Source organism: Bombina bombina, chromosome 3 (assembly GCF_027579735.1).
Source record: "Bombina bombina isolate aBomBom1 chromosome 3, aBomBom1.pri, whole genome shotgun sequence".
In the NCBI taxonomy this organism is placed as follows: domain Eukaryota; kingdom Metazoa; phylum Chordata; class Amphibia; order Anura; family Bombinatoridae; genus Bombina; species Bombina bombina.
In genome coordinates this window covers 638,127,484-638,199,572 of record NC_069501.1, presented here as the reverse complement: position 1 = coordinate 638,199,572, position 72,089 = coordinate 638,127,484, and positions in this window count along the sequence as shown.

The window sequence follows — 72,089 nt, the reverse complement described above, 5'->3', positions numbered from 1 at the left end:
TAATATATTACCTGTCATAATATTAGTGTTATATATGAATATAATGCATAGATACAACTTCAAAATCAATTAAATTCATACAAACAACTTACATAGATACACTTTTGCAGGAAAAAAACATTTAATCATTAATTTGTAAATATGATTGACATAAAATAGTAAACATGTAGTGATCTTGTTGCAGCCACTGCTCTTAATTGTGACATATGTGCCAGAGATATGCTAAAGACTTGCAGTACTCTTGCTGTCGACTTGCCAGACATTTGTAACAGACTTGCAGAGTTTTTGCAGTAGACTTTCAGGGCTCTTGCTGTTCAATTGTCAGGAATTTTCTGCAGACTTGCAGAGCTTTTGCTGTTGAATTGTCAGAAATTTGCAGCAGACTTGCAGAGCTCTTACTATTGTCTTGCCAGAAATTTGAAATTGTCTTGCAGAGTTCTTGCAGTTGACTTGCCAGAAATTGGCAACAGACTTGCAGAGCTCTTGCAGTTGACTTGTCACAAAATGGCACATTCCCTGTCCTCTTGCTAGAGACTTGCCAGACAAACTTTCTGCAAGTTCAAAAAGGGTTAACTAGAACTTTTGCTGCAATTATGCTGCAAGTGAACAGACTTACCAGTGAAAAGTTGCAGCAAGTTAGACTTACAGCAAAAGTTTTCTACAAGCTTGTGGCAAGTTATCCTTGCTATCTGGGATGCTGTAAGCATACACTCACTAATATTCATATTCTGTAAGCATGCACCCAGTAATATTCATATTCTGTAAGCATGCACCCAGTAATATTCATATTCTCTAAGCATACACCGAGTAATATTCATATTCTGTAAGCATGTACCTAGTAATATTCATATTCTTTAAGCAGACACCCAGTAATATTCATATTATGTAAGCATGCACCCAGTAATATTCATATTATTTAAGCATGCACCCAGTAATATCCATATTCTGTAAGCATGTACCCAGTAATATTCATATTCTTTAAGCATGCACCCAGTAATATTCATATTCTGTAAGCATGCACCCAGTAATATTCATATTCTTTAAGCATGCACCCAGTAATCTTCATATTCTGTAAGCATACACTCACTAATATTCATATTCTACAAGCATGCACCCAGTTATATTCATATTCTTTAAGCAAGCACCCAGTAATATTGATATTCTGTAAGCAAGTACCCAATAATATTCTTGTTCTTTAAGCATGCACCAGTACTGTTCTTATTATGTAAGCATGCACTCAGTAATATTCATATTTTGTTAGCATACACTCACTAATATTCATATTCTGTAAGCATGCACCCAGTAATATTCATATTCTGTAAGCATACGCTCACTAATATTCATATTCTGTAAGCATGCACCCAGTAATATTCATATTATGTAAGCATACACTCACTAATATTCATATTATGTAAGCATTCCCCCAGTAATGTTCATATTCTGTAGGCATACACCCAGTATTATTCATATTCTGTAAGCATGCCCCCAGTAATATTTATATTCTATAAGCTTGCACCCAGTAATATTCATATTCTGTAAGCATACACCCAGTAATATTCATATTCTGTAAGCATGCACACAGTAGTATTTATATTCTATAAGCTTGCGCACCCAGTAATATTCATTTTCTGTATGAAGGCACCAGTAATATTCATATTCTATAAACTTGCACCCAGGACTATTCATATTCTGTAAGCATACAATCGCTAATATTCATATTCTGTAAGCCTACACCCAGTAATATTCATACCCTGTAAGCATGCACCCAGTAATATTCATATTCTATAAGCTTGCACCCAGTAATATTCATTTCTTTCATGTAATTAGCAAGAGTCCATGAGCTAGTGACGTATGGGATATACATTCCTACCAGGAGGGGCAAAGTTTCCCAAACCTCAAAATACCTATAAATACACCCCTCACCACACCCACAAATCAGTTTTACAAACTTTGCCTCCTATGGAGGTGGTGAAGTAAGTTTGTGCTAGATTCTACGTTGATATGCGCTCCGCAGCAGGTTGGAGCCCGGTTTTCCTCTCAGCGTGCAGTGAATGTCAGAGGGATGTGAGGAGAGTATTGCCTATTTGAATTCAATGATCTCCTTCTACGGGGTCTATTGCATAGGTTCTCTGTTATCGGTCGTAGAAATTCATCTCTTACCTCCCTTTTCAGATCGACGATATACTCTTATATATACCATTACCTCTACTGATTCTCATTTCAGTACTGGTTTGGCTTTCTACTACATGTAGATGAATGTCCTGGGGTAAGTAAGTCTTATTTTCTGTGACACTCTAAGCTATGGTTGGGCACTTTTATATAAAGTTCTAAATATATGTATTCAAACATTTATTTGCCTTGACTCAGAATGTTCAACGTTCCTTATTTCAGACAGTCAGTTTCATATTTGGGATAATGCATATGAATCAATCAATTTTTTTCTTACCTTAAAATTTGACTTTTTTCCCTGTGGGCTGTTAGGCTCGCGGGGGCTGAAAATGTTTCATTTTATTACGTCATTCTTGGCGCGGATTTTTTTGGCGCAAAATTTTTTTTTCTGTTTCCGGCGTCATACGTGTCGCCGGAAGTTGCGTCATTTTTTTACGTTTTTTGCGCCAAAAGTGTCGGCGTTCCGGATGTGGCGTCATTTTGGCGCCAAAAGCATTTAGGCACCAAATAATGTGGGCGTCTTTTTTTGGCGCTAAAAAATATGGGCGTCACTATTGTCTCCACATTATTTAAGTCTCATTACTTATTGCTTCTGGTTGCTAGAAGCTTGTTCACTGGCATTTTTTTCCCATACCTGAAACTGTCATTTAAGGAATTTGATCAATTTTGCTTTATATGTTGTTTTTTCTATTACATATTGCAAGATGTCCCAGATTGATAGTCAGAAGATACTTCTGGAAAAACGCTGCCTGGTGCTGGATCGACCAAAGTTAAGTGTATCTGCTGTAAACTTGTGGTATCTGTTCCTCCAGCTGTTGTTTGTAATGAATGTCATGACAAACTTGTTAATGCAGATAATATTTCCTTTAGTAATGTTACATTACCTGTTGCTGTTCCGTCAACATCTAATTCTCAGAGTGTTCCTGTTAACATAAGAGATTTTGTTTCTAAATCCATTAAGAAGGCCATGTCTGTTATTTCTCCTTCTAGTAAACGTAAAAGGTATTTTAAAACTTCCCATTTTTCAGATGAATTTTTAAATGAACATCATCATTCTGATTCTGATAATGGTTCCTCTGGTTCAGAGGATTCTGGTTCAGAGGTTGATGCTGATAAATCTTCATATTTATTCAAAATGGAATTTATTCGTTCTTTACTTAAAGAAGTCTTAATTGCATTAGAAATAGAGGATTCTGGTCCTCTTGATACTAAATCTAAACGTTTAAATAAGGTTTTTAAATCTCCTGTAGTTATTCCAGAAGTTTTTCCTGTCCCTGATGCTATTTCTGAAGTAATCTCCAGGGAATGGAATAATTTGGGTAATTCATTTACTCCTTCTAAACGTTTTAAGCAATTATATCCTGTGCCAGCTGACAGATTAAAGTTTTGGGACAAAATCCCTAAAGTTGATGGGGCTATCTCTACTCTTGCTAAACGTACTACTATTCCTACGGCAGATAGTACTTCCTTTAAGGATCCTTTAGATAGGAAGATTGAATCCTTTCTAAGAAAAGCTTACTTATGTTCAGGTAATCTTCTTAGACCAGCTATATCTTTAGCGGATGTTGCTGCAGCTTCAACTTTTTGGTTAGAAGCTTTAGCGCAACAAGTAACAGATCATAATTCTCATAGCATTGTTAATCTTCTTCAACATGCTAATAACTTTATTTGTGATGCCATCTTTGATATCATTAGAGTCGATGTCAGGTACATGTCCCTAGCTATTTTAGCTAGAAGAGCTTTATGGCTTAAAACTTGGAATGCTGATATGTCTTCTAAGTCAACTTTGCTTTCCCTTTCTTTCCAGGGTAATAAATTATTTGGTTCTCAGTTGGATTCTATTATCTCAACTGTTACTGGAGGGAAAGGAACTGTTTTACCACAGGATAAAAAATCTAAAGGTAAATTTAGGTCTAATAATCGTTTTCGTTCCTTTCGTCACAATAAGGAACAAAAGCCTGATCCTTCACCCACAGGAGCGGTATCAGTTTGGAAACCATCTCCAGTCTGGAATAAATCCAAGCCATTTAGAAAACCAAAGCCAGCTCCCAAGTCCACATGAAGGTACGGCCCTCATTCCAGCCCAGCTGGTAGGGGGCAGATTACGTTTTTTCAAAGAAATTTGGATCAATTCAATTCACAATCTTTGGATTCAGAACATTGTTTCAGAAGGGTACAGAATTGGCTTCAAGATAAGGCCTCCTGCAAAGAGATTTTTTCTTTCCCGTGTCCCAGTAAATCCAGCGAAAGCTCAAGCATTTCTGAAATGTGTTTCAGATCTAGAGTTGGCTGGAGTAATTATGCCAGTTCCAGTTCTGGAACAGGGGCTGGGGTTTTATTCAAATCTCTTCATTGTACCAAAGAAGGAGAATTCCTTCAGACCAGTTCTGGATCTAAAAATATTGAATCGTTATGTAAGGATACCAACATTCAAAATGGTAACTATAAGGACTATCCTGCCTTTTGTGGCTCTGCCGTTTGGCCTAGCAACAGCTCCAAGAATTTTTACAAAGGTTCTCGGTGCCCTTCTGTCTGTAATCAGAGAACAGGGTATTGTGGTATTTCCTTATTTGGACGATATCTTGGTACTTGCTCAGTCTTCACATTTAGCAGAATCTCATACAAATCGACTTGTGTTGTTTCTTCAAGATCATGGTTGGAGGATCAATTTACCGAAAAGTTCATTGATTCCTCAGACAAGGGTAACCTTTTTAGGTTTCCAGATAGATTCAGTGTCCATGACTCTGTCTCTGACAGACAAGAGACGTCTAAAATTGATCTCAGCTTGTCAAAACCTTCAATCACAATCATTCCCTTCGGTAGCCTTATGCATGGAAATTCTAGGTCTTATGACTGCTGCATTGGACGCGATCCCCTTTGCTCGTTTTCACATGCGACCTCTTCAGCTCTGTATGCTGAACAAACAGAAAATCCCAATATAGCGCTCAAGCTAAACTGCAGATCCAGAATCCAATTGATATGCGGGGGCAGTATTCAAGTTCCAAATGGCACAAATCAAGTTAAAGTAGGCACAGTACCTTAGTCCTCCGGTGTTTGCAATCGCTGCATAGTCTCCCGGTCTCGGTCTCGGTCTGTCCTCCTTGTCTGAACCCTCCTACAATCCTTCGTCACAACCAGGTGTGACCAATGTACTCGGCTCCTTTCTAAATACAGCATCCACTTGTGGAGCTCCCCGCTAACCGCCAGCAGACCTCTGCAAGTCTGCATGTAATCCACAGCCAAAATAGAAAAAAGGGCGAGTCGGGGCCACAGGCTTAAGAGTTTAAAAGGGTAAATTTATTGCCATACAGTTAAAATAGTAAATTCACAGCACTAGACATAACAGGTCAGATCTGAGACAGCAGCGGTCTAACATGTTTCAGCTCACTGCCTTAATCATAGACCGTGCTGTCTCAGATGCACAGCCTCCTTAAATTACAAAATCATAGTGACGTGCAATGTCTTGGTTTAACTCCTTAATTACCTGCTAACACATATATGCATATTTTTCAATCCAATACAAAAGGACTATATAGATATTTAGATACTACAAAACGTTACTTAGCAATAGATATATAGAGTTATTGACAAAAATGTTAGATAAACAATCTATCTATTATAGCAAAATTCAATCTATTTTGTAACAGATTGGTCAGAAGCATTACTTAAAGTTGTGCAGCCAAATTTTGGGTATTGTTTAGCTAAGGAGTGTCATTTTTTGACAGTTTGAAGAGAAATTATCTCAATAAAAATGATAAATTCCATAGCTTAATCCCTGCTAAATGTATTTAGGCTTCCTCATGATAACTTAGCAATATTTTGGGAACTTAACCCCATTTTATTATGTTGAGCTTATAACTAGATGTTGTTGGTAACATATTATCTCTCTAAACTTAATATCTATTGTGTGTATATAAGAAAGACAAAAAATAAGGGAAGGTATGTAATGCAAAATTCTATAAATATTGGTAGGGCCACATGACAGTATATACTCTGTAACAAGAACAGAATAAGCACATATATCCAAAAGGTGCTCATTCTGTTTAGCATCCTAAGTTTAGGGAAATAGGAAATGGCTATATTATGTCATTGCGACAAATGCCGAAAGAATTATCTCCAGCAGTTTATAAGGTCAGTATGTATATTTAGGCCCCTAGGGGCCCTCGTTTCCAGTTTGAATATCCAAAATGCCTCGCGCATGCGAAGCAGTTTGTCTCTGTCACCCCCTCTACTGGGGACTCTAACCCATTCAATAACTTGCCACGATAGATTGTTTGTGCTGCTATTGTGACAAAATTTGAAGTGTCTCGCTACTTGTGAGTCAGGATCTTCTGATTTAATATCGTAGATATGTTCCTTTATCCTCTCTCTAGCTTCCCTTGTAGTAAGGCCTACATACTGTTTTAAACATTCTTGGCACGTTACAAGGTTTACTACATATGTGCTGCGACAGTTTGTGCATGCATCCATAGTAAACACCCTTTGAGTGTATGTTGATTGAAAAGTTTTACCCGTTAGGGTGTAAGAGCAAGCTTTGCATCTAGTAGCACCACATCTGTAGTGGCCTTTGCATTCCAGCCAGCTTGTAGGTATTTGTGGATTTATTTTGATTTCACTTGGGGTCACTTGCTGAACCAGTGGTGCAGGGATTACACAAAGATATCTCAATTAATATCTTTAAAACCGATTGTACGACACTCTCTGACGTGGTGGACAGATCACCATCGTTTAGTTCAGGGGGCTTCTTTTGTTCTTCCGACCTGGACTGTAATTTCAACAGATGCAATTCTGACAGGTTGGGGAGCTGTTTGGGGGTCTCTGACAGCACAAGGGGTTTGGGAATCTCAGGAAGTGAGATTACCAATCAATATTTTGGAACTCCGTGCAATTTTCAGAGCTCTTCAGTCATGGCCTCTTCTAAAGAGAGAATCGTTCATTTGTTTTCAGACAGACAATGTCACAACTGTGGCATACATCAATCATCAAGGAGGGACTCACAGCCCTCTGGCTATGAAAGAAGTATCTCGAATACTGGTTTGGGCGGAATCCAGCTCCTGTCTAGTTTCTGCGGTTCATATCCCAGGTATAGACAATTGGGAAGCGGATTATCTCAGTCGCCAAACGTTACATCCGGGCGAATGGTCTCTTCACCCAGAGGTATTTCTTCAGATTGTTCAAATGTGGGGACTTCCAGAAATAGATCTGATGGCTTCTCATCTAAACAAGAAACTTCCCAGGTATCTGTCCAGATCCAGGGATCCTCAGGCGGAAGCAGTGGATGCATTGTCACTTCCTTGGAAGTATCATCCTGCCTATCTTTTTCTGCCTCTAGTTCTTCTTCCAAGAGTAATCTCCAAGATTCTGAAGGAATGCTCATTTGTTCTGCTGGTGGCTCCAGCATGGCCTCACAGGTTTTGGTATGAGGATCTTGTCCGGATGGCCTCTTGCCAACCGTGGACTCTTCCGTTAAGACCAGACCTTCTGTCTCAAGGTCCTTTTTTCCATCAGGATCTCAAATCCTTAAATTTAAAGGTATGGAGATTGAACGCTTGATTCTTAGTCAAAGAGGTTTCTCTGACTCTGTGATTAATACTATGTTACAGGCTCGTAAATCTGTATCTAGGAAGATATATTATAGAGTCTGGAAGACTTACATTTCTTGGTGTCTTTCTCATCATTTTTCCTGGCATTCTTTTAGAATTCCGAGAATTTTACAGTTTCTTTAGGATGGTTTGGATAAAGGTATGTCTGCAAGTTCCTTGAAAGGACAAATCTCTGCTCTTTCTGTTCTTTTTCACAGAAAGATTGCTAATCATCCTGATATTCATTGTTTTGTACAAGCTTTGGTTCGTATAAAACCTGTCATTAAGTCAATTTCTCCTCCTTGGAGTTTGAATTTGGTTCTGGGGGCTCTTCAAGCTCCTCCGTTTGAACCTATGTGTCAGGTTAGGAAATATCCAGAAGTAGACCCAAATGCAAGGGCGAACTTAAACAACACCCTTGCACTCTGAGTTTAATCCAGGACGTGACCCCACGACAACCTCCAAAAAACAAAGTACTCACGATATGGAGCAGGGTTAGCCTGTGCCAAAGTAATTCATGATATCAGCCAGATAGACTTCTGAATAAGGAACTGGTTTCAGGAAATGCCTTCCACAGAATCAGGAGAGCAGGGAAAGTCACTTATACTCAGACAGAAGAAGGGTAAAACAGGAAACAGTTAATAATGCAGGATTAGGTCATTTGTTATCAGGCAGTCTGAAGGTTAACACTGTGTAGACAGTCTTTGCAGAGTATGCAACAGGTAATCAGGCAGTTTGAGGGTTAACTCTGAGTAGACAGTCTTTGCAGAGTATGCAACAGGTAATCAGGCAGTTTGAGAGTTAACTTTGCAGAGTATGCAACAGGTAATCAGGCAGTTTGAGGGTAAACACTGTGTAGTCAGAACTTGCAGAATTAACAACATGTAATCAGGTAGTTTGAAGGTTAACACTGTGTTGACAGTCTTTGCAGAGTATGCAACAGGTAATAATGCAGATTGAAGGATTCACAGAAATAACAGTATTTGAATAGTTTGCACTACACAGAGTAGTCTGAATATGCAGGGATTGCAGCAGGTAAACAGGAAGTTTGAAAGTTTCACAAAACAAACAGAACTTGCATTGTTTGGAGACAGGTATTCAGGAGGTTGAAGGTTAATCCAGCATAGTAAGTCCTTGAAGAGATTGGCAACAGAAAAGCAGCAGTTAGAGAGATTCCTCAGCGAAATCCTAACAGAAGCCTCAAAGTTAACAAACAAACGGACACTGGAGAAACAGGAAGCCAGAATAAAAAGCCTGGTTGTGACATCATCAGGAAGGGGTGGCTCAGACACCTGTCAATCAAGCACACAGAGAGGACTGCAGAGCTTCCCAGCAGCTGAGCGTGACACTATGCATTCATTGGACATTAAATTACTTTCTTGGAAAGTTTTGTTTCTTTTGGCCATCTCTTCTGCTAGAAGAGTTTCTGAATTATCTGCTCTTTCTTGTGAGTCTCCTTTTCTGATTTTTCATCAGGATAAGGCTGTGTTGCGAACTTCTTTTAAATTTTTACCTAAGGTTGTGAATTCTAACAACATTAGTAGAGAAATTGTGGTTCCTTCATTATGTCCTAATCCTAAGAATTCTAAGGAGAAATCATTGCATTCTTTGGATGTAGTTAGAGCTTTGAAATATTATGTTGAAGCTACTAAGAATTTCCAAAAGACTTCTAGTCTATTTGTTATCTTTTCCGGTTCTAGGAAAGGTCAGAAGGCCTCTGCCATTTCTTTGTCATCTTGGTTAAAATCTTTAATTCATCATGCCTATGTCGAGTCGGGTAAAACTCCGCCTCAGAGGATTACAGCTCATTCTACTAGGTCAGTTTCTACTTCCTGGGCGTTTAGGAATGAAGCTTCGGTTGATCAGATTTGCAAAGCAGCAACTTGGTCTTCTTTGCATACTTTTACTAAATTCTACCATTTTGATGTGTTTTCTTCTTCTGAAGCAGTTTTTGGTAGAAAAGTACTTCAGGCAGCTGTTTCAGTTTGATTATTCTGCTTATAATTTCAGTTTTTTTCATTATAAGATTTAAACTTTATTTTGGGTGTGGATTATTTTCAGCGGAATTGGCTGTCTTTATTTTATCCCTCCCTCTCTAGTGACTCTTGCGTGGAAGATCCACATCTTGGGTAGTCTTTATCCCATACGTCACTAGCTCATGGACTCTTGCTAATTACATGAAAGAAAACATAATTTATGTAAGAACTTACCTGATAAATTCATTTCTTTCATATTAGCAAGAGTCCATGAGGCCCACCCTTTTTGTGGTGGTTATGATTTTTTTGTATAAAGCACAAGGAATGTATATCCCATACGTCACTAGCTCATGGACTCTTGCTAATATGAAAGAAATGAATTTATCAGGTAAGTTCTTACATAAATTATGTTTTTTCTGTATGCATGCACCCAATAATATTCATATTCTGTAAGCATGCACCAGTAATATTCATATTCTATTAGCTTGCACCCAGTATTATTCATTTTCTGTAAGCATGCACCAAGTAATATTCTTATTCTATAAGCTTGCACCCATTAATATTCATATTCTCTAAGCATGCACACCCAGTAATATTCATATTCTGTAACCATGCACCCAGTAATATTTATATTCTGTAAGCTTGTGCACCCAGTAATATTTATATTCTGTAAGCATGCACCCAGTAATATTCATATTATGAGAGGCATACACTCACTAATATTCATATTATGTAAGCATTCCCCCAGTAATGTTCATATTCTGTAGGCATACACCCAGTATTATTCATATTCTGTAAGCATGCCCCCAGTAATATTCATATTCTATAAGCTTGCACCCAGTAATATTCATATTCTGTAAGCATACACCCAGTAATATTTATATTCTATAAGCTTGCACCCAGTAATATTCATATTCTGTAAGCATACATTCGCTAATATTCATATTCTGTAAGCATACACCCAGTAATATTCATACCCTATAAGCATGCACCCAGTAAAATTCATATTCTATAAGCTTGCACCCAGTAAAATTAATTTTCTGTATGCATTCACCCAATAATATTCATATTCTCTAAGCATGCACCAGTAATATTCATGTTCTATAAGCTTGCACCCAGTATTATTCATTTTCTGTAAGCATGCACCGAGTAATATTCATATTCTATAAGCTTGCACCCATTAATATTCATATTCTCTAAGCATGCACACCCAGTAATATTCATATTCTGTAAGAATGCACCAAGTAATATTTATATTCTGTAAGCTTGTGCACCCATTAATATTTATTTTCTGTAAGAATGCACCTAGTAATATTCGTATTATATAAGCTTGCACCCAGTAATATTCATATTCTGTAAGCATTCCCCCCAGTAATATTTATATGCTTTAAGCATACACTCACTAATGTTCATATTCTGTAAGCATACACCCAGATATTCATATTCTGTAAGCATTCCCCCCAGTAATATTCATATTCTTTAAGCATACACTCACTAATATTCATATTCTGTAAGCATACACTCAGTAATATTCATATTCTGTAAGCATGCACCTATTAATATTCATATTCTATAAGCTTGCACCCAGTAATATTCATTTTCTGTAAGCATGTACCCAGTAATATTCATATTCTGTAAACATGCACCAGTAATATTCATATTCTATAAGTTGCACCCAGTAATATTCCTATTCTGTAAGCATGCACCTAGTTATATTCATATTCTATAAGCATGCACCCAGTAATATTCATATTCTGTAAGCATATACTCACTAAAATTCATATTCTGTAAGTATACACCCAGTAATATTCATATTCTGTAAACATGCACCAAGTAATATTCATATTCTATAAGCTTGCACCCAGTAATGTTCATTTTCTGTAAGCATGCACCCAGTAATATTTATATTCTGGAAACATGCACCAGTAATATTCATATTCTATAAGCTTGCACCCAGTAATATTCATTTTCTGTAAGCATGCACCCAGTAGTATTCATATTCTGTAAGCATGCACCTAGTTCAACTCATATTCTATAAGCTTGCCCCCAGTAAAATTCATATTCTGTAAGCATACACCCAGTAATATTCATATTCTGTAAGCATGCCCCCAGTAATATTCATATTCTATAAGCCTGCACCCAGTAATATTCATGTTCTTTAAGCATTCCCCACAGTAATATTTATATGCTTTAAGCATACACTCACTAATGTTCATATTCTGTAAGCATACACCCAGTAATATTAATATTTTGTAAGCATTCCCCCCAGTAATATTCATATTCTTTAAGCATACACTCACTAATATTCATATTCTGTAAGCATGCACCCAGTAATATTCATATTCTATAACCTTGCACCCAGTAATATTCATTTTCTGTAAGCATGTACGCAGTAATATTCATATTCTATAAGCTTGCACCCAGTAATATTCATATTCTGTAAGCATGCACCTAGTTATATTCATATTCTATAAGCATGTACCCAGTAATATTGATATTCTGTAAGCATACACTCACTAAAATTCATATTCTATAAGATTGCACCCAGTAATAGTTATTTTCTGTAAGCATGCACCCAGTAATATTTATATTCTGTAAACATGCACAAGTAATATTCATATTCTATAAGCTTGCCCCCAGTAATATTCATATTCTGTAAGCATACACCCAGTAATATTCATATTCTGTAAGCATACACCCAGTATTATTCATATTCTGTAAGCATGTACCTAGTAATATTCATTTTCTGTAAGCATTCACCCAGTATTATTCATATTCTGTAAGTATGCACCCAGTAATATTCATATTCTGTAAGCATACGCCAGTAATATTCATATTTTGTAAGTATACACCCAGTATTATTCATATTCTGTAAGCATGCACCCAGTATTATTCATATTCTATAAGCATGCACCCAGTAATATTCATATTCTGTAAGGATGAACCCAGTAATATTCATATTCTATAAGCATGTACTCACTAATATTAATATTCTGTAAGCATGTACCTAGTTATATTCATATTCTATAAGCTTGCACCCAGTAATATTCAATTTCTGTAAGCATCCACCAATAATATTTATATTCTGTATGCATACAAATGTATTCAAACAACTTTAAAAGTGGCATAGTTACCAAAAAAATGTTTGCTAAATAATCAAACATTTTTTTTAAAAGATCTAAAAAATAAAATGGTTTTTTTTCTCCCATAAATAACACACTGACATATTTTTTTTACATAATGTCTCCAAGTAAAACAGTATTGTGGATTTCAAGAGTGTGGCTGATACTTTTCATTTTAACTAAAAGATGTAAATAACTGCTCAAAACAGCTTACATCCTTCAATATCCAATTTTAATCTTGTCATTGATTCCCTTCAGATCAAAGATGTAAAAATACATTTATATTTGGGTAAGTCCCAATTAGATGTCATAACCCATGTATTGCTCATAACTTTGCCCTTGGCACAACTTAGAAATATGAATATTTAAAACCATTCAGTAGGCAATATTAACTAAAAGCATGCATCCCGTATACCAATCATACTTACACAGTATCATATGTACTACAATGGATTGTTTTTTCTTTTCTCCTGGGGAGTGGAGCCATTAGTGTCAAAGTAAAGTGGGGATGGTACATTAGTGGGGTCAAAAAGGACAACCAGAACTGTTTTATTTTCATATGACAAAGTGCAGTTGTATTTGAATGATCAATTATGAAGTTGTTCTGATATTTAACATTTTATACACATAATGGTAAAGAGATTTTTCAGCTATAAGAGATAAATCTGTTTTTTTTCCAAACCTTTTAATATCATTATTATTAATGGAAGTATAACCAAAAATGTCCAGAGTTGTTTTTTTGCTTAAAAATTCAGTGGAAGTAGTAATGTACAAGCAAGTCACTGTAGATTTGCTAGCTGCAAAAAAGTAGTTACAAACTATCTGAGAAAGCGCAGAACCAGTACATTTTTATATAAAAGAAAAGGATCCTATGTGACACTATGAGGAAAGTTAGTTCTGCCTACAACCCAAATGGCAAAACAGACAGTCTTGAAATTTGGCAAAGAAATAAATAAGTTACGGCTAGATTACGAGTTTTGCGTTATGGCTGTGCGCAAATAGCGCATGCATAATATTTATTGCGCACTCTTTGTAACATAGGTATTACAAGTCTGAAAAGAACGTTGTTATGCATCGCTTTAACACGAATACCGTGTTTATTTCACTTGTGTAATCACGGCCGCGTAATGTATTCTCCCATAGAGATCAATGGAAAATGAAAGAAAAAAAATGTTTTTTATATAACACTCGATATAACGAGAACTACACATTGCTCTGTTACATTACACATACAACTTAATGGACACAAATAATAATCATGTCAAATGTACAAACAACAATCCCTCACACAACATAGCAGATTTGCATTCAACATTCATAATTATTTACAACAAATAGTACATAACATTTACACAAAACGAGGATTCAACAAATATGTTTGGATCTGCATCACGGAACAAAAGAACAAGAAAAACAAATTACACACTTATACACAAACCAAACATTCGCATTGGCGATTGGGAACATTTTTTAAAAATAAAGATTTAGAACAGTTAACAAATACGATACAATCAAAAATTATAATTTTGAAATGCTAAATTATGATAATGTTATGCAAACAATCACTATGATATCATCGCATTATACACATTCCGTAAAAACATATGTGGATTTAGAAACTCAATCTGAGCATGCGCAAATTCAAACAACTACTCCACATTGCACAAATACAAATCTTCACAAAAGCACACCTGGACCTCGTTTACTTTGCAAACCATCATCAGTAAGCATTTACATAGGGTATAGAAGCAAGCTCTGAACATGCTACTTTGACTGTATTGCTTTTTCGAGACAGGTACAGGTCTAGGTGTTGGAGGTTAGCGATAGTGAGAGATAGTCAAAGATAGTCAGAGATAGATAGAGAGAGAGATAGTGAGAGAGAGATAGTGAGAGAATGTGAGAGAGAGAGTTGTATTTGTGTATGAATGTCTGGGTGAGTGTGCGAGTGCTACTTTGTTTTTCATTCCTTACACATAGTTAAACATATTTACTTTCATTTACACGCAAACACATTCAATACATACATACACATACCAGTAACACTACATACACTCCATATCGCATTCCCTTTAAACCTGTACCCATACCATAGTTATATTTTGCTCATTTTAGACCAACTTATTGCTTACACACCCTAATTTAGTCCTTTTTTATACGTTTGTCTGTTTATTACTACCCCTTACCCTATTTTCTAGGTCCCATTCACACTTTGAACACTTTTGCTTCTGAAAAGTTATGGCGGGAAGGAGGAGTAGGGAAGAGATTAGTGACGAGATTAGGGAGGAGATTAGGCAGCAGATTAGGGACGAGATGAGGCACGAGATTAGGGAGGAGATTAGGGAGGAGAGTGGGAGAGGAAGGGGGAGAGGAATTAGAGAGGAAGGGGGAGAGGTAAGGGTGGGTGGGCCAAGACACATTGTTGAAGACGAACAAGTGGCTGGGCTCAGTGGGACAAGGTAGGAGCGCAGAGAAGGCGCAATACAGTCTGGAGAACAGAGGCTCACATCACAGGGGAAGCCCAGGCAGAGAGAGGAGAAGGAGGCCCTTATTATAGCCTATATGGAGACTGCAGGCACCGTCCCCCTTCAGCAAAGAAAAAGTTGTGGCTGGAGATCAAGGATGCTGTCAACGCATTGGGGGAGTTCAGGAAGGACTTAAAATCTATACAGCACCGCTACCGGGACTGCAAAAGCGAGCTCAAGAAAAAAATGTTGAGGGAGAGGCAAGCGAATATCGGGACCAGTGGTGGCCCGGAGCAGACATTCGTCTACAGCCGTTGGGAGGAAATGTTACGTCCCAACATCTCCGAGGTGGCCCTAGTCGGGATTGAAGGAGGGATCGATACCGGGAACCTGCACTTATCTTCTGGTAAGGACATTTACTAATCTCTTTTCATCCACCTCATAACTCATTTACACTCAAAATAAATCATGGATATGGCTAACGCAATTAAGCTTTTTTAAACATTATTCCAAAAACTCATTCAGAATTACCTTGAGAAAGCTATCACATTAGTATCTAGTCTCCAGAGGATGTGTGCATTTAAACATATTTAAGAACAAAAATACATTAATATTGGCCATCTAGATATATGAAGGACGGGTTTTTAAATACGTAAATCATATGGATTTCTTTTGGATAAAATTGAATTACTAAGGCAGACTCATTAATACACTTTCAAATATAACATTTACATCTTTATTTGGAACTGTGCTAATATCTCTTATTTCTTTAATTTTAAAATATATAGAGTCTGAGGCCAGTGAGGAGGAAACAAAGCAGGAACATGCAGAAGGTGACACGCCACCTTGGAGAGAACAGAAGAATACCCATGCAGAATATACCCCTGCAGAAGATACCCATACAGCAGCCCCCCGTGCAGCAGCCCCCCTGTGCAGCAGCCCCCTGTGCAGCAGCTCCCCACGCAGCAGCCCCCCATGTAGCAGCCCCCTGTGCAGCAACTCCTCATGCAGCAGCTCCCCGTGCAGCAGCAGTTTATGACCAATGCAGTGAACACCCTGATAGAAGAACAAACAAATATTGTAAATGTTCTAAATAACATATTTCAGGTCCTCCAGGAGGTGGCAAGCAGACCATATCCAGAAATGGGAAGACCACAAGAGCCTGGACCATCATTTCCTGTGCCTCCTCTATCTCCTACTCTGCCTGGTCAACCCCCAATCACTCACAGTACTCCTCCTCCCCCTCTTCCCCAAACTCCAGAGCCTCGCTGTCGTGGGAAGAAGGGAAATATGTTTATATATTATTGTAATATAATTTAAAGTTAATGTGTAAGGGATAATTATGTGATGATGTTGTCTTCTTACACTTGTGGAGCACACTCTGTATTTAATAGGCTTCTATGGGACCGGGTCTATGGAGGCAGATTGTTTGCAGAGTGTTTTACAAGTATGTTGAGACATCATCACATGCTGTCCATGATTAGATGATTTGTTTTTGTGATGTGATGTCCAAACGTGTTCTCCTAATACAAACCAATGACCATTACAATTATACATGATAGTATATCACTGTGTTGATGCAAACAACATAGCTTAAACAACAACATATGCTAACATATACTAATTCTTATGGCTTATTGTTATATCTACATGTGCTTGTTAAATAAAGCAAATATTGTATTTTTTTAAAAAGCCTGTATGCCATATTTCTTGTGTTGACAACACTGAATACCTAAAATAAAGTGTATTTATGGAAAACTAGCTTAAAGTGTTTTACTTATTTTGGAAATCTATTTAATTTAACCCTTTGAGTGCAAGTGACGGCTCTGAGCCGTCACAGAGTTTCCCACTCTGGTGCTAATGATGGCTCAGAGCCATCACTAGCGCTCTCCCACCTTGAGGGAGATCTGGGGGCTCCCATCCGCTCCTACCCTGGTGATCGTGCCTGTATAGTGACAGGCATTGCCGGGGCTTCCCGTTTTGTGTGGTGACGTCACGCGCAATAACGTGATGATGTCACAAAGCAACTTTATTTATACTTAACAATGTTAAGTATAGGAGCAGGGGTATGATGCTTAGAAGCCTGTATCTCAGGCATCTAAGCAGCTACAGACCCCCAAGCCCCACCAATGGAAAGGTAATCGCCTAACCTTTCCAGCAGTGTAAGTTTTGGGGTTCGGAAAAAAATAAAAAAAGTTAAAAAAATGTTGTTAAAAAAATAGTTAAAAAAATTAAAAAACCTTAGCACCCAGGTGGGAAAGTGCTTAGCACTCAAAGGGTTAAAGGTGCATGAAAGCAGAAAATTCTCTTTCATGATTTTGACAGAGCATAACATTTTAAACATCATTCACGTTTACTTATATTATTTAATTTGCTTCATTATCTTATTATCCTTTGCTGAAATGTGTATCTAGGAAAGCTCAGGAGCAGCAAAGAACCTAGCTTCTATCTGCTCATTGGTGGCTGCATTTATATACCGATTGTCATTGCCTCACCCATGTGCTCACTTAGAAACCAGTAGTGTATTGATGCTCCTTCAACACATTATACCAAGAGAATGAAGCAAATTTGATAACAGAAGTCAATTGGAAAGTTGTTTAAAATGGTATGTTCTACATAACTAATGAAAGATACATTTAGGGTTTCATGTCCCTTTAAGAGTTACATTTGAATTTCATGCTCCCAGTGCTATATTATATGAGTAACAACAATGTTGAATCAATGCTTGACACAATATTGAACATTTAAATAATAAATATTAGGAAATAACATCTCTAAAAAGTATACAGGATTTATTATATGTTACACAATTAAAATATCCTTTATATATCATATGATATAGGTGAATGGATATTGAAAAATGACAAACATATTAAATAAGATGGAGTATATTCATCGCAGAACATTCATAGATTATCACTTGCCTCAAAATATATTCGGGATCAACAACGCATTGACTTCATTAATTTCTTCCATGAGACAGACATCAGTCAAAAAATTTTAGATTTTTTATCATCTATGTTTCAACAATGGAAAAGATTGACACAATCTATAATCTTAGAAAATCATGGTTTTAAACTTGTGTTCTCATTCACCAACATGGTGCATCCAATATCGCTGAACAACGTGATCCAATCAAATTACAGAATTTACACCTTTGCATGTGACGTCCTATGCAACATGGCGCATCCGATATCATGGTACAACGTGATCCAATCAAATTACAGAATTGACACCTTTGCATGTGACGTCTTACGCAACATGGCGCCTCCAATATTGCGGAACAACATGATCCAATCAAATTACGGAATTTACACCTTTGCATGTCAATAACAATTGTATTTCTATTTCAAAAACTAGCATGTGCTATATTGTTAAATAGCAAGCGTGTTTGTTCTATGTAATGCACATCTTCACATAATGTAACGCTAGATAACATAATAATGTGATATGTGAAATATAATCCATTGTTGTTAATAAATATAAGATTTAGAAATATTTATGAAGCATCAAGGTTTAAAATATAACATTCATAGATTATCACTTGCTTCAAAATATATTCAGGATCAACAACACATTGACTTCATTCGTTTCTTCCATGAGACAGTCATCAGTTGAATTTTTTTAATAAAATCAAATTACGGAACTGACACCTTTGCTTGTGATATCTTACGCAACATGGCGCATCCAATATTGTGGAACAACGTGATCCAACCAAATTACGGAATTTACACCTTTGCATGTCAATAACAATTGTATTTCTATTTCAAAAACTAGTAGGTGCTATATTGTTAAATAGCAAGTGTGTTTGTTCTATGTAATGCACATCTTTAGATAATGTAACGCTAGATAACATAATAATGTGATATGTGAAATATAATCCATTGTTGTTAATAAATATATATTTCATTAGAATAGTAAGATTAGGAAATATTTATGAAGCATCAAGGTTTAACATAGAAATAATGCTACTATATACATCATGAAAATGTGTATTGTTTATACATTATATGTTACCTATAGCAATATATTGTTTGATAATTAAATATAATTAAACATCATAGAAAGAGATTAATCATATAAAATATGTGTGCATTACATACAGTGATGTTTTATGTTCTACTACTACATTAAGATTTCATGTGAATTGGAATATATGTGCTGTCAACATTCAGACTATAGTCTGTTTTAAATATATTATATGTGTATGTTGAGTAAAACAAAATTAGATGTACCTTAAAAGTACCTTATAAATGCATATCCATAAAGAAATAACTGTTATCAGCATCACTTAAGAATTATCAACATAAAATTACTTTTATTAGAAATGACATTAATAAATAAATAATAAATGTAACATTTTAATTAAAATATTATTTTTATTATGATAAATATGATTTATGAAGGTCATTAAACATAATTAAATAATATAATAGGACAAATAAGTCAGAATGATAACACAGCCCCTTTGGAGCCATCTGACAAGGTGACATAGTGCATCACAGTCCTTGGAGGGAGTTGACAAGGGCAAACAAAGGACAACACAGCCCCTTTGGAGCCATCTAACAAGGTGACATAGTGCATCACAGTCCTTTCAGGGAGTTGACAAGGGCAAACAAAGGCCAACACAGACCCTTTGGAGCCATCTGACAAGTTGACATAGTGCATCACAGTCCTTGGAGGGAGTTGACAAGGGCAACAAAGGCCAACACAGTCCCTTTGGAGCCATCTGACAAGGTGACATAGTGCATCATAGTCCTTGGAGGGAGTTAACAAGGGCAAACAAAGGCCAACACAAGCCCTTTGGAGCCATCTGACAAGGGCAAACAAAGTGCAACAGGCACAAACATAAAAAACAATAAGAACATAGCTAACAGGCAACAAATAAACACCAAACAATTTGATGGAGGAGTTACTCAGGCTCCCTTGGAGCATCTCCGGACTCTCCACTTTCTGGGGCATCCTCCTCACATTCCTATTATTATTATTTTAGAAATAATGTTTTTGATTCAAAATAAATTTAAGTATAATTAGATCAGTAATGTCCCTTTAAGAATGTATGGTCTAATGTTGATTTGTAATGATACTTACATCTGTGGTTGGGAAGGAGAACAGGAAACCCAGGCTGAGGAAGGTGAGGATCAGGGTAAATGGGTTGGGGAGGATGGACGGGGAAGGTGGGGCATGCACAGGTGGGGAATGTGGGGCCTGGGCAGATGGGGAAGGTGTGGCTTGCTCAGTTGGGGCATGCACAGGTGGGGAATGTGGGGCCTGGGCACTTGGTGCCTGTGCTGGTGGGGCAGGAGCAGGATGGGAAAGACGGGGAGAATGGTGCGGGGGGGCAGGGGGGGAAGTTTTGGAAGGAGCAGGATGGGAATGACGGGAAGAGCGGTGAGGGGGGGAGGATAGGAAGGTGTAGCCAGGTGATGCCCAGAAGTGGATGGTTCATCTGAATATATATTATACAACTGTTTCAATACATATATTATATTAAAATATATTATTTACATTTCAAATTAATAGTCATCATCATTTGAAATATGTAATTATTTATTTTGCTCACAAATTAGACAAAGTCCCAATAATGACTATGTTTATAGATATTAATTGATTTGAAGCAAGTCTAAGTTCTAATCTTTTGTAATTGATCCTTAAAAACTCTAATGTTTGCTCACTGTTACTTTTTCTTGAATGTGTGATCAATACATTAAAAATCATATGTTGCAAAGTCCCTATTATGTTCTAATCTTTATGATTTTACAATATTACATTTCTCTTTTTGATAATATATATCAGTACACATGAATGTATTTGATATTGAAAAGACACAGAGGTCCGTCTCTTATGTGATGTACTTGTCAATGGATCACATCTTGAGTGCATTATTAAATGTGAACAACATAGAGTACTTTTAGACACATGCACGGGGATTGACTTATAAGAGTCCACTAATTGGATAATATGGGAGTGTGTCATATGAGCAAATATAAATGGCCATTCCACATAGGCTTTGAAACAAGATAATCACTGATAAAAAAATAGATTAAGATGATTGATAATTGGTAATGTTAAATATAATTATTTTAAGCTTGATGGTTCAATCAATTACTATTTCAAACATTTATTCAGTAGACAGTACCTTTCCTATTAACTATTAAGAATATAATGCTATCTGACATTACATTTTCATAGTATGTTTTTTGAATATATCTTTTACATTAGGATTAAATGTATGTCATCCCAAAATTAATAGACACATTCAGACTTGAACATTTTAGGTTAGAGAAATATTAGTGTTTGTCTTAGTGAAATGGACAGTCTACACATAAATCATGTAAAAATCCCTTTACAGATCATACGTCATGAAATTAAATCAAGGAATTTCAACATGATTATCTTGTATGTATACTTAGAAATGACTGATAAGCTCAGAACAATGATGACATAAAGAGCTGGTCTGCATCTAGGCACTAAGATGAATAGCAATGACTGTCTGTACAATTATAAGATGATTATTGTGTGATTGGATGTAATATGCATGTGACATCATTATGTCATTCATGACAATTTATACCTAAATAAAAAATAAATTCTTAATTTTTATGTTCATGCTGCATGATATAGAAAGGGGGGCAGTAGTGTATTTGAAACTTAATGATATAATATTTTTGAACAGGACCAAGGTGTAGACTTTATTTTTATTGAAAAATATGATTTCCAATAAATACACACTATATACATGTTGTTATATATATTTGATGTACCATCAGACTCCAAGGGAACCACATTCTCCTCCGTCACACATATAACATCCAGATCTGTAAAACATAGTATGTTGTGTACATGTTAAAATCTAAGTTTAAAACATGTGTCACTGGTGCTCAAGTACACACATCAATGTTGCATTAAAGTGGTACTGAACAAAATTGATGAATTTCATAGTTTAGATGGAGCATGCAATTTTAAGTAAATATATAATTTTCTAGGATTAATATTTAAAAGTAATTATCTGTATTTTGTAAATCAGGAACAAAATCATTCATGATTATTGTCTAAATTTATACAAAAATCACCATGTACTATCCATGTTCTGAAGCAAAAAAGTGTAGACTAATAAGCTTTGAGATTTTACTATTAGACTAATAAAATAAATATATATAATTAGAGGAGTACATTATAAGGTTTATTCAAATTGAATGCTCCATCATAATCATGATCATCAAATCTTTGGGTAATATACATTTAATGATGTATGAATGAGTAAATGGACTTACCATCATCTTGCTCAGGCATCCCTCAGGGATTGACAAAGTAACTTCAACTATTAATTATATAAATATAAATTAACATAATTTGTACATCTGCTTTAAAAATACATATTTTGCATTAATAAAAACTTATTGTAAACAAGTCAAAAAAATATATTGAAATGTGAAGACTAGACCACTAATATGAAAATGTAATTTATTAGTTCATCAAGGTGAGTGGAAAGAAAATAATGTCTTTCACAGATGTACTATTTCTTCAAATATTAGACATCCGATACTTATCATATTCATGTATCGAACATTTCAAGATATCGATTGGTCCCTGTTTCAAAATCAATCCAGACAGACAATTAACACTTTGAATAATAACTGGTGACAACTATAGGATAATACATGTGGGAGATATAGATAACTTTGTGCAATGTACAGTAATGTTGTTGCTGACATAACACATATTGATCACAATGCAAGACATATATTTAAAACATCATCATGGTGTTGTTAGTATATGCTTATATATAAAGGTAATACTAAAGAGAGATGTTATTTAAATAACAGTATTGTATCATCAAAACAGTGTAATGGGTAAGAAAGATATTTTGTACCTTTATATAAATACAATATCAATATTTGAGACTGTCCCTCTAAAGCAATAGTCTATTCCATATGTTAATGTAATGAATCGGATAGAGCATGCAATTTCAATCTAATATATAATTTCCTCCTATCATCATAAATATTTAATTCTCTTTCTATCTTAATTATGAGAATAAAAAATCTGGATTTCCGGTCTGAGGGCGGAGCTCAACAGCAGCATGCTCCATGTCGGCGTTCCGACCTAGTGTCGACAATCACTGCCCCTACTCACTGCCTCATAGCCCCCGACACAAGTGGTGTTCAGCAGGGCTGAAATTTGGCTGTATGACAGCCTGAGGAGGAAATCACAGAGGTCGGTTAGGCCAGCGGTAGAACCGCCACTTCACACCCCTTCATATAAGTCCAGGAGTTATCAGTGTGCCCTGGTGCACAGTCGTATCAAGAGCATACAGAGGGTTTTTATCCGTAACCTACCATCATACGTAAGCTGCCTGCCTGTTGGGGATAGAGGAGGCTGACCGCACTATCCGGAACTCAGAGAAGCTGCAGGCGGAGGTGCTGGAGGCGCGCGGAGGGATCCGAATGCTAAGCACCGCCACCACAGCGGCAAACTCAGTGGAGCTCCCTCGACTTGGGGAGTACTGTTGATCCGGAGCAGGCGGTGAACTTACGGAAGAGAGATTGGGAGGCATTTCAACCCTACCTGGTAACAGCACTCTGGTAAGCCCTGGCGGGTATTATATAAAGAACTGTGCTGTTTATGTCCCTGCAGAGATCGTAAGCACACAACATTGACTGAGCCGTTTGGTTGTAAGGTCTTGCCGGGCGAAATAAGTCAATGTCTTAGCTGTGGATGGTTTAACAGGAGTGCACTGGATATTTAGGACTGGGTCCCCTAATCATTTGTTCCGTTTTCCAAAGGATTGCTATGTTAAGCCTAACTGTGTGACTGTAAGGAAAAAAAAGAAAAGGCTTGTGCTGGAGCTACAGGCATACATGGGACCTTTTTATCCAGGGACTGAACATTTAACAAACAGTGACTAACATTGTGTTCCCCAGGGCTTGATAGTAAGAGGTATAGAGCCCAAAGAATTGTGGCAGCTGCATGAGTTTGTTATTCTGCCAAGTATCCTCACGCAGCAACATTATAAGAAAAGTTATTTGAGGTTTTGTTTTTTTTTTTTTGTTTTTTTTTTGTCTGCTGTATGAGGGGATTCTTGATACTAAAGCATTAATGTTTCTAATAAGCTCTTATATGCTTTAAAAAGTCTAATGTAAAGTGGGACTTTACTGTGTTTAAAGGTTAAATATTGTTTTCTATCCTAATACTCCGTCAAATGTGTGTTTCGCTCTTAAATTCAATTCAAACCAGTACATGGCTAGATCATGGTCAGATTTAAATGTAAGATTAGAGATTCTATTTTCGAGTGAACAAAAGTACCAGACTATTGATAATAGAATTAGTGGAGTTGGGCTGGTATTCTGATCGTTTTTTTTCTTTTTGAGATTCAGTGAACGTCCAACAGGGCACAGGCCCTCAGCACTTTTCACTAGTGGGTCCTTGACCCTCTGATTATTATTTTATTTATTTATTTATTTTTTCTCTCTTTTTTATATAGAGGCAGCCAACTGCCACCGAATGCACAGCGGAATTTTTCACTTATATAATTACACTCTTTTTTTTTTTTTTTTCTCTCACACACATAGGAGAAGGGTTTTTCTTCTGTGGATCTTGGGGTCCACTACCCCAGTGTTTTGATTAATCACAACCACACTCACATTAAGAGCCAGACCCCAGTTTGTCAGTGTGGGGTACTGGCCAGATTTATTTTCTTTTTGTGTATTGCACTTAATGGATAAGTTTGTGTCACAGGTGAGAGCTAATTCACCTAAGATGCCTGTGAAGCCCAAGGACAAAAAAGTCAAAACGGCAGATACCAGTATCGATGTGGTGACGGACATTGTGCCGTCGGTCATCGATACACAGGTATTGATTGGACAGCTTTCAGCTATATTTTCCCCCCAATTCGAGGTAATCAAAAAGGAATTAGGCACTATAGTTACAGAAATAGGGGTACTCTCTTCAGAGGTTAAACAATTCTCAGCTAGAATGGTCGAAGCCGAGAATAGAATCTCTTTATTGGAAGATCAGGCAAATAGCTATGAGGCAGCTTCTCGGAAACAACAGGCCAAAATAGATTGTATGCAATTGCGCCTGGAGGATCTTGAAGATCGCTCCAGACGCAATAACATCAGGATTATAGGCCTGCCCGAATTACCTGAATTTGATGACATAAGTAAATTTATGTCTGTTACATTACCACAGGCCCTGGGTATGCCAGCTCAATCCCTACCTCTAATAATTGAAAGGGCGCACAGGGTGGGCCCGAAGAGAGTGGCAGAGAATGGGTTTGCAAGACCAAGAATGGCTATATGCAAGTTTTTAAAATTTCAGGATAAAGTGGATATATTAAAATGGTTTAAAAAAACTGACCCTCCAACATTTGGTAACAGCAAGATTCTTTTGTTTCAGGATTTCTCTTTTGAGACTTCCTCCAGGAGGAAAGGGATGGCCCCGTATTGCACCCAGCTCATAAATAAAGGTTTAAAAGCGAGACTACTTTATCCAGCTAGAATTGTAGTGGAGGATAAGGGAACAAGACACTCGTTCAGTGAAATTAACAAGGTTAAAGATTTTATTAGGGCGTATGAGGGCATACCAGATCAAACTCATAATCCGACCAGCAGAGCTCTGGCAGATTAGTTGGTTTTATATCACAGTTTAGGTATCCAGCTTTGTTAGAGTATGCATGACGGAAAATGGCAAAAAAAAAAAAAAAAGAGTTTATTTCGTTAATTATGATCAATGTTAAGTCTGGACTTACTTTTTTTAATTTTTTTTTTTTTTTATTACTTCTTCTTTTTTTCTCTCTTTCCCCTGTTTAATGATGGTGCACATAGGAAAGGATGATGGCAGAAGGAGTTAAGACACTATCCTGGAATGTGGGGGGGATCTCTTCCCCGGTTAAACGCAAATTAATTATTAAAATTTTGGCTAAACATAAACCGGACTTAGTGTTTTTACAGGAAACGCACCTTAACGAGCAAGAGGCTGCTAAGCTTAAGATTAAATGGGTAGGAGAGGTTATCACCTCTTCAGGTACCAGTAAAAAAGCGGGAGTGGTAGTATTAATTCATAAAGAGCTTGAATATAAGATTATTAAAACTGAAATCGATCCCTCTGCTAGATTTATTATACTCCAAATTAGTATTATGAATACAAGATTCATATTTTGTAATATCTATGCCCCTAACCAATTCTCGGCAGAATTTTGGAGAAAAATCCAAAGTAAGTTATACCCGTTTAAAGGGGAAAATCTAGTGTTGTGTGGAGATTTTAATATGACCTTATACCCAGAACTAGACCGATTCTCCAATAAAAACATGTCTCTATATAAAAAAAATGCTAAATTTTTTAAAAACTTCTGCTACAAATTAAATCTGGTTGATATTTGGCGCATCCAAAACCCCGATCTTCAGGCTTTCACGTGCGAGTCTAAAGCCCATAGGACCTTTTCTAGGATAGATCTGTTCTTAGTCTCGGAATCTTTATCTGTTTGGAAACTGGAGACAGAAATTGCAGAAATTCTGGTCTTGGACCACGCAATTATTTCATTGTATTTTCCCCCGAATGGTAGGAGTAAATCCAGCAAAGCTGTATTTTGCTTCCCTAGGTTCTTATATTCTGATTCCAGGTTTTGTTCTTGGTTGAAACAGAAATGGCTGGAATATGGTAGGTTTAATGCTAATTATAGGAATAAAGTAGAAATATTTTGGGAGGCGTCAAAAGCGGTCTTGCGGGGGGAGATCACGGCATACACAAAACGACGAGACAAGAAGATTAAGGATAGAGAATTCCAAATCTCCAATAAGGTAAAGAATGCATTTAGGAGAGTTCAGATTGATCCTTCCTCGACCAATTGGGAAGTATATTTGGGATTCAGAAAAGAGAGAGACCTTTTTTTAAAGCAAAAATCTCAGATAGAGGAAATAAAAATAAATCGACATTACAGAGGGTTTCATGGGACTTCTGCAAAACACCTAGCGAGGCTCACCAAAAGTAGGAAAAAAAAAAATCTTATTCCAGCTATTAAGTGTCGGGACTCTAGATATACTAATTCCAAAGAAATTGGGGAAGTATTCTTTAATTACTATCAACAGTTATATGCATCAGTCAATATAAACCATGCTGAGCAAGAGGTTTTCTGGTCCAAGATTCAATTACCAATAATTCAATCTGAAGAATTGGCTGCATTGAATGACCCCATTTCTCGTACAGAGATTGGTAATGCAATTGACCATTTGAAATTGAATAAGGCTGCAGGCCCAGATGGGTTTCCCGCAGAATTCTATAAGTGTCTAAAGGAAGAGCTGCTTTTGATACTGGAAAATCTATTTAATATCTATTATGTTTCAGACAATCCAATCTCTTTATATTTTTCTGCTGCAAACATCTCTTTGATTCTGAAAAAAGGTAAAGATTCGGAAGATTTAGCCTCTTACAGACCAATTTCGGTGTTAAACACCGACTACAAGATTCTTACCGCTATTATAGCGGCAAGATTGTCTCGCTGTCTACAGAATCTTATACATCCTGACCAGTCGGGGTTTATGACTGCTAGGAATCCAATTAAGAACTTCCGTAAAGTTACTACCTTTTTGGATTATGCTTGGAATATTGACCAAGGTCATAAAAATTTGTCACTACAACATAGTGCGGTACTTACGTTAGATGCTACTAAAGCATTCGATTCTATTATCTGGGAACACCTATTTCGGTCACTTGAAAGGTTTGGGTTTAAAGGAAATTTTGTGCAGTTTGTCAATAGAATTTATGCTAAACCTATTTCCTATCTATTGATAAATGGGGAGTGTTCTTCTCAGATAATGTTGCAACGGGGCACCAGACAAGGTTGTCCGTTATCCCCATTATTGTTTAATCTGGCGTTGGAACCATTCGCAATCAGATTAAGGGATAGCTTACAGGGGATCCCCCTTGGCTCTCAACGGTTAAAAGTGTTGTTATATGCTGATGATATACTGGTTTTTCTGGAGGATATTCACCAATCTATCCCAACATTACTACAACTCCTTAAAGAATTTAGTTCATTTTCAGGATACAAGGTCAATTTGGAAAAAAGTGAATTGATGTGCCTAGGTAAATTGACCTGTCCCATTGTCGAAACCCCATTCAAAATGGTTAATGCCATTAAATATCTTGGCCTGGTTCTGCACAAGAATCCTAAATTTTGGTACTCGGCAAATTATTTGCCCCTGTTTCAAAAAATCAAATTAGATCTTCATTTATGGGCTGCTTTCCCATTGGCTTTAACGGCCAGGGTGAATCTGATCAAAACAATTATCTTTCCTCGTCTTCTCTATCCACTCCAAAATCTTCCTATATTCATTATGAATAAGGACATTAGGAAATTGTATGGATATATTTAGAAATTCTTATGGAAGGACAAAAAACCCTGTATCGCTTTGGCTAGATTTATGCAGAAGTCATCCACAGGGGGCTTATCACTCCCTGATGTCAAGTTATACAATATTGCCACGTTAATTAAATTTGCTTGTGATTGGATCACAGATGCTAATATAGTCTCATCTATTGAGGAAGAGACTTCGTTAATATACCCTTTTGCCTTAAAGGCTATACTCCATTGTAAACCGCAACAGTTACCGTCTAACGTTGCTTCTCTCATATCATTTAAGAATATAGTAATAGCCTGGCATAAGTTCTGTAGTATCTTAAGCATTGATCCAACATATTCAGACTTTCTCCCTATTAGAGGTAACCCTCAATTTATCCCAGGTATCTATCAAAAAGTCTTTAAATTATGGGCTGAAAGAGGGTTAAACCTTATAAAACAGCTACTAGATGGAAATCACCAGATGTCTACAGTGGAATCTCTTTTCCAGTTATATGATCTTCCTAGATCTAATTTGTTCGCATATTTCCAGGTCAGACACTATATTTCTTCTCAAAATTGGCTTTTCCCTTTATCAGTTGCCTGGTCTGAGGTTAGAGTACTCTTACAGAAATTCTCTGTAGGGGACACATCGATTTCATTAATGTATGACATTATGTTGTCAAAACAGAGTCAAGTATATCTGGATAAGATCTGTAATTTCTGCTCTCCTCATATCCCAGATGTTGATCATGAGAGTATTAAACAGAGTTTTTCTATTTCAAAGAAATGTAAGGTCTCTATGGGCTGGAAAGAATCCCACATGAAGCTTATCAATAATTTCTATCTATATCCACTGAAAATCGCTAAATTTTATCCAAATAGTTCAAGTAGCTGCCCCAGATGTTCGTATGCTAGAGCCGACCTGCTACACATGTTTTGGTTTTGCCCCAAAATTAATCAAATTTGGTCGAAAATCACCTATTGGATTAACCAACATTTTAAAATATCTTTATCCTTGAAGTTACAAGATATTATCCTTCTGATATCTCCATTAAATATCAGAGATAGTCACTGGATAGGGGTTGTTAATACCATTATATTAACGGTTAGACATCTGATACTAAAACATTGGACAGCTAAGAGAGTTCCAGGGTTTGTGGAGATTATTAAATCAATACAGGAGCAAATAGTGTTTGAATCTTATCACTTGCAGGATGCATCAGATAAGAGAATCAAGAACTTTCTATCAGGATGGTGTCCAGTTATTAAGTCATTCTCCCTCCCCATACAAAAACAGATCCTTTTCCCGTTTTTATCATCTATTAGCTTTGCAGAACTAGTGTTAGTAGGTTTGTTCCCTTCTACCTGGATTGTTAATGATGGGGAAGTAATTTAGTTCAACCTAAGGGCTTTTTCTCTTTTCTTTTTTTTTTTCTTTTTTTTTTTTTTTTTTTAGCTGTATCACACTGTTCAGTGTGAATTGAAAAAAGGGGGGGGTTAAAACAGAAAAACCTGTGAAAATCACAGCTAAGATGATGTTATGTTATATCTAGTCCTATTCCAACTTTTGTACAAGAGATTTCTTGTTTTTTTTATGTTATTGCTTATCCGTTGAATTTCTGTTGGATAGTGTCTATGTACTGTAATTATGTTTGTGAGTTCCAAATAAATATTATATTTAAAAAAAAAGAGAATAAAAAATCTAAGCATATGAGATGTGCCTTTTTATATTCAGCATATGTAAACACATTTCTTATTGTTGTCTAAATGTAGCTTTTGACAAAGCAGTAGGTGAAATGCGCGTCAGGCGTTCAGACTGCTTCTCTATTTATATACCTAACTTAATTTTGTTGGCCTTGATTGGCATTTAGCAGTTTTCTAGAGCGGAACTTCATATCAGGGGTGATATGTAGTGGTAGTGCAGAACAGTTAGCAGTACCTTACATTTAATGTAGCGATGTTATCGATTACATAGTGCTCCTATCCTGGGTTGTCTGCTGTATCTATCTGTGTACCTCTACAGGCAACTTAGAGTTATATATTTAAGCTCCGACTAGATTTATATGCCATACAATGGATAATGGGTCCCTGTCGCCCAATGGTATAAGGAAAAGTCAGGGAATATTTAATTATGTATTAGTATGTTTCCTTACAATAAATGTTTTTTTTAACACTTTTGTTCTCTTAAGTATATTTGAGATGGCTTTATACCATCTATACTTTTACACAGGCGCTCACACTCGCCCTACCTAACATTTGTTTCCAAACGATGAGTTCAGTATTGTTAATGAAGTGGGTTTGCTCAAGTTAATTTAAATTTAGAGACTTACTGAAGATAGGAAATATATATTTGAAAGTAACACAGGTTGTTTTGCAATTCTATATTTATAGGACCGATGCTTATAATCTAATATAGGAGATAATGAAACTTTGATTTCTAGTAAGGCTCCAAAACTTAACTATCTGCACCCCATATATATTTGTCAGGGTAACTTTCTGTGTGTCTGCTATTAAAGTCTTTTTATTTTTGCGATCTCACATTTTTAATTTTTACAAATAAAAGTTATATTTTATGTTTGATTAGTCCTCCAGCTCATACAATATATGTTATTAGACTCTTATCCTAAGTGTGCCACATGATACCTCTGTCCCCTCTTTCTCTCCCATTTTTTATTAACTATATTTTGGTATCAGGCACTGCCCTTTAAGGATACATAGATTTAAACTTAGGGGATTTCTGTTTAAGAAGCCCAGTCCTCTCCCTCCCTTCCTCTAGTTTTAGGGGTTATATCATATTTAAAACATGTCATCATGGTGCTGTTAGAATATGCTTATATATAAAGGTAATCCTAAAGAAAGATGTTATTTAAATCACAGTATTGTTTCATCAAAAGAGTGTAATGGGTAAGAAAGATATTTTGTTTCTTTATATAAATACAATATCAATATTTGAGACTGTCCCTCTAAAGGAATAGTCTATTCTATATGTTAAAGTAATGAATCGGATAGAGCATGCAATTTCAATCTAATATATAATTTCTTCCTATCATCATAAATATTTAATTCTCTTTCTATCTTAATTATGAGAATAAAAAAATCTAAGCATATGAGATGTGCCTTTTTATATTCAGCACATGTAAACACATTTCTTATTGTTGTCTAAATGTAGCCACCAACTGTCAAGCACTACCCAGGTGCTGAATCCAAAATAGGCCAGCCCCTATGATTACATTCAACTAAAGATAGCAAGATTCTGAGAAATATCTTAGAATACTAATAAATTCTGATTTTGCTTACAATGGAATTCTATATCACAATCATGATTTTTCTTTTTAAATACACGTTACATTTAATTAGAGGATCCATGTACATATAGATCAATGTGAATGTATTAGGCAATGTTATGTCCAAATTTGTAAGCCAAGAGTTAAGTATAATGAGACATACCAGACTGGGACAAACCCGAGGTTGAGGGTCCAGCACGAACATCCATATCTGTAAAATATTAAATCAAGTTTGCATATCATTAATAAAAATCATAACTTTGACACAAACAATCATACAATTATGCAGGTGAGTTGATTGATTTGTAACATTTATGTATAAATGAGCAGAGTTGATTTCCTAGTTTGTATTTGCCAAGAAGTGATAACTTAATTACTAGTATTATGAAAATGGTATATACTGTATGTTTATGAATTATTGAAATTTACAATTTCATTCAATGTTTTAAATCTCTGTTTGATTCATTAATCATGGCACTAGAAGGTTGAATCAATGACCCCATGGCCCATATTTATCAATCTCCATACGGAGCTTGAAGGGCCGTGTTTCTGGCGAGTCTTCAGACTCGCCAGAAACACAAGTTATGAAGCAGCGGTCTAAAGACCGCTGCTCCATAACACTGTCCGCATGCTCTGAGCAGGCGGGCAGGAATCGCCGGAAATCAACCCGATCGAATACGATCGGGTTGATTGACACCTCCCTGCTGGCGGCCGATTGGCCGCTAGTCAGCAGGGGGCGGCGTTGCACCAGCAGCTCTTGTGAGCTGCTGGTGCAATATTAAATACGGAGAGCGTATTGCTCTCCGCATTTAGCGAGGTCTTGCGGACCTGATCCACAGTGTCGGATCAGGTCCGCAACACCTTTGATAAATTGGGGCCCATGTGTTAAATTGACAGTGAATCAAATAAAACAATATTTTTATTCAAATCCTTATTTTGATTTCTATATTTTACCTCAAATGGAATTTGATAAAAATGATTTTTGTAATTATGTTGCTATAAGGAATTTTAACATAATCCTAGATAGTCTCACATGTTGTTTTATTATAATTTGAAGTTTGCCTCTTATGTTAAAGGGACAGTTTATTTTGAATCAAACCTTCATTAATTACATAGGGAATGCAATTGTGACATAATGTTAAGTTCACTTGTAACATTAAATTGTGTTTGATGTCTTGTTATTCTTTGTTGAAAGCTAAAACAAATTCTGATCATAAGCTATTATCAATATCCTTAAAATAGAAATATTATTTCAATGCATTTTGCACTTTTCAACAGGTAGAGAATGTAAGTTCATGTGTGCCTTTCAGATAACATAGTGACCACGCCCATGGATTCACATGGGAGAGGGCACTGATTGGCTAAATGCAAGCCTCTGCAAAAGAAATACTTAAGGGGTCAGTCTGCAATGGCTTAGATACAAGCTAATCACAGAGTTAAAAAGTATTTCATAATAAATGTTATTTTATAAATAAAACTGTATTTAGAAATAAATGGATCATGTATGTTTTCAAGAAATAATTTATGTTTTTGACTGTCCCTTTGAGTCATTTAATGTATTCTTGCATTGATATCAATTGTCAGACATTTATCTGTCATTATATAACTTTAGATTCATGGTATGGATCATTTTAATTTTAATCTTGAAACTCATAATACTGTATTTTTAACATTTATAAAAATTAATGTTTACATTTGACCAACATGTCTAAAGTAATGCCACTGTAACAGCAAACTCATGTTTACGTCTCTGCGCAATCATTTTATTGATGAGCATTGGGCAATAATTAAAAGCATAGTTGTGCATCCGTGATTATGAATCTATTTGGATCTAGTAGTGTGATGAGTATATTGTCAAACTTTCTTTAATATATTAACAAATGTGTGTAGTACAATATTCAAATATAATGTTTTTAAATATTTTATTAAAATAATATTTACAAGTTATGGAGTTATCGATATTCAAAGGATAAAATTGGGGGTCGATAGGGAGTTCACGGATGCGCACTTCTGTTTTATTTCTGTGAAGCATAATCTTGATTGCGCAAGAAATATCATTATTCCTATATGATGTTTGATGAATCTCAATTCATATGTATACCATCCTAAGTTAACGTCTGTTGTGAATTTAAGATATGTTGAAAATATGACTGTATACACATTGATTAAATATATACTCAAATATTAAAATATTATATGAAGTTTAATCTTTACCTTGTTCAATCTCTGTCCCACTTGCTCCCGGGTCACCTATTTGAGGAGCACTGGCCTCTGGGTCGGGAGTCTCTGCAGCATCAGCTGGGGGCTGGGAGGGAGTCGAGGACTGCGCCCTTGCAAATACGGAGGGAATTTGGAGTCTGAGGAGCGTGCATAAAAGATTCTCATCAGTCTTGAGGACAAGTTTCCATGGGGGTGGGCCCAGATCCTTACCTCTGCGATGGGCACGAGTCCACTCCTTCATGAGGCGGACTCTCATATCTCCGAATCTCCTACTCTTTTGCAAGGGTGTCCTCTGGACATCTTACACCACATTAACAGAGACAGTGACAGATGCCCAGATGTCATTTTTTACTGCCACAGTCGTCGACCTCCTCTGAGCCACATAAAGCTGCGGATAAAACTCCTTGACCGCGTACACCAATGCAGCACTTTACTCTCTGGTGGACCTGGGAATAGACAGCTTGCCAAACAGGCTTTAGAGAACTGACAAAAATGGCAATGTGTAATGGACTTTTATATGGGGAAGTAAACATAAGATACACCATGGGACATAGTATCTGTACATCTGATTGAATAAAATAATGTAATTTTGTTAGCATGTCTGTGAGGCCATACCGACTCAAGTCATGTTTGTGTGATGAACTCTGATTGACCGTTACTTAATGTTTCATGGATTCATATCTTTGTAACTGACATACACATACCTCCTAGGGGTGCTATCACTACATTTGGCATGTAGACTTTTCTTTAGAATTTATGGGAATGTAATGCGTAATGTGACGCTAATATAATATACGGCATCCATTAAATATTAATCTATTTTGTTTACATTTGACAGTTGAAATATATTTCATTTGATATTCAGAAAGTAAATATTATCCATTCACATTAGTTAATGTTTATTGAAACATTTCAAAGTTTAATATTGATCAATAGATGTGTAACATTGTTTAATGTTTTTTTAACTCTGTTGATAATTTCTTAGACTCACAAATGTTAATATTGCATAAATTGTATGCAATTCCTTTGTTCTCATTGTCAAGTATTGTCAGTGCTTCTTTTTTAATTTATTTATAATCCCAACAATGCACATCGATTGTGTCCTAAGTGACAGTGTGTAAAATTATATTTGACTTTTCATAAATGCGAATCTCGTGTTGAAAGATACGTTTACCATGCTATATTTTACTAATGGTGAAATGCGTTATTTGTATTTAAAATAGACATTACTTTGATAAATTAAAGGGACATAATTTGTTTTTAGAAACATTTTATTGTCATTATTTACCAAAACTTAGCTATAATGTTTTATTTAAAGATTATTTAATCTACCTATGTTATCTTGCAACTAATGATAACATAATAACTAAGCTATATTTATTTTAAAAATATCTTACAATTTTCTACAAACCTAAATAATAGATATAAGAATAAACATAGAAAATTAAGCTAGACTGTCACTTTAATCTAGCAAGTTCACCCTACACATTTCTTAAAAGTGGCATAACAAAAGTTGTTATGCAGACAACATATAATAATATGTACAGATATTAGTTTAACTTCTAAATTATACTGCATAGCCTCGCCATTAACCCTTAATTAACATTTTCAGAATTGTACATCTCTAAATCACACAACCACAATTCATTATATGGCCTAGATTTGGAGTTTGGCGGTAGATGGGCTGTTAACGCTCCGCGGGCTTTTTTCTGGCCGCAGCATAAAATTAACTCTGGTATCGAGAGTTCAAAAAAATGTTGCGTTAGGCTCCAAAAAAGGAGCGTAGAGCATTTTTACCGCAAATGCAACTCTCGATACCAGAGTTGCTTACGGACGCGGCCAGCCTCAAAAACGTGCTCATGCACGATTCTCCCATAGGAAACAATGGGGCTGTTTGAGCTGAAAAAAAACCTAACACCTGCAAAAAAGCAGCGTTCAGCTCCTAACGCAGCCCCATTGTTTCCTATGGGGAAACACTTCCTACGTCTGCACCTAACACTCTAACATGTACCCCGAGTCTAAACACCCCTAACCTTACACTTATTAACCCCTAATCTGCCGCCCCCGCTATCGCTGACCCCTGCATATTTTTTTAACCCCTAATCTTCCGCTCCGTACACCACCGCAACCTACGTTATCCCTATGTACCCCTAATCTGCTGCCCCTAACACCGCCGACCCCTATATTATATTTATTAACCCCTAATCTGCCCCCCACAACGTCGCCAACACCTGCCTACACTTATTAACCCCTAATCTGCCGAGCGGACCTGAGCGCTACTATAATAAAGTTATTAACCCCTAATCCGCCTCACTAACCCTATCATAAATAGTATTAACCCCTAATCTGCCCTCCCTAACATCGCCGACACCTAACTTCAATTATTAACCCCTAATCTGACGACCGGAGCTCACCGCTACTATAATAAATGGATTAACCCCTAAAGCTAAGTCTAACCCTAACACTAACACCCCCCTAAGTTAAATATAATTTAAATCTAATGAAATTAATTAACTCTTATTAAATAAATTATTCCTATTTAAAGCTAAATACTTACCTGTAAAATAAACCCTAATATAGCTACAATATAAATTATAATTACATTGTAGCTATTTTAGGATTAATATTTATTTTACAGGTAACTTTGTATTTATTTTAACCAGGTACAATAGCTATTAAATAGTTAAGAACTATTTAATAGTTACCTAGTTAAAATAATAACAAAATTACCTGTAAAATAAATCCTAACCTAAGTTATAATTAAACCTAACACTACCCTATCTATAAATTAATTAAATAAAATACCTACAATTACCTACAATTAACCTAACACTACACTATCAATAAATAAATTAAATACAATTTCTACAAATAACTACAATTACATAAACTAACTAAAGTACAAAAAATAAAAAAGAACTAAGTTACAAAAAATAAAAAAATATTTACAAACATAAGAAAAATATTACAACAATTTTAAACTAATTACACCTACTCTAAGCCCCCTAATAAAATAACAAAGACCCCCAAAATAAAAAAATCCCTACCCTATTCTAAATTAATAAATGTAAAAGCTCTTTTATCTTACCAGCCCTGAACAGGGCCCTTTTGCTTTTACATTTATTAATTTAGAATAGGGTAGGGCATTTTTTATTTTGGGGGTCTTTGGCTGTTCCGATCAGCCAATAGAATGCGAGCTCAATCTGATTGGCTGATTGGAACAGAATATTCCTACCTTAATTCCGATTGGCTGATAGAATCCTATCAGCCAATCGGAATTCGAGGGACGCCATCTTGGATGACGTCCCTAAAAGGAACCGTCATTCGTCGGGAGACACCGGAAGAAGAGGATGGATCCGCGTCGGCTGATTCAAGATGGACCCGCTCCGCACCGGATGGAAGAAGATCGAAGATGCCGCTTGGAGAAGATGTTTGCCGGTCCGGATGTCCTCTTCTTGCCGGATAGGAGGAAGACTTTGGAGCCTCTTCTGGACCTCTTCAGCACCGGATGCCAGGACGGATCGGTGATACCTGGATGGTGAAGACAAGGTAGGAAGATCTTCAGGGGCTTAGTGTTAGGTTTATTTAAGGGGGGTTTGGGTTAGATTAGGGGTATGTGGGTGGTGGGTTGTAATGTTGGGGGGGGGTATTGTATGGTTTTTTTTACAGGCAAAAGAGCAGATTTTCTTGGGGCATGCCCCGCAAAGGGCCCTGTTCAGGGCTGGTAAGGTAAAAGAGCTTTTACATTTATTAATTTAGAATAGGGTAGGGCATTTTTTATTTTGGGGGGCTTTGTTATTTTATTAGGGGGCTTAGAGTAGGTGTAATTAGTTTAAAATTGTTGTAATATTTTTCTTATGTTTGTAAATATTTTTTTATTTTTTGTAACTTAGTTCTTTTTTATTTTTTGTACTTTAGTTAGTTTATGTAATTGTAGTTATTTGTAGAAATTGTATTTAATTTATTTATTGATAGCGTTGTTAGGGGCAGCAGATTAGGGGTACATAAGGATAACGTAGGTGGCGGCGCTTTGCGGTCGGCAGATTAGGGGTTAATTATTGTAGGTAGCTGGCGGCGACGTTGTGGGGGGCAGGTTAGGGGTTAATAAATATAATACAGGGGTCGGCGGTGTTAGGGGCAGCAGATTAGGGGTACATAAGTATAACGTAGGTGGCGGTCGGCAGATTAGGGGTTAAAAAATTTTAATTGAGTGGCGGCGATGTGGGGGGACCTCGGTTTAGGGGTACATAGGTAGTTTATGGGTGTTAGTGTACTTTAGGGTACAGTAGTTAAGAGCTTTATGAACCGGCGTTAGCCCAGAAAGCTCTTAACTCCTGCTATTTTCCTGCGGCTGGAGTTTTGTCGTTAGAGCTCTAACGCTCACTTCAGAAACGACTCTAAATACCGGAGTTAGAAAGATCCCATTGAAAAGATAGGATACGCAATTTACGTAAGGGGATCTGCGGTATGGAATAGTCGCGGCTGAAAAGTGAGCGTTAGACCCTATTTTGAGTGACTCCAAATACCGGCGGTAGCCTAAAACCAGCGTTAGGAGCCTCTAACGCTGGTTTTCACGGCTACCGCCGAACTCTAAATCTAGGCCTTAGGCTGAATCTAACTCCACCTTCACTTTAGTAAAATACAAGACTTTAACATTCATTATCTGCTGGAGCTGTGTTGATATTTTAAAGTAAATTATATCTAATACTAGGCATGTGCTTGTAAAATCGATCATATAACAACCAGTTATGGGACTATTCTTTTCTTTCCATGTCCTTTTAATATTAGAAGGATGTGTTTGTTAGTGTCTTACTTGGATATATATTTATATATATATATATATATATATATATATATATATATATATATATATATATATATATATAACATCTGATTTCAAAAGGTGTATTTAAATATATAAAAAAAATATATAGCATGTAAAGATATTTATTTTAAAAATAAAATACACTAACAATAACTTCATATGTTTTGTGTAGTTCAGCAAACTTGAAAATCTGTTAGAAATAGAATATGAAAAGCAAGTATGTTAATTTTTTTTTTACTTTTTTTGGGGTGTTTTTTTAAGATTAAGGTTTGGGCTTTCTTAAAAGAGCTAAATGCCCTTTTCAGGGCAATGCAAAAGAGCTAAATTCCCTTTTAAGGGCAATGCCCATACAAATGCAATTTTCAGGGCAATGGGTAGCTTAGTTTTTTTTGGGGGGGGGGTTGTTTGGGTGGTGGATTTTACCGTTGGAGGTCTTTCTATTTTTTACAGGGAAAAGATCTGATTTCTTTAGGGCAATGCCCTACAAAAGGCCCTTTTAAGGGCTATTGGTAGTTTATTGTAGGCTAGGTTTTTTTTATTTTGGGGGGGCTTTTTTATTTTTATAAGGCTATTAGATTAGGTGTAATTGTTTTTATTTTGGATAATTTTGTTTGTTATTTTTTGTAATTTAGTGTTTGTTATTTTTTGCAATTTAGTATTTTTTATTTTTTGTAATTTTAGATTTAAATTTTTTTAGTAGTTAGTTTTTTTAATGTGTAATTTAGTTTATTTAATTTGTAGTTTAGGGGTTAATAACTTTATTTAGTGGCAGCGATGTCAGAGAGCAGCGGAATGGGGTTAATAGCTTTATTATAGTGTGGACGATGTTGGGGTGTGGGGCAATAGGGGTTAATAACTTTTATTATAGTGGTGACAATGTCGGGGAGTGGCGGAATAGGGGTTGATACATTTTATTAGTGGTGGCGATGTGGGGAGCGGCAGATTAGGGGTTAATACGTTTTAAATAGTGTTTGCGATGCGGGAGGGTGGCAGAATAGGGGTTAATAGGTAGTTTATGGGTGTTAGTGTACTTTGTAACATTTTAGTTATGAGTTTTGTGTAACAATTTTGCTGCGCAATATTCATAACTACTGGTTTCAGATAGCAGAATGGATTGTGTCGGTATAGGCTGGAACGCAAGCTTTTTAGCCTCACCGCACAACCTGTAATAATCGCGCTGTGGAAATCCCACGCAAAAACTTCATTTTTTTGAGTGCAGGATTGACGTTGCGTTACAGGCTAAAATGCTTGCGGTACAGCTATACCGACAAGACTTGCAATGGCTGCGTTACGGTTTTTACACTAAAAAGGGACATTTTTTCAGCATTAAAACCATAACGCTAAACTCATAATGTAGGTGCTAGACATTTGCTGAAAGAGACAAGTAAATGGTTAAACAACATTCTATGAGGCCTATCTATCAAGCTCCGAATGGAGCTTGAAGTGCCGTGTTTCTGGCGAGTCTTCAGACTCGCCAGAAACAGCAGTTATGAAGCAGCGGTCTAAAGACTGCTGCTTCATAACCCTGTCCGCCTGCTCTGATGAGGCGGACAGGAATCACCTCAATTCAACCCGATCGAGTACGATCAGGTTGATTTACACCTCCCTGCTGGTGGCCCATTGGCCGCAAGTCTGCAGGGGGCAGTGTTGCACCAGCAGCTCTTATGAGCTGCTGGTGCAATGCTGAATACGGAGAGCGTATTGCTCTCCGCATTCAGCGAGGTCTTGCAGACCTGATCCGCACTGTCGGATCAGGTCCACAAGACCTTTGTTAAATTGGCCTCTATATCTTCACATTTTAGCTATGACCTGCTACATATCTGTTTGGAGCTAAACCTAGACATTTGCTGAACGAGACAATTAAATGGTTAAACCTCATTCTATATCTGCACATTTTAGCTATGACCTGCTACATATCTGTTTATATAAACCTAGAGATTTGCTGAAAGTTTCAAGTAAATGATTAAACTGCATTCTATGGCCCCTATTTATCAACCCATCAACTTACTTACCTGCATTCGCCGGCACCAATACTCTCAAATAAGATCGCCTAACATCGCTGCCGCGGACCTGAATACGCTCTCCAAAGTTACCAAGAAAGCTGACAAAAAGTTGTGCACCAAGTACGGGGCGATGAGCAGCGGACTGTTGTTAACTAACAGTCATCGATCTCGCTGCTCTTTGACTTTTTCATAGCTTTGTTTGTATACTGTCACTAAACACACACACTATACTACACAGTTTTACCCCTATCCCGCTGTTATTAACCCTAAACCTCCGCTCCTGGAGCCCACCACCACCTACATTATACTTATTAACCCCTAATCTGCTGCCCCTACACCACCCCCACCTACATAATAATTATTAACCTCTAATCTGCCGTCCCCTACACCGCCGCCACCTACATAATACTTATTAACCCCTAATCTGCTGCCCCTACACGGCCGCCACCTACATTATGTTATTAACCCCTAATCTGCCGTCCCCAGCATCACCGCCACTATATTACATTTATTAACCCCTAAACCTAAGTCTAACCCTAACACCCCCTAACTTAAATCTAATTTAAATAAATATAAATAAAATTACTATCATTAACTAAATTATTTCTATTTAAAACTAAATACTTACCTATAAAATAAACCCTAAGCTAGCTACAATATAACTAATAGTTACATAGTAGCTAACTTAGGGTTTATTTTTATTTTACAAGCAAATTTGTATTTATTTTAACTAGGTAGAATAGTTATTAAATAGTTATTAACTATTTAATAACTATCTAGCTAAAATAAATACAAAAGTACCTGTAAAATAAAACCTAACCTAAGTTACACTAACACCTAACACTACACTACAATTAAATACAATTAAATAAATTACATACAATTAACTAAATTATATACAAAAAAACAAACACTAAATTACAGAAAATAATAAACAAATTACAGAAATTTAAACTAATTACACATAATCTAATACCCCTATCAAAATAAAAAAGCCCCCCCAAAATAAAAAAAAACCCTAGCCTAAACTACCAATAGCCCTTAAAAGGGCCTTTTGCGGGGCATTGCCCCAAAGTAATCAGCTCTTTTACCTGTAAAAAAAAATACAAACAACCCCCCAACAGTAAAACCCACCACCCACACAACCAACCCCCCCAAAAAAATACTAACTAAAAAACCTAAGCTCCCCATTGCCCTGAAAAGGGCATTTGGATGGGCATCACCCTTAAAAGGGCAGTTAACCTAAAAATAAAACCCACCCAATACACCCTTAAAGGGACACTCAATCAAAATTAAACTTTCATTATACAGATAGAGCGTGCCATTTTAAACAATTTTCCAATTTACTTCCATTAACTAAATGTGCACAGTCTTTTTATATTTAAACTTTTTGAGTCATCAGCTCCTACTGAGCATGTGCAAGAATAAGTGTGTATACATTTGTGAATGGCTGATGGCTGTCACATGGTACGTGTATGCATTTGTGAATGGCTGATGGCTGTCACATGGTACAAGGGGAGTGGAAAAATACATAACTTTTAAAATTGTCAGAAAAAAAATCTACTACTCATTTGAAGTTCAGATTAAGTGCTATTGCATTGTCTTGTTATCTTGCATTTGTTGATTATGCAAATCTACTGTGTTGACTGGTCCTTTAAAAAAACCTAACACCAACCCCCTGAAGATCGACTTACCGGGAGACGTCTTCATCCAAACCGGGCAGAAGTGGTCCTCCAGATGGCAGAAGTCTTCATCCAGACGGCATCTTCTATCTTCATCAATTCGGCGCGGAGCGGGTCCATCTTCAAGACATCCGACAGGGAGCATCCTCTTCAGCTGACGACTACCCGACAAATGAAGGTTCCTTTAAGTGACGTCATCCAAGATGGCATCCCTTAGATTCCGATTGGCTGATAGAATTCTATCAGCCAATCGTAATTAAGGTAGAAAAAATCCTATTGGCTGATGCAATCAGCCAATAGGATTGAATTTCAACCCTATTGGCTGATTGGAACAGCCAATAGGATTGAGCTCGCATTCTATTGGTTGTTCCAATCAGCCAATAGGATTGAAGTTCAATCCTATTGGCTGATTGTATCAGCCAATAGGATTTTTTCTACCTTAATTCCGATTGGCTGATATAATTCTATCAGCCAATCAGAATCTACGGGATGCCATATTGGATGACTTCACTTAAAGGAACCTTCATTCGTCGGGTAGTCGTCGGCCGAAGAGGATGCTCCGTGTCGGATGTCTTGAAGATGGACCCGCTCCGCGCCGGATGGATGAAGATAGAAGATGTTGTCTGGATGAAGACTTCTGCCCATCTGGAGGACCACTTCTGCCCGGCTTGCATGAAGACTTCTGCCCGTCTGGAGGACCACTTCTGCCCGGCTTGACTGAAGATGTCTCCCGGTAAGTCGATCTTCAGGGGGTTAGTGTTAGTTTTTTTAAGGGTGTATTGGGTGGGTTTTATTTTTAGGTTAGGGCTTTGGGCCTGCAAAAGAGCTAACTGCCCTTTTAAGGGCAATGACCATCCAAATGCCCTTTTCAGAGCAATGGGGAGCTTATATTTTTTTAGTTAGTATTTTTTTGGGGGGGTTGGTTGTGTGGGTGGTGGGTTTTACTGTTGGGGGGGGTGTTTGTATTTTTTTTTACAGGTAAAAGAGATGATTACTTTGGGGCAATGCCCTGCAAAAGGCCCTTTTAAGGGCTATTGGTAGTTTAGTTTAGGCTAGGGTTTTTTTATTTTGGGGGGGCTTTTTTAATTTTGATAGAGCTAGTAGAATAGGTGTAATTATTTTAAATTTCTGTAATTTGTTTATTATTTTCTGTAATTTAGTGAGGGGGTTTTGTACTTTAGGTATTTGTATATAATTTTGTTAATTGTATGTAATTTATTTAATTGTATTTAATTGTAGTGTAGTGTTAGGTGTAATTGTAACTTAGGTTAGGTTTTATTTTACAGGTATTTTTGTATTTATTTTAGCTAGGTAATTATTAAATAGTTAATAACTAACTATTTAATAACTATTCTACCTAGTTAAAATAAATACAAACTTGCCTGGAAAATAAAAATAAACCCTAAGCTAGATACAATGTAACTATTAGTTATATTTCAGCTAGCTTAGGGTTTATTTTATAGCTAAGTATTTAGTTTTAAATAGGAATAATGTAGTTAAAGGACCAGTCAACACATTATATTTGCATAATCAACAAATGCAAGATAACAAGACAATGCAATAGCAATTAGTCTGAACTTCAAATGACTAGTAGTTTTTTTTATAACAAATTTCAAAGTTATGTATATTTCCACTCCCCTTGTACCATGTGATAGCAATCAGCAAATCACAAATGCATATACGTATAGTCTGTGAATTCTTGCACATGCTCAGTGGGATCTGGTGACTCAAAAAGTGTAAATATAAAAGAATGTGGACATTTTTTTTAATGGAAGTAAATTGGAAAGGTGTTTAAAATTACATGCTATTTAATTTAACCTGAGTGTCCCTTTAATGATAGTAATTTTATTTAGATTTATTTAAATTAGATTTAAGTTAGGGGGTGTTAGGGTTAGACTTAGGTTTAGGGGTTAATAAATTTAATATAGTGGCGGCGATGTTGGGGATGGCAGATTAGGGGTTAATAACATAATGTAGGTGGCGGCGGTGTTGGGGGTGGCAGCTTTCTGGTTAATAAGTATAATGTAGTTGGCGGCGGTGGCAGGGGCGGCAGATTAGGAGTTAATAAATGTAGGTAGGTGGCGGCAATGTTAGGGATAGCAGATTAGGGGTTAATAAATATAAAGTAGTTGGCGGCGAGGGCAGGGCAGCAGATTAGGGGTGTTTAGACTCGGGGTACATGTTAGGGTGTTAGGTGTAAACATAACTTTATTCTCCCATAGGATGGGATATCGGGCAGCAGCGAACATGAGCTTTCGCTGCTTTCAGACTCCCATTGATTCCTATGGCATCCGCCGCCTCCAGGGCGGCGGATTGAAAAGCAGGTACGCTGGGTCGGAATAGTGTCGAGCGTACCTGGTAGAAATGTGTTAACTTACAAAAGTAGTCAGATAGTGCTAAATTTGCATTCGGAACATTTGTAATGAAGTAAGCATCGTTCTGTGTCGGACTTTGACCAGCGGATCATATGTTACGTCACAAAATTCTACTTTTGCCGGTCTGTAGGGTTGGAAAAATAAGGGGAATCAGGCTCGCCACAATTACGCTGCGGAATTCCAGCGTATTTGCGGTTGACGGCTTGATAAATAGGCCCCTAGATCTGCACATTTTAGCTATGACCTGCTACATATCTGTTTATATAAACCTACACATTTGCTGAAAGAGACAAATAAATGGTTAAACCTCATTCTATATCTGCACATTTTAGCTATGACCTGCTACATATCTGTTTGGAGCTAAACCTAGACATTTGCTGAAAGAGAGAAGTAAATGGTTAAACCACATTCTATATCTGCACATTTTGCACATTACACAAACACAACTGTTTGCAAACATTACAGTAGCAATTGTCTAACTTCTTAACCATGCTGTGCACAAGTACTCACCAGCGAGCCACCTGTGGGGAAACTGTCTGTCCTCAAACTGTTGCCAGAGTGAGGACTGCCTGAGGATACGGGCGTCGTGACTGGTGCCCCCGAAATTAGCAAACACGTTCATAATTCACGTTTGTGCATCGCAAATGAACTGCACATTCAAACTATTAAAGTGTTTGTGATTTCGGAAAGGACCCTCTTCTGCTGGAGCCCACAGAGCAACATGGGTGCAATCTATTGCTCCCAAAACATTCGGCATCTCAGCTATTCCATAGAATTCCCTCTTGAGGTGTCTCCAATCGTCCTCATTTTGAGGGAATCCTACGAAAAGCCTACAAATTCTTTTCATGGCGTTCAGAAACCTTTCAAAAACCACAGAGAAGGTGCCTTGAGACAAGCCGGACAAGTAACCCTCTGCAGATTGAAAGCTTCCGGACGCCAGGACATGTATACAGCAAAGCATCTTAGACATGCCAGGGATTGCAGTGCGTATACATCTGCGTAGCTCCAGATAAGGTCTTAGTACATCGTACAGGTTCAATAGATGCTACCTATTGAGTCGATACTTGTCAAAAACCTCGGCATCGCTCATGTTATCTAAGGTGAGCCTCACCCTGTGAACAGGAGGACACCTAATCCTCAGGTGTTCCACATGCTCCTCTTCGAGGCACCGGGCACGCCTGAGTCTGCTGTACATAACTTGTCCAACAGCACCAACACAATCTAACTGGGGGTTGTCCATATTTGCAGAGCCAAGCAGCACAAGCCAAATAGCTGAGCAAACAAGAAATAAGTAACAAGGTATTCAAACACACAAAAGCAATCTGATACAATGTCGGTCATAAGGAACGTATTGGCCATAGTGTTTGGGTGATTTATAATTCAAAATGTCCAATGGTAGCATGTTCGTAATGATTGCTGATTGTATACACTTGATTGTATCTGAGCAGCGTGAATGCTTTCAAAGTGGGTGTTTTTTTTTGTGTTTGTTAAAATTTTGTTTTTCCCCAATAAATCGTAATGTAACATACATAGTAACATAGTAACATAGTAGATGAGGTTGAAAAAAAGACCGAAGTCCATCGAGTTCAACCTATACAAATCTAAAATACTTACAAAAAGCTCCAGTTAATCTTAAATAATCCCACTAAAAGGTGACCCATTTATTACTAGCAATCATATCTATGAATTTTGTTTATAGACAGAAATGTATCCAAACAATTTTTAAATGTATCTAGGGTATTGGCATTCATTACCTCCTTTGGTAATGAGTTCCACAATTTTATTGCTCTTACAGTGAAAAAAACGTTTTCCGTTGCAGGAGATTAAATCTCCTTTCCTCCAACCTTAAATTGTGGCCTCTTGTCACAAAAATTTTCTTGGAATAAACAGATCTTCTGCCATCTCTGTATATGGACCTTGAATATATTTATACAAAGTAATCATGTCACCTCTCAAGTGCCTTTTTTCTAAAGAAAACAGACCCAGTTTGGCTAGCCTCTCCTCATATCTTAAATTCTCCAATCCCCTTATTAGTTTTGTGGCCCTTCTCTGAATTTTTTCTAGTTCTACAATATCTTTTTTTGTGATCGGTCCCCAGAACTGCACTCCATACTCAAGGTTAGGTCTTACCTGGGCTTTATATAGTGACAGAATTATGCTTTCCTCCCTTGAATCAATGCCTCTTTTAGTACATGCTAGTATCTTATTAGCCTTTGAAGCCGCTGCCCTGCATTGTGCACCCATCTTTAGCTTGTTATCTATTACTACTCCCAAATCCCTTTCCTCCTCTGTTTGGCTAAGTCTTGTCCCATTTAAATAATACGTTGCCTGCTTATTTTTACTTCCAAAATGTAGAACCTTGCATTTTCCCATATTAAATCTCATTTTCCATTTACCTGCCCATACTTCTAATTTTTGCAGATCCCTTTGTAACGAAAGTTCATCCTGTTCTGACCTAATGACCTTACTTAACTTAGTATCATCTGCAAAAATAGAGATGTCGCTATTTAATCCTTGCTTCAAGTCATTTATAAAAATATTAAAAATAACAGGGCCCAGTACTGATTGTACCTTTGTCCAATCTGAGTATCCTCCATTTACTACTACTCGTTGCTCCCTATCTTTTAGGAAGTTATTTATCCATGAGCTAACATTTTCAGCTATTCCCAGTCCCTTAATTTTGTGCATTAATCTCTCATGTGGCACTGTCTCAAACGCCTTTGCAAAATCTAAGTATATCACATTAACTGATTCCCCTTTATCTTTATTTTTACTTACTTCCTCATAGAATCTAATTAGATTAGTTTGACATGATCTATTTCTCATAAAACCATGTTGATTAGAACTCATAAACTTGTTTACACGAATATGCTTCCTTTATAATCCCTTCAAATATCTTCCCCACTATTGATATCAGACTAACTGGTCTATAGCTTCCTGGATCATCCCTGCTTCCCTTTTTTAAAAGTGGCACCACATCAGCTTTATGCCAATTGTGGGGTACCATGCCTGAGAATAATGAGTCTTGAAAAATTAAGAGTAGAGGTTTGTCTATAACAGTGCTAAATTCCCTTAACACCCTTGTGTGTATTCCATCTGGGCCTGGAGTTTTATTTACCTCAATATTATTCAATTTGTTTCTGATATCCTCTATACATAACCCAGTTAATGGTATGGGCTGGCATGTTCTATTTTGTTCCAAAGTATCATCTAATGGTTCCTCTCTTGTGTATACTGAAGAAAAAAACTGGTTTAGTACCTCAACCTTCTCCCTGTCACTGTTAATCATGCTACCCTCCACGCATTTTAATGTACCTATATTGTCTTTCTTAGATTTTTTGCTATTTATGTGCTTAAAGAACCTTTTAGGGTTAGACTTTGCAATTAATTTTTCATTTTCAGTTTTGGCTAATTTGATTGCTTTTTTGTATGCTTTGTTACATTCCGTATACATATGGAATGTTGAGCCTGTGCTATTTTCTTTGAATAATTTAAATGCCCTACGTTTTTTCCTAATTTCTCTGTGAAAGTGTTAAAGTGTAAAATATAACATATCATACAAGTTGTGTTCACTCTGCGCTTAGAAAATTACCAATAAGCCAGTGGGTAAATGGAGATTCCTCTAACTCCAATAATAGACCAAACACACACAATAGTATCAAAGATACTAAAAAACCCTGGCGCTGAAAATACAGCTTAAATTGGTCTAAAAATAATATAACTATATATGAGTATATGAGAGTATATAAAACCTCTATACTATATGGCAGAAATCAGTGGCAGAACTAACAGCTAGACATGTGCGGTTCGTTTCGGATTAATTCGGAAATTCGGTAAATTCGGTAAATTCGGAGATTCGGATCGATTCGGATTTCCGAATTAAAATACTTCCGAATCTACCGAATGAATCCGAAATAGCTGCCGTATCTCCGAATAAATCCGAATTAGCTCGTTAAGATTCGGCATTTCCCCATTGGAAACAATGGGAGTTTCGGCTGAAAAAAAACTAACACCGCAGCCCCATTGTTTCCTATGGGGAAACACTAAGTCTGCACCTAACACCCTAACATGTACCCCAAGTCTCTAAACACCCCTAATCTAACACTTATTAACCCCTAATCTGCTGCCTCCGCTATCGCTGACACCTGCATTATTTTATTAACCCCTAATCTGCCGACCCGATATCGCCGCCGCCTACATTATAACTATTAACCCCTAATCTGCTGTCCCTAACACCGCCGACCCCTACATTATAGTTATTAACCCCTAATCTGCCTCCCCCCAACGTCGCCGCAATCTAACTACAAGTATTAACCCCTAATCTGCCGACCCGATATCGCCGCCGCCTACATTATAGCTATTAACCCCCAATCTGCTGTCCCTAACATCGCCGACCCCTACATTATAGTTATTAACCCCTAATCTGCCTCCCCCAACGTCGCCGCAATCTAACTATAAGTATTAACCCCTAATCTGCCGACCCGATATCGCCGCCGCCTACATTATAACTATTAACCCCTAATCTGCTGTCCCTAACACCGCCGACCCCTACATTATAGTTATTAACCCCTAATCTGCCTCCCCCAACGTCGCCGCAATCTAACTATAAGTATTAACCCCTAATCTGCCGACCCGATATCGCCGCTGCCTACATTATAACTATTAACCCCTAATCTGCTGTCCCTAACACCGCCGACCCCTACATTATAGTTATTAACCCCTAATCTGCCTCCCCCAACGTCGCCGCAATCTAACTATAAGTATTAACCCCTAATCTGCCGACCGCAAATCGCCGCCACTATAATAAATGTATTAACCCCTAAACCGCCGCACTCCCGCCTCGCAAACACTATAATACATTTTATTAACCCCTAATCTGCCCTCCCTAACATCGCCGCCACCTACCTACAATTATTAACCCCTAATCTCCCGCCCGCAACGTCGCCGCTACTATAATAAGGTTATTAACCCCTAAACCTAAATCTAACCCTAACCCTAACACCCCCTAACTTAAATATAATTTAAATAAAACGAAATAAATTTACTATAGTTAAATAAATGAATCCTATTTAAAACTAAAGACTTACCTGTAAAATAAACCCTAAGATAGCTGCAATATAACTAATAATTACATTGTAGCTATTTTAGGGTTTATATTTATTTTACAGGCAACTTTGTATTTATTTTAACTAGGTACAATAGTTATTAAATAGTTAATAACTATTTAATAACTACCTAGCTAAAATAAATACAAATTTACCTGTAAAATAAATCCTAACCTAAGTTACACTAACACCTAACACTACACTATCATTAAATTAACTAAATAAATGAATCCTATATAAAACTAAATACTTACCTGTAAAATAAACCCTAATATAGCTGCAATATAACTAATAGTTACATTGTAGCTATTTTAGCATTTATATTTATTTTACAGACAACTTTGTATTTATTTTAACTAGGTACAAAAGCTATTAAATAGTTATTGACTAATTAATAGCTACCTAGTTAAAATAATTACAAAATTACCTGTAAAATAAATCCTAACCTAAGTTACAATTAAACCTAACACTACACTGTCATTAAATAAATTAACTACAAGTACCTACAATTATCTACAATTAAATAAACTAAAGTACAAAACCCCCCCACTAAATTACAAAAAAAAAACAAACACTAAATTACAAAAAATAAAAAAATATTACAAGAATTTTAAACTAATTACACCTAATCTAAGCCCCCTAATAAAATAACAAAGCCCCCCAAAATAAAAAAAAATGCCCTACCCTATACTAAATTACAAAAGTTAACAGCTCTATTACCTTACCAGCCCTGAACAGGGCCCTTTGCGGGGCATGCCCCAAAGAAAACAGCTCTTTTGCCTGTAAAAAAAAAACACAATCCCCCCCCCACATTACAACCCACCACCCACATACCCCTACTCTAACCCAAACCCCCCTTAAATAAACCTAACACTACCCCCCTGAAGATCTCCCTACCTTGAGTCGTGTTCACCCAGCTGGGCCGAAGTCTTCATCCGATGGGGCAGAAGAGGACATCCAGACCGGCAGAAGTCTTCATCCAAGCGGGGCAAGAAGAGGTCTTCCATCCATCATACAAGTACCAAAATACAAACAAACACTAAATTACCAAAAATAATAAAATATTACAATAATTTTAAACTAATTACACCTAATCTAAGCCCCCTACTAGCTATTAATATAGCTTCAATATAACTAATAGTTACATTGTAGCTATTTTAGGATTTATATGTATTTTACAGGCAACTTTGTATTTATTTTAACTAGGTACAATAGTTATTAAATAGTTAATAACTATTTAATAACTACCTAGCTAAAATAAATACAAATTTACCTGTAAAATAAATCATAACCTAAGTTACAATTACACCTAACACTACACTATCATTAAATTAACTAAATAAATGAATCCTATATAAAACTAAAGACTTACCTGTAAAATAAACCCTAATATAGCTGCAATATAACTAATAGTTACATTGTAGCTATTTTAGCATTTATATTTATTGTACAGGCAACTTTGTATTCATTTTAACTAGGTTCAATAGCTATTAAATAGATATTGACTATTTAATAGCTACCTAGTTAAAATAATTACAAAATTACCTGTAAAATAAATCCTAACCTAAGTTACAATTAAACCTAACACTACACTATCATTAAATAAATTAACTACAAGTACCTACAATTAAATGCAATTAAAAAAACTAAACTAAAGTACAAACCCCCCCCCACTAAATTACAAAAAATAAAAAAATATTACAAGAATTTTAAACTAATTACACCTAATCTAAGCCCCCTAATAAAATAACAAAGCCCCCCAAAATAAAAAAAATGCCCTAACCTATACTAAATTACAAAAGTTAACAGCTCTATTACCTTACCAGCCCTGAACAGGGCCCTTTGCGGGGCATGCCCCAAAGAAAACAGCTCTTTTGCCTGTAAAAAAAAAACACAATCCCTCCCCCCACATTACAACCCACCACCCACATACCCCTACTCTAACCCAAACCCCCCTTAAATAAACCTAGCACTACCCCCCTGAAGATCTCCCTACCTTGAGTCGTGTTCACCCAGCCGGGCCGAAGTCTTCATCCGATGGGGCAGAAGAGGACATCCAGACCGGCAGAAGTCTTCATCCAAGCGGGGCAAGAAGAGGTCTTCCATCCATCAGAAAAGTACAAAAAAACAAACAAACACTAAATTAGCAAAAATAATAAAATATTACAATAATTTTAAACTAATTACACCTAATCTAAGCCCCCTACTAGCTATTAATATAGCTACAATATAACTAATAGTTACATTGTAGCTATTTTAGGATTTATATTTATTTTACAGGCAACTTTGTATTTATTTTAACTAGGTACAATAGCTATTAAATAGTTAATAACTACCTAGCTAAAATAAATACAAATTTACCTGTAAAATAAACCCTAACCTAAGTTACAATTACACCTAACACTACACTGTCATTAAATTAACTAAATAAATTAATCCTATATAAAACTAAATACTTACCTGTAAAATAAACCCTAATATAGCTACAATATAACTAATAGTTACATTGTAGCTATTTTAGCATTTATATTTATTTTACAGGCAACTTTGTATTTATTTTAACTAGGTACAATAGCTATTAAATAGTTATTTACTATTTAATAGCTACCTAGTTAAAATAATTACAAAATTACCTGTAAAATAAATCCTAACCTAAGTTACTATTAAACCTAACACTACACTATCATTAAATAAATTATATACAAGTACCTACAATTAAATACAATGAAATAAACTAAACTAAAGTACAAAAAAAACAAACACTAAATTACAAAAAATAAAAAAAATTACAAGAATTTTAAACTAATTACACCTAATCTAAGCCCCCTAATAAAATAACAAAGCCCCCCAAAATAAAAAAATGCCCTACCCTATACTAAATTACAAAAGTAATCAGCTCTATTACCTTACCAGCCCTTAAAAGGGCCTTTTGCGGGGCATGCCCCAAAGAAAACAGCTCTTTTGCCTGTAAAAAAAAACACAATACCCCCCACCCCCACATTACAACCCACCACCCACATACCCCTACTCTAACCCAAACCCCCCTTAAATAAACCTAACACTGCCCCCCTGAAGATCTCTCTACCGTATCTTCACCCAGCGGGCCGAAGTCTTCATCCGATCGGGCAGAAGAGGACATCCAGACCGGCAGAAGTCTTCATCCAAGCGGGGCAAGAAGAGGTCTTCCATCCATCAGAAGTCTTGATCCAGGCGGCATCTTCTCTGTTCATCCATCCGGAGCGGAGCGGCAGCATCCTGAAGACATCCCACGCAGAGCATCCTCTTCTTTCTTGATCCGCCGACTAAGTGACTGTACCTTTAAGTGACGTCATCCAAGATGGCGTCCCTTGAATTCCGATTGGCTGATAGGATTCTATCAGCCAATCGGAATTAAGGTAGGAAAAATCTGATTGGCTGATTCAATCAGCCAATCAGATTCAAGTTCAATCCGATTGGCTGATGGAATCAGCCAATCAGATTGACCTCGCATTCTATTGGCTGTTCCGATCAGCCAATAGAATGCGAGGTCAATCTGATTGGCTGATTCCATCAGCCAATCGGATTGAACTTGAATCTGATTGGCTGATTGAATCAGCCAATCAGATTTTTCCTACCTTAATTCCGATTGGCTGATAGAATCCTATCAGCCAATCGGAATTCAAGGGACGCCATCTTGGATGACGTCACTTAAAGGTACAGTCACTTAGTCGTCGGATCAAGAAAGAAGAGGATGCTCTGCGTGGGATGTCTTCAGGATGCTGCCGCTCCGCTCCGGATGGATGAACAGAGAAGATGCCGCCTGGATCAAGACTTCTGATGGATGGAAGACCTCTTCTTGCCCCGCTTGGATGAAGACTTCTGCCGGTCTGGATGTCCTCTTCTGCCCGATCGGATGAAGACTTCGGCCCGCTGGGTGAAGATACGGTAGAGAGATCTTCAGGGGGGTAGTGTTAGGTTTATTTAAGGGGGGTTTGGGTTAGAGTAGGGGTATGTGGGTGGTGGGTTGTAATGTGGGGGGGGGGGTATTGTGTTTTTTTTTACAGGCAAAAGAGCTGTTTTCTTTGGGGCATGCCCCGCAAAAGGCCCTTTTAAGGGCTGGTAAGGTAATAGAGCTGATTACTTTTGTAATTTAGTATAGGGTAGGGCATTTTTTTATTTTGGGGGGCTTTGTTATTTTATTAGGGGGCTTAGATTAGGTGTAATTAGTTTAAAATTCTTGTAATTTTTTTTTATTTTTTGTAATTTAGTGTTTGTTTTTTTTGTACTTTAGTTTAGTTTATTTCATTGTATTTAATTGTAGGTACTTGTAGTTAATTTATTTAATGATAGTGTAGTGTTAGGTTTAATAGTAACTTAGGTTAGGATTTATTTTACAGGTAATTTTGTAATTATTTTAACTAGGTAGCTATTAAATAGTAAATAACTATTTAATAGCTATTGTACCTAGTTAAAATAAATACAAAGTTGCCTGTAAAATAAATATAAATGCTAAAATAGCTACAATGTAACTATTAGTTATATTGTAGCTATATTAGGGTTTATTTTACAGGTAAGTATTTAGTTTTATATAGGATTAATTTATTTAGTTAATTTAATGACAGTGTAGTGTTAGGTGTAATTGTAACTTAGGTTAGGGTTTATTTTACAGGTAAATTTGTATTTATTTTAGCTAGGTAGTTATTAACTATTTAATAGCTATTGTACCTAGTTAAAATAAATACAAAGTTGCCTGTAAAATAAATATAAATCCTAAAATAGCTACAATGTAACTATTAGTTATATTGTAGCTATATTAATAGCTAGTAGGGGGCTTAGATTAGGTGTAATTAGTTTAAAATTATTGCAATATTTTATTATTTTTGCTAATTTAGTGTTTGTTTGTTTTTTTGTACTTTTCTGATGGATGGAAGACCTCTTCTTGCCCCGCTTGGATGAAGACTTCTGCCAGTCTGGATGTCCTCTTCTGCCCCATCGGATGAAGACTTCGGCCCGGCTGGGTGAACACGACTCAAGGTAGGGAGATCTTCAGGGGGGTAGTGTTAGGTTTATTTAAGGGGGGTTTGGGTTAGAGTAGGGGTATGTGGGTGGTGGGTTGTAATGTGGGGGGGGGGGTTGTGTTTTTTTTTACAGGCAAAAGAGCTGTTTTCTTTGGGGCATGCCCCGCAAAAGGCCCTGTTCAGGGCTGGTAAGGTAATAGAGCTGTTAACTTTTGTAATTTAGTATAGGGTAGGGCATTTTTTTTATTTTGGGGGGCTTTGTTATTATATTAGGGGGCTTAGATTAGGTGTAATTAGTTTAAAATTCTTGTAATATTTTTTTATTTTTTGTAATTTAGTGGGGGGGGGTTGTACTTTAGTTTAGTTTTTTAATTGTATTTAATTGTAGGTACTTGTAGTTAATTTATTTAATGATAGTGTAGTGTTAGGTTTAATTGTAACTTAGGTTAGGATTTATTTTACAGGTAATTTTGTAATTATTTTAACTAGGTAGCTATTAAATAGTCAATATCTATTTAATAGCTATTGTACCTAGTTAAAATAAATACAAAGTTGCCTGTACAATAAATATAAATGCTAAAATGGCTACAATGTAACTATTAGTTATATTGCAGCTATATTAGGGTTTATTTTACAGGTAAGTCTTTAGTTTTATATAGGATTCATTTATTTAGTTAATTTAATGATAGTGTAGTGTTAGGTGTAATTGTAACTTAGGTTATGATTTATTTTACAGGTAAATTTGTATTTATTTTAGCTAGGTAGTTATTAAATAGTTATTAACTATTTAATAGCTATTGTACCTAGTTAAAATAAATACAAAGTTGCCTGTAAAATAAATATAAATCCTAAAATAGCTACAATGTAACTATTAGTTATATTGTAGCTATATTAATAGCTAGTAGGGGGCTTAGATTAGGTGTAATTAGTTTAAAATTATTGTAATATTTTATTATTTTTTGTAATTTAGTGTTTGTTTGTATTTTGGTACTTGTATGATGGATGGAAGACCTCTTCTTGCCCCGCTTGGATGAAGACTTCTGCCGGTCTGGATGTCCTCTTCTGCCCCATCGGATGAAGACTTCGGCCCGGCTGGGTGAACACGACTCAAGGTAGGGAGATCTTCAGGGGGGTAGTGTTAGGTTTATTTAAGGGGGGTTTGGGTTAGAGTAGGGGTATGTGGGTGGTGGGTTGTAATGTGGGGGGGGGATTGTGTTTTTTTTTTTACAGGCAAAAGAGCTGTTTTCTTTGGGGCATGCCCCGCAAAGGGCCCTGTTCAGGGCTGGTAAGGTAATAGAGCTGTTAACTTTTGTAATTTAGTATAGGGTAGGGCATTTTTTTTATTTTGGGGGGCTTTGTTATTTTATTAGGGGGCTTAGATTAGGTGTAATTAGTTTAAAATTCTTGTAATATTTTTTTATTTTTTGTAATTTAGTGTTTGTTTGTTTTTGTAATTTAGTGGGGGGGTTTTGTACTTTAGTTTATTTAATTGTAGATAATTGTAGGTACTTGTAGTTAATTTATTTAATGATAGTGTAGTGTTAGGTTTAATAGTAACTTAGGTTAGGATTTATTTTACAGGTAATTTTGTAATTATTTTAACTAGGTAGCTATTAATTAGTCAATAAATATTTAATAGCTTTTGTACCTAGTTAAAATAAATACAAAGTTGCCTGTAAAATAAATATAAATGCTAAAATAGCTACAATGTAACTATTAGTTATATTGCAGCTATATTAGGGTTTATTTTACAGGTAAGTATTTTGTTTTAAATATGATTCATTTATTTAGTTAATTTAATGACAGTGTAGTGTTAGGTGTTAGTGTAACTTAGGTTAGGATTTATTTTACAGGTAAATTTGTATTTATTTTAGCTAGGTAGTTATTAAATAGTTATTAACTATTTAATAACTATTGTACCTAGTTAAAATAAATACAAAGTTGCCTGTAAAATAAATATAAATCCTAAAATAGCTACAAAGTAACTATTAGTTATATTGCAGCTATCTTAGGGTTTATTTTACAGGTAAGTATTTAGTTTTAAATAGGATTCATTTATTTAACTATAGTAAACTTATTTCGTTTTATTTAAATTATATTTAAGTTAGGGGGTGTTAGGGTTAGGGTTAGATTTAGGTTTAGGGGTTAATAACCTTATTATAGTAGCGGCGACGATGGGGGCGGGAGATTAGGGGTTAATAATTGTAGGTAGGTGGCGGCGATGTTAGGGAGGGCAGATTAGGGGTTAATAAAATGTATTATAGTGTTTGCGAGGCGGGAGTGCGGCGGTTTAGGGGTTAATACATTTATTATAGTGGCGGCGATTTGCGGTCGGCAGATTAGGGGTTAATACTTATAGTTAGATTGCGGCGACGTTGGGGGGAGGCAGATTAGGGGTTAATAACTATAATGTAGGGGTCGGCGGTGTTAGGGACAGCAGATTAGGGGTTAATAGCTATAATGTAGGCGGCGGCGATATCGGGTCGGCAGATTAGGGGTTAATACTTGTAGTTAGATTGCGGCGACGTTGGGGGAGGCAGATTAGGGGTTAATAACTATAATGTAGGGGTCGGCGGTGTTAGGGACAGCAGATTAGGGGTTAATAGCTATAATGTAGGCGGCGGCGATATCGGGTCGGCAGATTAGGGGTTAATACTTGTAGTTAGATTGCGGCGACGTTGGGGGAGGCAGATTAGGGGTTAATAACTATAATGTAGGGGTCGGCGGTGTTAGGGACAGCAGATTAGGGGTTAATAGCTATAATGTAGGCGGCGGCGATATCGGGTCGGCAGATTAGGGGTTAATACTTATAGTTAGATTGCGGCGACGTTGGGGGAGGCAGATTAGGGGTTAATAACTATAATGTAGGGGTCGGCGGTGTTAGGGACAGCAGATTAGGGGTTAATAGCTATAATGTAGGCGGCGGCGATATCCGATCGGCAGATTAGGGGTTAAATAATGTTATTATAGGGTTTGCGATGTGGGGGGGCCTCGGTTTAGTGGTTCATAGGTAGTTTATGGGTGTTAGTGACTTAGTGTACTAAATGGGTGTTAGTGTAGTAAAAACATACCGAATTTCGGAACGGAATAGAACCGAATTCAGCCGAATCCGAATAAATCCGAAACGAATTTATTCGGATCCGAATAAATCCGAAACGAATTTATTCAAATTTTGCCGAATCAGATTCGATCCGAAACGAAATTCTAAAAGTCCGAATCGATCCGAACCGAAAACGAACCGAATTTTTTAGCGGTGCACATGTCTACTAACAGCACATAAAACTTTGCTCCAGAGAGAATGAAATTCAAAATTAGCAATGGTTTATTACATCAAGTTCACACATACAACAATTCACACATACAATAAAAAATAAAAGATGATTTCCCTAAAACACGCTGATCAGGCGTTTACAAGTGTAGTACCATTAATCTAAAAACAGCACAATATTTCTCTATACAAAGAACAAAATTAAAAACAACAAACAAAAAATGAATAAATTGAAGCGAAGATCCCAATATAGATCAAGTGAAAGTCCGCTTCAGCTGGAGGTTTGTTTGAGTCGTCCAGAGTTGCAACGAGATTAAGATCCAAATGAACAGACAGGAAGAGAGCCAAAATCTAAGGTGTTCACTTTTACTTACACTGTAATGGTTCTCTGAAGACCCAGCTGTTTCTCTCTACGAGTCGGAAGGTAACCGCCAAAGTCTCCTCTCTTTAGCAGAGCTAACAGCAGACAGACCAAACCGCTCTCAGAGTCCTGTGCAGCACAGACGCTGGAGATCAATCAGGATCACCTGAGCAATAGAAAGTGGGCAAAACAACGCGTTTCAGCCCGTTCTGGGCCTTTGTCAAGCTCCTGATAGAGAGAGTATCTGGTTTAATACATAGAAACAATCCTGTATATTCGCTACATAATTGCCACTTGAATTACTATAGCAATCTGCGATCAAATACATTGCCTTCACTTGTATATAATATGTATATATTGTGTTATCATCGATATTGGTAATTTTATACATCTTAAAAAACAAATATCACCTTAAAAACAAATATAAATACAGTAATTTATATTACCAATAACATTAAATACATGAAAAACTAAAATATTTCATTATCCATAATAAATATACTTACAATAGACATAATACAATACACATACCCAATTTCACCATCATTATCACTGATAATTTAAAATGAATATGAATAATTTAATAGATAATACTAACAAATAAATAAAAATAATAATAAACAAAAAATAAAAAATATATTGCAATACCCAAAATATGCAATAATTCACCTCCCTTTATTTTTATTACTTATTTTTTATTTCATTCTCTCTTGATGCACAGATTTCCTTTCCAAAAGATGGATCAATTAATAAAGTGTCTAAAATTCTGCCAGAGACAAATGCCACATAATATCCTTCCATATATTTTACTTATCTATATTTAAATGTATATCTCAGAAATATTGGAATATATTAATCATTTTGTTGTACCTTATAAATTGGGTTAGCCCGTAAGATAACCATACAGTAGTCAAACTTGACAATCCAAAATATAAAGCTAAAAATATAAAACACATAATATTCAATCTCTAAGGAAACATCCTATGTCCAAATCTAAGTTGAGACCATTAGGTTTTAATGATTTCAACTCAAAAATCAATTTTGTCTCCCTTTTTAATAATTCTGACTGTGTATTTCCCCCTCTCCAATTATTTTTCACTTTGTGTATACCCATATAGGAGAAACATTTTAGATCCCCATTATTACAAGCAGCAAAGTGTTTCGGTATAGGGATATCTTTATTTCTCTCTAACTCATGTTTCTCAATAGACCATATATGTTCGCAAATGCGATCACGTAGGGGTCTTTAAGATTCCCCTATGTATTGCTTTCCACAGCGCCATTGTATAAGATAAATTACAAATTTATCCGAACACCTTATAGTATCTTTAATTTTAAAGGATTTACCTGTAATATTAGATTTAAATTCCTTCTCTTTTTTTGAATGTTTACATGACTTACAGGTCAAACAGGGGAAAAAACCTTTCAATGTTCTACCTTCTAGATCAGTTTGTATATTTTTTTTTATTTTTATTCTTAATTTTATTTTCAGTCGGAGCCAGAATGGATTTTAAATTACGCGCCTTCTTATAAATAATTTGAGGTTTTTTTGGTAATGAAGATCCTTTTAGCTCATCATTCTTTAGGATCCCCCAATGTTTATTTAATATTTTCTCCAATAAAAAATTATTATTGCTATAGTTTGTGATAAAAGTAATGAAAAGACTGTCATTCTTTGTTGACTGATTTCTTCTCATAGTCTTAGTGGTTTTATTAACTATATCATACCTATTTACTTGCCTTATTTCGTGTCATATTTTTTCTATCTTTTTATCATCATAGCCTCTATCTAAAAATTTCTGTTTTAGCTTTTCAGATTGACTGTCAAAATCTACAAGATTTGTACAGTTTTTCTTTATGCGTAAAAACTGACCCTTTGGGATACTTTCAATCCATCGTGGATGATGACAACTCGTATGGTGGATATAACTGTTTGCATCCACCCTTTTAAAATGATTTTGCAAGTGTATTTTATTATTTACAGTGAATAATTCCAAATCTAGGAAATTCACACTTTGTCTACTTTTTTCGCAAGTAAAATGGAGATTCATTATCATTCATAATAGCAACAAAATCATTTAACTCAGTTTCATCACCTCTCCAAATAAAGATATCCTCTATGTAGCGTTTATATAGAGAAATATTGTGCTGTTTTTAGATTAATGGTACTACACTTGTAAAACGCCTGATCAGCGTGTTTTAGGGATATCATCATTTTATTTTTTTATTGTATGTGTGAATTGTTGTATGTGTGAACTTGATGTAATAAACCATTGCTAATTTTGAATTTCATTCTCTCTGGAGCCAAGTTGTATGTGCTGTTAGTTCTGCCACTGATTTCTGCCATATAGTATAGAGGTTTAATATACTCTCATATACTCATATATAGTTATATTATTTTTAGACCAATTTAAGCTGTATTTTCAGCGCCAGGGGTATTTAGTATCTTTGATACTATTGCGTGTGTTTAAAATATAATATATACAGTGTATCTTCGTAATATTTGTTCATATGTGTAACAAATACTTAGTAAACGCAATGTTATATTAAAAAACACAAGTCCACGCTCAAATGATTGAAAGTGCATACATGTCTATAATGTGTGCATAGACATGGCATAGAATCTGATTGATCAATGTTGCTGCAATATTTTTCCAAAACGATAAAGTAACGGCTGACATATATAAGTGATTGGCAAAAATTTAATATTCTATGTGTACCATTGAAATCGCAATAATAATGAAGATCTTCCAAACCTCTCGTCTACGTATATGTAATATTGAGTGAGAAACTGATTAAAGAGGCAGTAAAGTCCTAATGATACAATCCATATGATTGGAGCTTAGAATTATGTCGTCATCTCTTACAAATTATTGGAAAGCAGTATTCAACTCCATGTCCACAATCCTTGACACTACTATCCCACCAAATTTTAACACTCTCTTGTTCTTAGAGATACCTAATTTGCAGAACGAAATAAAAAATTCACTCCTTCTCATAATAATAAATAGTGCCAAAAAATGAATCCCCAAACATTGGAAATCTAGCACTCCACCCTCATTACAAGAATGGAACACCCAAACATCAGATTTGCTGAATCTAGAACGCTTCCACTACTTAAAAACTGACCAGCTGACTTACCACCACGGGATGCTAGACCTGTGGGGCAGCCTCAAACCTTAAATAGGGCATGCCTTGCAGTATTTGGTGTAGATTACATGATTTTAATAAAATTCTTAAGATTGCACGTAGCACTCTTCTTCCCCCTCTCCCTATTAACCCCCTCTAGACTACACTACAGATATACCTACCTGTCACACTTCTTTCCTAACTCTCAGTGCCTAGATTCAGTAGTTTCACTTCTCATATACAATTAGGTTTTATTACTTTTTCTTGTCATATTGCATTACCTGATTTGCCTCTGCCGTATTTAACCTGTTGTTGGCCACACATTATATCTCTATGCGCATTTCTAACATCTCCTATAGATTTATTAGAATACTTTGTGATTACAAGTTAAGGTACACTGCTGAATATCATATATATATAAGCTGCGTCAGCCTTAGTTATCTCTGCTGCTACTTGCTAATCTCATATTAAACTGCTTTCTGTGTGTCTGCTAGGATCTTACTTGTTACTCAGGGGTAATATTTATGTAACCTCCTGCTACACACTTAGCAACACCCTCTTAAAGTCATATATCAGCAGCTGTGGTCCAACTCTTATTTTGTCTTTTTCCAGACATTACAGGAATACCAAGCCTAACATTAAATATGGGCCCAACTGATATGTCAACACACATTCAAACATTAACCACTAAAGTAGACATGTTAACTGAAGGTCTCACTGCACTTAAGTTAGAAAATGATAACTTAAAAACATATATAAAGGAGGTAGTGGATAGAAAGGTGAGGGACCAGGAACCCCCAAATTAGTGCTCCTGAACCTTTTTCAGGAGATAGAAAAATTTTCAGAGAATTTAAGAATTCCTGCTATCTGTTATTTACCCTCAAACCTTATACCTATCCAAATGATAGGATAAAGGTTATGACAACCATTTCTTACCTTAGAGCTGAGCCCAGAGCATGGGCAAATACCTTCTTAGAGCACAACGATGAGATTCTTAATTCCTTGGACTCCTTTTTCTCTGCACTAGCACAAATCTATGAGGACCCTTTTAAACAACAGACTGCTGAAAACGCTATGAGGTCCCTAAAGCAGAGGAAAAGAGAGGTCGAGGAATATATCGCAGAATTTAAAAGGTGGGCTCCTGACACCCAATGGAACAACTTATCCCTGCGAAACCAATTTCGCCTAGGGTTGTCAGAAGCCATTAAGGATGAGCTATCACGTACCCAAATACCCCCTACTCTTGAGCAACTCATAGATCTCAGTATCTGCATAGACAGGAGGCTTAGGGAAAGACACCATGAAAGAAGTAGCCATGACTCAGCTTGTAGGCATAAAACCACATCAAATTCGCCTACTACACATTCAAAACCCCCTGCTGAACCTATGGATATCGCCTTCCTACGAGGTCCACTGAGCTCTCAGGAAAAGATAAGACGCCGCACTAATAACCTGTGCATGTATTGCGCTTCGGAAGACCATGGGGTCAGAGACTGTCCCAACTTAACCCGCCAAAGAAAGGGTAAGTTGTTTACTCCCTCTTCCTCCATAAAAAACGTTCTCAAATGTTCTCATTACTGTAAAATTCCTCTTGTCTTACAGTGGGATCAAACTCGGGTGACACTTCAAGGGATCATTGACTCTGGAGCCTCCCTCTCTTATATAGATGTAACCTTTTGTGAAATTAATAAAATTCCCCTGCATAAGAAATTGTCTCCTGTTTACTTGAGGGGGATTGATGGCAAGGTCCTGTCCACAGGTCCCGTTATCTTTGAGACCAGTCCCATCCTTATGTCAACAGAGTGTCATCATAGGGAGTACATAAAATTTGACGTTATTACTTCTCCTGATTTTCCTTTGATATTAGGGTTACAGTGGCTTTGGCAACATGATCCTCTGATATCATGGTCATCTCTCTCCTTACAATTTAGTTCTGAGTATTGCAAAACTACTTGCTTTCCACATCTACTTTTGCAAACTCCCTCAGAAAGTTTACATTCCAATGTACCTATTGAATATGCGGAGTTCAGGGACGTTTTCAGTAAAACTCAATCTGAGACTCTCCCTCCACACAGGCCATATGACTGCCCCATTGACTTACTACCTGGAGCAGTCATACCTTGTGGACACATCTTTCCTCTCTCGAAACCAGAATTACTACACCTCAGATCATACATCAATGAAAATCTAAAAAAAGGCTTCATCAGGCCATCAACCTCCCCTGCAGCAGCAGGTATTTTCTTCGTGAAAAATAAGTATGGTTCTTTAAGACCTATAGTGGACTATAGGCAGCTAAATAAAATAACCATAAAAAACCGTTACCCCCTAACGCTCATTCCAGAACTAATTGAGCGGTTGGTGGGCTCCAAAATCTTCACTAAGCTAGATCTCAGGGGCGCATATAACTTGATCAGGATGCGGGCAGGAGACGAATGGCTGACTGCATTTCGCACTCGTTATGGGTTATACGAATAAGTAGTCATGCCATTCGGTCTCTGCAATGCCCCTGCCACCTTCCAGCACCTGATCAATGATATCTTCAAGGATGTCCTAGACACTTATGTGGTCATCTATTTGGATGACATTTTAATTTTCTCAAAAAAACCTCTCGGATCACAAGATGCATGTCCGTCAGGTTCTTACACGTCTCCGTAATAATTCATTATATGTGAAGGCTGAAAAATGTACTTTCCACGTAAACAGTATCCCCTTTCTGGGCTACATCATATCCGATATGGGTATACGCATGGATGAAAATAAGATCAAAACAGTACTCGATTGGCCTATTCCCACTACTAGAAAACAAGTTCAAAGTTTTCTTGGCTTCGCCAACTTTTACAAAAAATTTATTAGGAACTACTCTATTCTGGCTAAACCCCTTATTGATCTTACAAAACAAAATTTCAAATTCGTCTGGTCTGATACTACCCAAAGAGCTTTCGACAGACTGAAAACAAGTTTTACATCTGCACCTATCCTCAGATACCCAAACACTGAACTCCCATTTACTCTCGAAGTGGATGCCTCTGACTTTGCTCTTGGAGCCATTCTCTCCCAAAGAGACACTCACCAACAACCACTGCACCCAGTAGCTTACTTCTCACAGACTTTGACCTCTGCAGAGAGACATAACCCGGTCGGTGAAAAGGAACTCCTTGCCATAAAGGCCGCTTTTGAACAATGGAGACACCTACTTGAAGGTGCCACAACACCTACTATAGTGTACACGGATCACAGGAACCTGCAATTTCTTAAATCCACTAGAACACTCTCTGCTCGCCAAGTCCGTTGGAATCTCTTCTTCTCACGTTTCAACTTCCTCATCACTTACAGACCCGCAAGCAAAAATGGGAAAGCAGATGCTCTCTCTCGGATACCCCACACATCAGTAGATCACACCTCCGACCGGCACGTTATTCCAGAAAATAATTTCCTTCTCTTCTTGATAGATTCACTACCTTTCCTACGTTCTGAACAAGTCAAGGATCCATCGAAACCTCTACATCTCTTACTAAAAAATAACGAAGGTGTCTATTGTCACAACCAGAAGTTTTACATTCCCCCTTCTCTACGTGATCAACTACTACGGTCCGCTCATGACTCACCCCTTGGTGGACATTGCGGGTTGAAAAAGACGAAGGAGCTCTTACAGAGGTCCTACTGGTGGCCTACCATCCTACCAGATGTTACCCATTTCATAAACACCTTCCCAGCCTGTACCATTTCAAAAAGGAGTAAGAGACCACCCTTCGGACTCTTGCTTACCACACCTACTCCGGATAAACCTTGGCAAGAAATCGCCTTAGACTACAAAATCAGAAAAAAACACGACTATTCTTGTGGTAGTAGATCTTTTTAGTAAAATGCTCCACTTGATACCTTTTCACAAGCTCCCATCTGCTGCAGAAACCATTCAACTCTTACTTACTAATGTCATTAAGCTACATGGACTTCCCAGAAAAATACTAACTGATCGAGGGTCTCAGTTCACTAGCTCTCTTTGGTCTGCCTTCTGTAAACAGTTCTCCATTGACAAATCTCTATCTTCTTCATATCACCCCAAGACAAACGGACAGACGGAGCGGTGCAATCAATGGGTGGAGCAGTTTCTAAGAACATATTGTCATAATAATCAACATTCTTGGTCCAAACAGTTGCATTATGCTGAATTCGTCTTCAACAATACTGTCCACTCTACCACTAAACAGACACCCTTCTACATCAACTATGGATTCCATCCAACCTTCCAATACTTACCTGATTTACTTCCCGACCATCCTCACATATCTGACCTAACATCCACCATTGATTCGAATTTCATGACTGTTAAACATGCTATTGAGGATGCAAAGCTCATACAGAAAAAATACTATGACCTACGGCGAACTCCTCCACCTGCATACTCTAATGGAGATCTCGTCTGGCTCTCCACTAAAAATCTTCGATTATCCACGCCATCTAGAAAACTCTCACCACTCTTCATAGGACCTTTTCCTATACAAAAGATCATAAACTGTAACGCTGTTCGCCTCACTCTACCTACCTCCCTGAAAATACACCCTACCTTCCACGTATCCCTGCTGAAACCCTACCGCCAGGTACGTGACCGCTGCATGGATACCACCTTACCACCTATTTCGGTGGACCCCAACCTGGAATATGAGGTTGAGGACATTTTGGACAGTAGACTCATGAGGGGTGTTCTTCAATATCTTATTAAATGGAAGGACTACCCTGTGGAGCATAACTCTTGGGAACCCTCTTCTAACATCTCTGCTCCCAGGCTCATATCCCGCTTCCATCAGAGGTTTCCAGATCGACCTCGGTCCTGAGTTTCGGTGATGCTCCTTGGAGGGGGTGTCCTGTCACACTTCTAACCATTTACCGTTATGTTTACCACTGTCCCTTTAATTCTTCATACAAATCTCCTTTAAATACCAGCCCCAACCTCTAATCAGTGCTTGGTATTGACTCCTGTTCTGACCCAAGCTCCACCCAGACCTCCCAAACTGCTTGGAGTTCACTCGCATCTCAAACTGACAGCCTGTGCCTGAACTGCTTCTCACAGACCTGCTGCGCTACTCCGGAACTTCGGCCTCTATGACATCACACGCCCGATACTGCCGCCAAGCCAGCATCAAGCAAGTTCTCTCTGCTCTCACAACGCTGATACCGGTGTTCCGGTCTAACACACTCCTGTGTCCTCTAAAGGTACCTTAACAAAGAGGTTCTTTCCTAACTCTCAGTGCCTAGATTCAGTAGTTTCACTTCTCATATACAATTAGGTTTTATTACTTTTTCTTGTCATATTGCATTACCTGATTTGCCTCTGCCGTATTTAACCTGTTGTTGGCCACACATTATATCTCTATGCGCATTTCTAACATCTCCTATAGATTTATTAGAATACTTTGTGATTACAAGCAGTTAAGGTACACTGCTGAATACCATATATATATAAGCTGCGTCAGCCTTAGTTATCTCTGCTGCTACTTGCTAATCTCATATTAAACTGCTTTCTGTGTGTCTGCTAGGATCTTACTTGTTACTCAGGGGTAATATTTATGTAACCTCCTGCTACACACTTAGCAACACCCTCTTAAAGTCATATATCAGCAGCTGTGGTCCAACTCTTATTTTGTCTTTTTCCAGACATTACACTACCCCTCCCTTACCTCAACTCTTGCTATATTTCCCCCTTGTTCTATAACTTACGGGAGGAGGACTTAGTCGGGTTATATTTAGCAAAAGCGCTCTGTATACTGATAAGGTTTCTACATATTCTTGTACATGTTTGATTTTTCAGCATATGTTAAAAGTTCACAAGATGAATGTTATGTCCAAAACATGGAATTAGTCATTATATAAAACACAGGGTGCTAGTCAATGTATAACATGTAATGCATAGTTGATTTCTCTAACTGTAACTAAGCATTCTCGCATGTCCTCCTTCTTTGTTTTTGTATTTATGTGATAATCAAAAAAAAAAAGAATTATGTTGTCATATTAGCTACATGCCTGTCTACTTTCCAAATCTTCGTTCTCTTGTTCTACTTTGCAACATTATTATTGTGTGATGATTAAAAATATAAATGTATGTTTTGTTGTTGTGTGATGTGTGTTATGTACATATATGTATGTATTGTGATTATCTCCCACCAATGTTCCCTCTAATTTTTTTGAGCACTGGGCGCAAAAAAATGTACCTGTGAAAATTGTGGGCAAGTGACCAAAATGTGCGCGCACTTGAAAACATAACAAACACAGGTATACAAACTTGCACATAGATATTCTCACACTCTCTCACTCACACACTCTACCTCACAATCTCCCACACTCAAACCTTTTCCATTATACTCTTGGACACACACAGCCCCTCTCCCTTACACACACAGCCACTCTCCCTCACACACACACACACATTCACTCTCCCTCACACACAGCCACTCATCCACAGACACACACAGCCACTCTCCCACACAGACACTCTCCACCTCACACACACATACACTCTCCTCAACACACACACAGCCACTCTCCCCCCCAACACACAGCCACTATCCCCCCCCCACACACACACACAGCCACTCTCCCCCCCCCACACACACAGCCACTCCCCCCACACACACACACAGCCACTCTCCCCACACACACACACACTCTCCCACACACACAGCCACAGCCACTATCCCACACACACACTTTCCCGCACACACACACACTTTCACACACACACTCCCACACAACTACTCTCCCACACACACACAGCCACTCTCCCACACACACACAGTCCCTCTCCCACACACACACAGCTACTCTCCCACACACACAGCCACTCTCCCACACACACACACAGCCACTTTCCCACACACACACACAGCCACTCTCCTACACACACACACAGCCACTCTCCTACACACACACACAGCCACTCTCCCACACAGACACACAGCCACTCTCCCACACACACACATATACAAACATACACGAACAGTTTATTTGGGGGACTGTAAAAAAATGCCCAGTATGCATTAATCAGCACCTGGAGGTGCATTTATGTTGTAAGGTCTGAGTGTCTTTACTGCTGATTCAATTCAACCTTGTTTATAGAGACATTCTTTGCTTATTTTCCAAACTTTTCAATTAATTAATTTATTCAATAATATATCATCCACTAGGTGGATGTTAGTAAAGTAGGTGATACACAGTATGCAAATAAAAACCATTAGCATTTCAATATTTTTAAAATAATTCTACACTAATATAGGACTCTCCTCATTTAAAATACAACTAGGATCATCCTACCTTTGCTGGGGGACCTCTCCTGCACTCATTCATTTATTTCTGCAGGAAGGTGAGGAGAGAAGCACACTAGCCATCTGCAATCAGTGCCCCCCATGTTAGTTCACCCTGCACACTCTGAAAGATTTTCTAAAAGTTTAGAGACCCAGTAATGAGGAACGTACCATGGAGAGAGCAGACAGGGAAGGAGTCCAGTCCCCTTACTGAAACCACCACTTAGAGCCCAAAAATATAAAAATAGTTTGTCAAGTACCGCACTGCACATTGGACCCAGAAATCTGCCACGCATTCAGCCTACTTCTGTGTCCCCAACTCCCCATTTACATCACTGCTGCCAGCCCTGAGCTCTGTCCCTTTCCTCTCTCTGCTTCTGCTCACAGCCCTGCGCTAAACACATCAGAAAGGACTGTGAGCAGAAGAACAGAGAAAGGAAATGCCTGAGACTGAAGTGAGCGATATCAAGTGTCTGAGAATGCACTATCAAGTGTCTGAGAGAGACACACCTCGCCCCTGATGGAGCCGTTGCAGTGACACATCTAAAAATGGCCTTGGCGATATCTTACTTTCCCCATCACTCCGGTGTTGTGCGGCCTGAAATTCTGCCTGCGCTACACCAGGAGGGAAGGTGAGCGGCAGTGCCGCCGCACACCTTAGAGGTAACATTGTCTCCCACATATGTTAATTCATATAAAGCAGTATAGCATTGTTGTTCCTTCCAAAAAAGCACCAAATAGAATATTTTCTAATGATATATTTGAATTAGACGAAATTTCTAATGGTATACAGGGAGTGCAGAATTATTAGGCAAGTTGTATTTTTGAGGATTAATTTTATTATTGAACAGCAACCATGTTCTCAATGAACCCAAAAAACTCATTAATATCAAAGCTGAATAGTTTTGGAAGTAGTTTTTAGTTTGTTTTTAGTTAGAGCTATTTTAGGGGGATATCTGTGTGTGCAGGTGACTATTACTGTGCATAATTATTAGGCAACATAACAAAAAACAAATATATACCCATTTCAATTATTTATTTTTACCAGTGAAACCAATATAACATCTCAACATTCACAAATATACATTTCTGATATTCAAAAACAAAACAAAAACAAATCAGTGACCAATATAGCCACCTTTCTTTGCAAGGACACTCAAAAGCCTGCCATCCATGGATTCTGTCAGTGTTTTGATCTGTTCACCATCAACATTGCGTGCAGCAGCAACCACAGCCTCCCAGACACTGTTCAGAGAGGTGTACTGTTTTCCCTCCTTGTAAATCTCACATTTGATGATGGACCACAGGTTCTCAATGGCGGTCAGATCAGGTGAACAAGGAGGCCATGTCATTAGATTTTCTTCTTTTATACCCTTTCTTGCCAGCCACGCTGTGGAGTACTTGGACGCGTGTGATGGAGCATTGTCCTGCATGAAAATCATGTTTTTCTTGAAGGATGCAGACTTCTTCCTGTACCACTGCTTGAAGAAGGTGTCTTCCAGAAACTGGCAGTAGGACTGGGAGTTGAGCTTGACTCCATCCTCAACCCGAAAAGGCCCCACAAGCTCATCTTTGATGATACCAGCCCAAACCAGTGCTCCACCTCCACCTTGCTGGCGTCTGAGTCGGACTGGAGCTCTCTGCCCTTTACCAATCCAGCCACGGGCCCATCCATCTGGCCCATCAAGACTCACTCTCATTTCATCAGTCCATAAAACCTTAGAAAAATCAGTCTTGAGATATTTCTTGGCCCAGTCTTGACGTTTCAGCTTGTGTGTCTTGTTCAGTGGTGGTCGTCTTTCAGCCTTTTTTACCTTGGCCATGTCTCTGAGTATTGCACACCTTGTGCTTTTGGGCACTCCAGTGATGTTGCAGCTCTGAAATATGGCCAAACTGGTGGCAAGTGGCATCTTGACAGCTGCACGCTTGACTTTTCTCAGTTCATGGGCAGTTATTTTGCGCCTTGGTTTTTCCACACGCTTCTTGCGACCCTGTTGACTATTTTGAATGAAACGCTTGATTGTTCGATGATCACGCTTCAGAAGCTTTGCAATTTTAAAAAAGTGCTGCATCCCTCTGCAAGATATCTCACTATTTTTGACTTTTCTGAGCCTGTCAAGTCCTTCTTTTGACCCATTTTGCCAAAGGAAAGGAAGTTGCCTAATAATTATGCACACCTGATATAGGGTGTTGATGTCATTAGACCACACCCCTTCTCATTACAGAGATGCACATCACCTAATACGCTTAATTGGTAGTAGGCTTTCGAGCCTATACAGCTTGGAGTAAGACAACATGCATAAAGAGGATGATGTGGTCAAAATACTCATTTGCCTAATAATTCTGCACTCCCTGTATTATGTTTAAATCCTGATCTTAAAGGGACACTAAAGCCATAATCCATCTTTCATGATTCAGACAGAGAATACAATTTTAAACAACATCCCAATGTACTTCTATGATCTAAATAGCTTCATTCTTAAAATATTGTTTGTTGAAGAAACAGCAATGCACATGGGTGAGGCAATCGCACAAGGCATCTATGTGCAGTCACCAATCATCATCTACTGAGCCTATCTAGATATGCTGTTCATCAAAGGATATGAAGAGAATAACTCAAATGATGTAATAGAAGTAAATGAGAAAACTTTAAAATTGCATACTCTTTCTGAATCATGAAAAATAAAAATGGTGTTTTATGTGACTTTAAATATGTGTTAATTCTTGAAAATGATTTCCTATTTGTGATGATACAATTGATTGTGATTTATACTTGATGTAATGTAATTTCCTAAATGATTTTGAGCTTGTACAGATGTTCACACATGTAAAACACATAACTACAGTGCCAAATAGTATATTTCGTGATCTATTTGTCATTGCGGGACCTACGCA